Source organism: Haemaphysalis longicornis, unplaced genomic scaffold (assembly GCF_048455015.1).
Source record: "Haemaphysalis longicornis isolate Haplotype H1 unplaced genomic scaffold, Haemaphysalis longicornis Haplotype H1 scaffold_1, whole genome shotgun sequence".
NCBI lineage: Eukaryota > Metazoa > Arthropoda > Arachnida > Ixodida > Ixodidae > Haemaphysalis > Haemaphysalis longicornis.
In genome coordinates this window covers 414,070,079-414,131,026 of record NW_027526203.1, presented here as the reverse complement: position 1 = coordinate 414,131,026, position 60,948 = coordinate 414,070,079, and the positions used below count along the sequence as shown (strand labels likewise).

General features: G+C 48.8%; 1 protein-coding gene across 1 annotated transcript; it reads left to right on the top strand.

The window, feature by feature from the left end:
* The first annotated feature begins 212 nt into the window (after positions 1-212).
* LOC144172586 (uncharacterized) lies at positions 213-30,111 on the top strand. The gene is made up of 5 exons (XM_077701247.1): positions 213-314; positions 18,264-18,349; positions 20,811-21,194; positions 24,808-25,239; positions 29,438-30,111. The coding sequence occupies exons 1-5, from the start codon at positions 239-241 to the stop codon at positions 29,846-29,848; spliced, it is 1,389 nt and encodes a 462-aa protein (XP_077557373.1). The 5' UTR covers positions 213-238; the 3' UTR covers positions 29,849-30,111.
* Positions 30,112-60,948: the final 30,837 nt, after the last annotated feature.

Sequence of the window (60,948 nt, the reverse complement as noted above, 5' to 3'; positions counted from 1 at the left end):
GCTTTTAGTCGCACAGTGCCGATTCGGCTCGCGTCGCCTGCGCAGCGAAACAGAGCCCACGTGCGCCCGTGGCCGCACGCATGTCGCGGGAGCCCGTACGACGGAGAGATCGCAGCGAGTGGCCGTCGTCGAGGCGTCTCGCTAGCGCCTTTTTTCGGAAAGCGCGCCGAGAGGAGATGCGGTGGAGGAGGAGGCTCGCAGTGGAGAGAGTGATGTGGGTCAGTGTCTAGGCGCACATATGCTCCTGGTAGCGCATTCGGCCCACACGCCTCTTTCGGATGCTTACCAGCTGAGCACAACGGCTACGGCTCGCGGTGAGTTCTACGTCCTCGGCGGCGCGGTGGCCACGATGTGTTGATGTCGTGCAGAGACCGGGTCTGTCCACCGTTCAGCATCAGCCTTGAGTGCTGCTTCCGATGTGCGCGGAAGTGCGCAGCGGAAGCACGCGCAAAGCTGCGTTATTCAGTGTCCATCAGTTCCCATCCAGCTGACGGAACCAGTAGTGTCGTACCGAATCGTAAGCTTCGTTTAGAAACAGAAATTCCTTTCAGATCTGGGCCTGCTAGTCCTGGGCAAAGGTGTTTTTTTTTTTTTTTTTTTTTTTTCCAAATCTGTGCCGCTCCAATATTGCCGGAGTGTCCAATCGCATAGTGGCCGACACCGTCCCAAAAGTTTCATTATAAACAACTTGATTACAATCATGATTTGGCGTGATGCAACTTCTTTGCTACTTGAGGAGGAAGCACTCCGTTATACGGGGGAGTTACGATCTCCAGCCCGCGCGGCAAAAGGAGAGGTTGCTCTGTTAGCTCCACAAGGTTGCTCTGTTAGCTCCACGTCGGGGTGACTGCTAATCGTTCGTGAAAAACGAGACGCCGCGAAAATGTTCTTAAAAGCCTGAAATCGCTAAAACAAATCATGACGAAGACCTGTGCGTCGATGAAGCAAACGTGCAGTAAAGCGACCCGCATAAAGCACGAAATTGGCAAAATGTTTACTTCGGCTGTAAGGCGTAGGGTATAGGGAGGTTTAAGCTCAGACAACTATTAGTGCACAGATTGGCGCCTCGAAAGCATGATGCTGTAGGATATATAAGTCCAGAAATATGATTACATTTTTTCTGTTTTCCCAGGTGCATGCACATAAAAAAAAAAAATCCCTCGGGTCTGCTCACACATAGCGCCCCTCAATGACCAATCGGAGCGTCCAATTAAGGGAGAAAATATCACGAACGACGCCAAGCAGACGATTTGATTCAGAATTTTGGTCTGCCATTGTGACATCACGCAATTCAAAATGCCATGATTGCATAATTTTATATCACGGGCACCACATTTCGAGTCGAATCGTATGCTCGGCTTCGTCAATGGTCCACTTGGCAATCACTGGTCATTTATGGGCGTTGGGGAAAAGCTGACCCGCGGGGGTTCTTATGTGTAAACCTCTGCTCTTAATCTATGGGATAATTCTTACCTCCTTGTTACTAATTTTAAAGGGCCCTGTAACACTGCCGATAAACGCTTTCACTCATTTCTTCGTGCCTGGAAGCACTGCGAAAGCTATGGCTACGCCACCTCAGAGAGGCACTGCGTGATTTGCTCGTTGCAGCAAATTACGCAAATCACCTTTCAGTATACTTTGATTTCGTGGCGAGTTTTATGGTGGCTGTGCATGATGTATTCCTGCAATTGAAAGGAAGCCCGCCAATGGCTGCGATACAGCTTGAGTGCGGTCACTCGAGCATGCCGAAACAAGATCCAGACCGAGAAAGAAAGAAAAAAAAAAATCTTCTGAGCAACTTTTAAAGCGAAGCTGTAGTGTTCTCACTGATGGCGTCTCTAACGCGAAAATGCCGAAGCTAAAGAAAAAACGCTTCCTAGGTGTCTCGCGTTATGAAGCCGGCGTCTACCCAATTGCTCCATTTCGACATGGTCAAAGCTGTTTGGAAAACTTAGACGACAACCAAGGAATCGATTAATAATTGATTATAGGGTTTAACGCGCCGACGCAACGACGCAGGCGATGAGGCACGCCGTAGTGGAAGGCTCCGGATTAATTTTGACCACCTGGGGATCTTTAACGTGCGTCGAAACCTCGTACACACGGGCGTTTTTGCTTTTCGCCTCCGCCTCCGCGGACGGGAATCGAACCCGCGTCCTCGTGCTCCAACCGAAGATTCCTTCACGAGAAAGCATCGCGTTCAATCATCGTCGTCGCTTGACGGAGCGGGTGCGGGATTTTTTAGGTTATCTGATGGACGTACAGTATATAGTACTTATTGGCTGAGGTACTTTGTGACTCCCAAAATATGGATGCGCCTGTTGATTGTGTTCTGAAATGATTTCATATTTAGAAAAAAAAGGTTGAAAAAAGTGTTGCAGGGTACTACATTAACGGCGGGCTGGAATCGAACACACCTCTTCGAAACTTTATCACGATTCTGATGGTTGGTACGAAGGTAGGCTGCGCGCGTGCGTTTGTAACTTAGCGCATGCGAATTTCGTCCAAACGGCACAATGCCTTCAAACGGCGCCCCTTTACGCAACAAAACTTTCGCATACTCGCGACACAAGGCAAAAACTGTTATGGCCAGAAAATGCCTGTTATGACAGCGTTTTGATTCCTGCCTTACATTAAAAAACAAAACAAAATTATAGCATTTGCGGGATCACACAAGCCTCGCACAAGCGTTATCCTGACAGTTTTATTTCTTTACCCATGTTTTTACAGCGAAGCTGTTAGCCTCTAGTTGGTCGGAAAATTTAGTTTCGTAAACAAAAACCAGGCAGGACTCAGCAGTTCTTGTAAGACGTCGAGCGCATGCGTCAGGCTTATCAGGCATATAGTATAGAGCTCAGTATTCGTTAAAAAACACAAAACATGCATCGAAACCGCACTATGGATGGTAAGGCGCCTGTGAACATTGGAACCCCCTCCCCTCCCTAACCACCATGTGTTCCTGGTAAAGATGCTTGGCAGGGCTAGTGTGACTAAATAGAGTAGTTCTTGCCCAAGACGCCGAGTGCATGCGTCAGGCTAAGCAAGACCAAGCATTTGCCGCCAGAGAATCCGAGCGCAAGCGACAGGCCTGCCGAGACGACGAGAAACATTTCATACCCTCCTCCATCAGCATTTGTAGTGGTTTACAACAGCTTCGCTGGACATCCACTTTCGCAGGGTGGGATGACGACCTTTTTTTTTTTACGCGAAGGTCTTAGATGTTTCATTAAAAGCGCGAGGTAAAAAATCGTTATGGGGCACGCAGAATTGTCCAAAAATAGATATTGAAGTTGCGGGAACCCGCTTGCCAGTCCAGGGCGCTGTCCAGAGGGTTGGTCAAATGGTGACTGGCGCAGCCTCAAAGTTTAACAGAAAGGTCAAGAGCAGACAAACGGAATGTCCAACTAGACTTTCGCGTTCACGTTATTAGAAAGTTCTAAGCATCCCCCGCATTTTTTTTTTCTTGTTTCGCCGTGCTTCGAGCAATGCATGCTCAAGTATGGTCAACATCCATCCAACCAGTTACCGCAAGCCTTGCGAACATCTAGTGATGTTTGAATGCAAATATAGATTTGCTGGAACACTGGACCTAAGTAGCCGTGCAAGTGAGGCGGCTGAATGTCCAGGACCACTGACAGCACTCATGTTGTTGTTGTTGTTGTTCCTCTTCTATTGGCACATACCCACGTGGGGGATTGGCCAAGAAACGGGGTGGTTTTTTGGGGCTAAAACGCCCACCTCATGGCCCTATATAATCAGCCTGTAGGAATTGGGGAAACGGTTACCGAATTATATAATAGATCTAAAGAAGAATCAGTGAATGATGTCATTTTTGGGAGAAAAGGCTAAAAAAATATAACCGGGTTAGCAGGACATGCGTCTGGTCTCTGATATGTACGCGTGAATGGCCGCAATAATCCCTCTATGACAAAACCCCAGGGATGTGGCCCCGAACGAAAGAAGTACCGGCATCGACAGAGGAAGGCAAATACGCTGAATTGGTGCGGCTAGATACCGTTTCCGAATGAAAGAAAAACCGCGGCAGTACAGGACAAAGTATTCAATTGTTTCAATTTCACCGCAAGCAGCACAAAGACCGGACGAGGTGAGACCAGCGCGATGCAAATAAAAATTAAGCTGCGGTATTCTGCATCTGATGCTGGTTAAAGTGACCTCACACTGGCGGGACTCGCAAAATCTCGCATTCTAAGTGTGAGCAAGATGGGCATTGTCATCCAACCCTGTGATAGTACCTTCCTGTGTCATCCCTAGCCGTAGATATCTGCGGAACCTTGCTCGCGCCAGGAGAAATGGGGTAGGGCTGAGGTCCACCGTAGGGCCGTCTAAAGCTGAACCGGCCAAAGAGTCGGCCGTTTCATTGAGCCATAGGCCCCTGTGCCCTGGGATCCAGATGAGCCGGATGTCGCGAAAATGGGGAGACACAAGGCGGCTGAAGGTACGGATAAGTAATGAATTTTTTGGAGATGTTAGCACGGTGTTTGGAGATGTTTGGAGATGTTAGAAATAATAGCAACATTTAAAATTTGTGGAGGTAATTTTTTTAAGTCCATAACTATTGCAAAAAACTCAGCTTCGAATATAGGAGTAATATCAGGTAAACGATAAGAAAATGACCAATTAAGTTGTGGGCTGAAAATTCCCACGCCCGCCCTCTCCGCACGTTGCGATGCATCCGTTGCCACTACCACATGTGAGCGCAAGTTCCCCAGATGCTCATCCAGCAAACCCATTAGTATCCGTGTGGATAGCAGTTTGGCGTTATGGGTGAATACGTTATTGAGGGACATAGGAGCAGGTACGACTTCAGGTAACATCGGAAGAATTTCCGGAAGACTGATGTTGAGCGGTGAAAGCAAGCTTTGGGCATACACACATTGAGGACGATTGTATCGAGGCCATGTATAGTTAAAAAACAATGCTGGCTGAGCCACCATCAATGACAAAGGTTTGCTCAGAGGAGACTCGAAGATTCCCATCATAGTCTGCACTGTTAAAAGTTTAAATCGAAACTCTAGACACGGCGAGCGGGCCTCTAAATACAGAATGTTGTTTGCCACATATTGCGGAAGGCCGAGGCACAATCTCAGTGCTCGTCGCTCTAAAAGAATAAGAGGACGGAGTTTGTACGCTGATGCACCCGAAAAGAGGACACACCCAAATTCTAAAGTAGGTCTTACATAACCACCGTATATAAAGAGTAGGGTGTCCCTTTGCATGCCAATTTTTCTGTTGCTAACTCTACGCAACAATGCTAGAGCTCTTTCCCCTTTTTTCGAAATGTGGTTTATGTGCAGGTGCCAATCAAGCGTACTGTCATAGATAATACCCAAGTACCTCAGAGAAGTCAGCTGAGGAATGTTCTTCTCGCGATAACTCAAACAAAGGTTAACAGGAGTGGATAACGGAAACACCAGGACCGCGCATTTAGCGACGTTAATGGACAAATTCAAACCTGTATTCCACCTCTCGATATAACCGAGATATGGCTGTAACTGTTCATATAGATCGTGAATATTCCGCGCAGCAGAAAAGAAGGCTATGCAATTAGCATATACATAAGAGCAAACTGTCTGATTGATTGGAATAGAACTCATCAATGTATTAAAAAGGATAGGAGAAAGAACGGATCCTTGCCGAACACCCCTTGTTTGCTGTCGAGTCGATGAATTAAAACCATTTTGGGAACCAAAAAATTGACGACCGATTAAAAATTGTTGTATCCAGGAAATGATGTATTTGGGAAGACCACAATCCTTGAGTTTGGCAATCAGGATGCTATACTCCACGCTGTCATATGCTTTGGCCACGTCCAGTGTGACCAGCGCGCAAACCTGCTTACTTAGCGGGAAAATTGTATTCTGCTCTCCAAGTCAACGTGAGCTGCCCAAATAGAGCAGCCTGGGCGGAAGCCGATTTGATGAGGACTAAGGATATTTTCTTTAGAGAGGAAGCGGAGTAAACGGAGCAAGGCACTTAAGTCTGCTTACGTGCTTTGATGGCGAAAACCTGGAGTTATGCATTAACAACTTCTTCACCGCTACATCGTATTTGCATCTCTTCTTTCTCTGGCGCATACCGACGCGTCTGTGTTGCCATATCGAGAGCTGTGAATTTATTTGAGGAAAGGTGGGCTTCCCGGTGCGGCGGCGCCGGCCGTCTACGCAAGCAACGGGAAGCGCGCAGCTCGTGGCGACGGCACAGGGCTGGGAGCGCCTTTGGATGAGCCACCAACTGAACACAGTGCCTTAACAATGCGTTATAACATTTAATAAAGGGGACTGATCGATAGCTTTTGTGGAACTGAAAATGGGCTCGGCCATACTTGTCGGCCATTCTCCCCCAATTTCTGTTACTTGCATCGTCCGAGTCGCCTCTCAATGGCACATCCAGCGTGCAGTCTTCGTGAGGCTTGTCTTTGTAGAGACACCGAGACCTGCGTTGGCCGCTAAGTATAACGAGTGTTTCAGTGAAAGTCAAAGATAGCACACACAGGGGGCTAAACTAGTTTTTGGCGCCCTTATTGGTTCAGTACCAGCGTGCACAAAGGAAAAAAAAAAGTAAAACACGGAACAGGCCCCCTCAGGTAAATGGTGTCTTTATAAAACCATGCCATTGAGCGTTGCATAGAGAAGTCCAGCACTGACTGTTTTGGGTTGTCTTGTGTAGTCAGCTTCCATGGCAGGAATGATTTCTGACGCATCGACCTTACTGTTACCTACGGATCAGCATGTGTTTTTATTTATTTATTTGTTTTTTATTTATTTATTTATTTATTTATTTATTTATTTATTTATTTATTTATTTATTTATTTATTTATTTATTTATTTATTTATTTATTTATTTATTTATTTATTTATTTATTTCCACTGTCAGGGAGTCGAACGACGACAGTTCAGGCATAAACTTGTAGCTGCTGGCGTCACAGACAGGGCTTCAGATGTAATAGGAAAGTGCAAGAAGGAATATTGGCAGTGAGGTCTGTTGTTATTCTGGTCCAAATAACGCCAGTTTCGTATCAGCTGTCCTATGGTTGTATTTAGCATACCTAGAATAACCTGGAGATCCCAATACCACAAGCACAGACAGTATTTACTCTTTCAAGTAATTCAAGCAATCCACGGTTATTATTAGATGGCAGCGACTTTTCCGATGCAGCATTGAAATATATTGGCCCCTAGAGCTATATTACAAGCTGTGTAAGCTATATGGTTCAGATAATTTTTTTTTATTGAAACGGCGCAGCGTGATTTTCTGTGGAGCTCCGCAACTATCACAGACGGCATGTCAGCTGGTTGCGGCGTTTATTCACCTGCATGCGCAGCGATAAAACCTCCAGTGCGGTGGAAGCCAAGCCGCCAGTGCGTCGAACACGAATGGACGCATTCGCGCCGCGAAGCAGTAAGCCCTGCAGCCGGCATGAAAGAAGGAACTGAAGAGTCGCTCGCCACGTCTGCGCGTTCAGAGAGCTCTTGGCGGCTGACGGTTCTTGCGGCAGCCGAGGCGCGCTATTTAATAGCAGAGTGCAACAAGCGGTTACTCTCGGCCGTCCTTGCTAAGACAAAGCGCAGAGAAGGGCCCTCTGCGGAGGCGGACACTTCGGTCATTGTGCGGTGCGGACGAGATGCATATAGCGGCGCCCCGAGGAGCGGCGGCCGTTCAGCGTCGGCGCACCAACGCCGCCCGATGACCTTCGCGGGGGGGGACAAAGATGAGCTCCGGGGCGTCTCCCGGGCCGACGGCCTCCTCACTGTCGAAAACCGTTGCGCCAGTGGGGGGTGCGCTCTCTGAGCAGCTCGGCCGGCGTGCATATATGCGCAATCGACATAGCCGCTGTGTGCACACACCGCCGGCCAGAGGCCACCCGACAAAAGCAGGGCGCCTCTCAGTTGTGCCACACCTTTGGGAAGGAGCCTGAAACGAGCCGCCCTGAAGGCGCTCCGTAATGCGGCGTCAACGAAACATCCAAAGTTCTTCCTTCTGCCGCACAGGAGCAGGCTGCGTCGGTGTCGCCAACCAGCGCTTTTCACGGCCGTTCCGACCTCGCTGCACTGAAACCACGCTGCCGTCAGCGAGGATGGTCCTCGTTTCGAACTCCGGTGAGGTGTTTTGCGCTTCATCGGCCAGCCCGTAGCTTGCCGTGCGATCCCGCTGACCGGCGACGCGGAACTCCGTGGTTCCCACGCCTTCCCGCGCGAGAAGGTGTGCGAGTACTTCGGCGGGTGTCGCTATCCGGAGGGTTCCACGGTCGCCACGGGGTAGACCTCCCGCCCGCTTTCCACGCGGAAAACGCCTGCTGCGGATCGCGTTGAGACGACATTAAGGAACTGCAGCCATTGGAAACATTCGGGCGATGAGGACTCATAGCTAACGCTTCGACAATCGTTGCTCGGAGGTTACACTTTTACTTATTTTGCCCGTATAGTAAGTAAATTGATAGATTGTTTAGTTAGTTCATTTGTTCGTAAGTTATTTAGTTAGTTAGCAAGTTTGTTTGTTTTCCGTCTCTCAAGCAACTTGAGGCTATAGGCAGTGCTATTTACACGAAAAGGTAGGCGCATTCGTCGCCTTGCTTTTTTATGTTATGAGGTGAGCTTGTGAATTCTGTTTCTCAGAGGTCCTTGTCGCCTGCACGCGAAAGGAAGTGCCCACTGGTGACGGAAACTATCTTAGCCAGGTAGCTTTCGCCAAATTAATTACGACCGTGTTATTACTAAAGTGGAAAATTGGCCGAGTTCTTCTGCGCTGCTTATTCTTTTTATAACATATTTCTACATTTTTATTTTTCTATTGTGGCCTTTCTGTCACTCGATCGCGGCGTTTCAGTCTCAGTGTTGCACGCGGAATTTGTGCTCAGCAGCAGACTATCCTTTCTTGTTGCTTCTCTCAACAGATGGAACGAAAGGAACACGCAGAGCAGTCTGTCTGGTCACAAATATTCTTTCGTTTGTGCTACATATACTGAACAGAGGCGAAAAATCTCCTGCATGTTTCAAAAGGTCAGGTCAAAGGAACGCGTGTAACGAGATTCGAATAAAGTAATTAAAAAAGCAAAATGGTTCAGCCAGATTTCAAGGCTTATGTAATTCCAGCCAGGTCTTAGCACATTTCGTGTGGCGATAACACGCGACACGACTCACTGTTTTTTGGGTGCGCATGTGTACATGGCTGCACAGGAAGATATACTCACGGAATTGGACCACGTCAAAAGCGTGACTCAGCTCTCACGAAGAACCGCGCAGATCAAATCAAAGTTTGATCAACGAATTGTAGCCCATGATCTTCAACTCTCGCGTGCACTTTAGCTGCGGACTGTGAGCGAGCGCTTCTTGCGCCCGTATCGGGCTTTCTGTATATGAACCGAAGCAGAGCCCTCGCTCCGATGCCGCAGCGGCCACAGGGACCGTTGCATGGTGTGAACAACCCCTGCGTGTCAAGTGGGGCACGTCTCCAGCAGGCTCATCGCTGTTGCTGCGTGCAGGAGCCGTGAGTTTGCGCTGAGCAAATACAACCGAGTGGTAGATGGCATCTGGGAGGGTCGCCTTTGTGCTACTCGTCGCCAGCCTGCGAGCCCCGAATGTTATCGACGGGCATCGGTGGCACTTTTTTGAAACGCACCTAGATTACATTACTAATTACTTTTTTCGGAATACTGTTCAAAAGTAATTAATTAAACTGCGTTAAGGGTTACTGGCCTTCAAAGTGGTCGCAGTATTGCGGAGACCTACGTTGCCTTTACGATCAAGATTTACACGCGCACGCACGCACGCACGCACGCAGGCCACCGGCGAGGACAACTCGTGGAGACTGGCGGCCTTCTTTGAACGGACCGGGAAGACAAAATTGAACTTTGTTCAGTTTGAAAGAGCTATCCTTTCGCAACTCACTCAGCTCCATTTCCTGCCAGGGAATGTGTTTTTTAAATAAGGAAAACGCAAGAAATACTGAAGACTTTCCAATTTCACGTTATAGTGACGTATTAATGGCAGGAGGCACGTAAAAAACTGCACGTTAGCATTCAAGTAATACGCTCAAACAGAACTAGAGGCTGCATTACAATCGCCAATTCATGGTGCTTGTGTCGGCGGCCGCGAAGCGCACAGACCAGATTGTGTAACGTCATAAAGAAACCGACCGGAAGTGGTCAGGGAGTCGCCACTGTTTTATGTGTTTTCTTGAATATCTTGGGGATTTGTTTGAAGCCCTTGATGATATCGGTATCAATGGTATCGGGGCAAAGCTGTCTTTTTAGAGGGACCCTGCAACACTTTTTTCAACTTTTTTGAGATGTTAAATGCTTGCAGAACGTAGTCACCTAACACACTCAGTACTTAGATTAGGAGTTCGCAAAGGACCTCAGCCAAAAATCACTGCTCTATGCCCATAAGATAACTTCGAAACTGGCTCAAAAGATTTTTCTGTCTTTCCCGGTCTTGACGTTCTTTGACGGCCCGAATTACGTCACTGAGGCCTTGTAGCGGCTGTTGGCTGGTTTTCATTTAGTTGCAGCGATGAAGGCTTTTCGATAGCAACTTTGCAAATAAAGCCACACATCCGCCGCGGTGGCTCAGTGGCTAAGGCGTTGCGCTGCTGAGCACGAGGTCGCAGGTTCAATTCCCGGCCGCGGCGGCCGCTTTTCTGATGGAGGCGAAAAGCAAAAACGCCCGTGTGTACGAGATTTCGGCGCACGTTAAAGATCCCCAGGTGGTCAAAATTAATCCGGAGCGTTCCACTATGGCGCGCCTAATCGCCTGCGTTGCGTCGGCGCGTTAAAACCCTACCATCAATCAATCAATAAAGCCACAAAAACAAAGCAGAAACGGAAGGCTTATCTGGTGCGACGAGCAAATCACGCAGTTCCGCTCCATGCTGGCGATAACTGTAGCTTTCACAGTGCTTCCAGACGCGAAGGAAAGAGTGGAAGCGCTTATCGAATGTGTTGCAGGGTCCCTTTAATGAACCAAACTTGTATTTTGCCTTCATGGCCCCTTTAAACTTCCGGGAAAAAGCTGCCCATTGTCACGAAAGTGATAACATTTCTGTAATTTTATTGCAGTAATGTCATTGCATCCATGCATGTCGAAGGGTAGCGCTCGGGTTCGCACATTAAACTGGGCGGTCAGCAGTTGCACGTGGTTTATGTCGCACAGATGGTTGCGTTCAAGCAGGGTCATGGCCCCACTTTCCATTCTCACCCTGGAAAGAGGAAGAGCGGCAAGCACACTGGGAGTGACGACGGCGAAGTAAGAAATGAGAAGGGACGCGGTAAAAAGAAAAGAAGGAAAGGCCGCGCACTTTCACGGTCGGCTTGGTCCATTGCGCTCTCACCTGCAGATGCGTGACGCTCGGCCAAAGGCGCGTTGCGGCCTCCGGGATTCTCTTTCTTCGTCTTTTTCTTCCTTTAACTTGATAAGCGGCGACCCGGGCAGACGGAGAAACTGAGCGAATGACGGCGGTTCGGTGGTCACGTTTCGGGAAAGGATCCACCGACTTTTTCAATCGTACCACACTTAGCGTAACTCCAGACTCATCACGAATGCCGCGCGTAACTAGGGCAAATACCAAAAAAGTGGCTGCGTTGTCGCGCGAAATTGCACGCTGCGGGTGAATTGACACAAACGACTTCACGTTTCGCCTTCTGAAGCCTTTGTCGGCCTCAGTGTGCCGTCGAGACTCACAAGGCTGGCTGGGATGCTAATTTGTCCAATTAGGTGGTCCTTTAAGGAAGCGAGAGTTCTCTGCGAGGTCTGCAAGGCCCTGGTGGCGTTGCAGAGAGGGCAGCGCCATTTCTCTATCGGCCCATCGATGCGCTGGGGTCATCCCCCTTCATCCAATGCGGGCATGCACCGAGAACGCGTTGCGTTCGAAGTGTCGACGGGGAGGAAAACAATACCGTCACACGAGTCAATGGTGTCTGTATGCTCTCACGCTTAATGCGGACCTCTGTAGTGGACCTTCTGACGGCCCCCGTCGACGAGAATCTTCGTCGCGTTTACTGCCGAACATGTTTGTCCGACTGAAGGCTGGACTTCTCTCTTGCCCGGCGAGCTCTTGTCCCGAGGGCTATCTGCGCCTAGAATACAAAGGTTGCGGGTCAGGACTAATTTACCTCCTCATGCACGTTTGTTGAGCCGAGTTTGTGTTGCGCTACGGTTGAATGAAGGTACCGTATGGTCCCTGCCAGCGGGCGAATCTGTTTTGTACCTTTTGTGACTCATCCCTGTCAATATCTTTACTTCCATAATCTAATTATTCTTCATTGTGGGCCGAACGACTCTCCAAACAATCTGAACTTCTCTCTTACAACTGGAGAAAATATCTCACGGATAGGACGAAAATTTTCAAACGTATGTGTCCTTCCACTATTTGTGTAGATAGAAGACCAGCGAAGCTGTATTGTTGGATAGCTATGTTGCGTTACGTGTGGTGACTTACTACATTGATAGAATAAATGCACATATGCACACATAGCTTCCTCAGAATTACTTCTAAATTAACTCTAATATAATTTGTTTCGGTATAGTTTTAAGTGATACGTTCAAGCAGAGTGGGTCAGGGAACAAACGCGTGTTAAGGACATATTAGTAGAAATTAAGAAGAAATGGGTGTGGGCAGGGCATGTAATGCGAAGGAAAGATAACCGTTGGTCATTAAGGGCAACATAGCGGATCCCTAGAGAAGACAAGCGTGTCAGGGGGCGGCAGAAAGTTAGGCGGGCAGATGAGATCAAGAAGTGTGCGGAGATAAATTGGCCGCAGTTAGCACAGGACGGGGATAAGTGGAGACCTATGGGATAGGCCTTTGCCCTGCAGTGGGCGTTGACAGGCTGATGATGAGGATGAGTTCCGATAAAACAAGATTTGCAGCCATTTTCTGCAACCATACTCTCCCCGCTTCCGTAGACGGCCATGTGTTGAAGCAGCCCGGAAATCTGTAACGTTTACAACTTCACTATCAGCTAACTAATTGCGACAAGTGCATGAAACTCGGCGTAATGATAGATTCGTATCAGGAATCGATTTTTTTTCAAGATACCTACATCGGATTGAGAGCTAAGATTTGTTACTAACATTTAACACTAACTCTCGAGCGAGCGCGTGTTATTCTTTCTCGCCGTGACCCGATAGGCGCACGCAATTTTGGTCGGAACCTAGCGCAAGACAACTTCGCTATAAAAAAAAAACGAAAAGAAAAAAACGACCTGTTGTCTTTTTTAGGTGCAGAGCACCTTAGGACCGCACAATGTCTTTCCGCGTCCGTGCGCATAGCATTTACAATCGCAAAAAATCACACAGGCATCGGCAGGATTCGAGCCTGTGTCTGGTGGACCAGACAGAGTTAGGGTCAGTCGTCTTATCCATTGGGCTACGACCGTGAGTTACTACCCTAGACCCAAACGGCTTACTCGCTCGCCTGTAACGGTGCGGAGTACCTTAGGACCTCCCAAAGTACGTCCGCGTCCGTCCGTGCGCACACCACCATGAAGCGAAAATCAAGCGAAATTCGGTTTGGGCTGAGAGTTGCAGTTTCATTTAGGGAATAATCAAGGTGCAACTCACGGCCCAAATCGAATGACGCTCGGGGTGCAAATCGGATGTCACTCGGGGCGCAACTTGGATGTCATTTCGAGTCCCCGTACTCCGCACCCTCGCCATCATCCACGGAGTGGAGATGCTGCCATTTCTTTTTTGTACTGTCCTTGCGTGATTTTAGCAAGTCTGAAATGTACCAACCAGCCGAAATTCCCGCTTTATTGACGTGTCTTTTTCGTTTCCCAGCCAGGACTTCTTGGGTATTCTCTACCCGCTAATATTCATATCGAATAACAAACCGGATTAGTTGTCTGTTTTTCACGCCCTCCCGTCCCGCCTATATATACGCTACAGCGGTCCGGCCGAAGTAAGCCTGTTTTTCTTAGTTTAAACTAGTCTAGCCTTGCAGTGAAATATTTTTTTTTCACAATGCGTGCGCGCGGTTAACCCTATTTGCAGACTGCTAACGCGCTTTGCAGAGCCACAACTTTTCTGGCATTTCTCTACACTAGTTTGGAGGTCCCATTCCGTTCTGAGATAGGTACAAGCCTGGCACCTCCGGGGTGTCGGAGGACGTTAATTAAACATGGCAATAGGATACGCGCCACCCCTAAGATACTAAACCAATCTTATTTGCGAAAACAATGCGTAGAATTGACCCAGGAGAACATTTTTACAAATAAAAAGGAACCACCTGGCTTGGCAAAAAAACTTAAAAATGCTGGGGTTCGTACCCAGGCCATTGGCGTCAAAACTACCCACTCTATCTACGTTACAGAGAGTGAACCGGAGACACGTTTGCTCAAGATAATCGTGCCTCCGCGCCCCGCCGCAGCCGATCGTGGAGGCCATGGAAATAATGCGGGAGTATTGAGACTCAACCAGTAGATAACGAGAGTCGTATACAGGGTGCCGGGCCGTATACAGAACTTTCGACATTCCATTCTGAGGTTGTACCTACCTCAGAATGGAATGCTGCAGTTTGGAGCGGCCCTGAGCAGCTGCCAGCAAAAATGCATGGCTAGGGTTCTCCCAGTATTTTGTGACTAATACTCATTGAGCGCCATTTTACAGTTTTAATTTGTACATAGGTAATTAGTAATTCTTAGTATTTATGGAATTAAGTCTTTCGCGCGAAACTTTATCTTTTCAGATCTTTTAAAAGTATCTTAACATCTTAATTAACAGGGCGCTTAGGTTAACAGTCATTGTTATCACCCGTTAGAGGCCAACTGCAGTACTGGGATCTCTTCCAATTTTAACTTCTCTCCCACTTCTGCCGGTTCCTTTATTTGTCCTCCTTTTTTATCTCATCGCTCGCGTGCTCCGCCTGCCTTTATTTACCACAGCTCCTCTTGTTAAATAATCACAATAAGCTATTTTTAAACGAAGTCTCTTTTTTCATAAGTGGCTCTTGTTTGAGGCTTTCTGAGAAGGATGCTTTTAAACGAAATCTAAGCATACTTGCTACTAGTTCCGCCCAGAGCCTAGCACTATAGGGAAACCATGCAGGATAAAATAATACCCCAACTCATACCCAGGAATTATTCTAATCAAGGTACCCAGACGCCTTTACCTAGCCAAAATAAATAAGTTTGATAAAACCTAGCCTCTCCGCTTCGGGAACCATCAGAATTAAAGCATTCTGCCTTTTTTCATTACACAACATGCACAATACTCGCGCTTCATTTGTACCTTCGGTTAGAGCCTTCATGTTGCGTGTAGCTTTCAGTACTGGCGAAGTCTACGCTTAAAACCGCCGTTGGTCTGCTTCACCACAATGTACCGAAGCTTCGCAGAGTTCGCAGCTGAGGTACAGAGTTCGCTGAGGTCGCTGCACTTGTCATTCATTTATCAAGAAGACAACTGCAGGGCGCTGATCATGCCCGTAATCGTCGTTCTTCCACTTCTAAGTACATACCGTTCTGGACGACACCCATGCAGGACGGATTCTCCAAACTGGAACGTGCGCGCTCCTGTTGAACTTTACTGATTGTCCCCCCTCCCCTTCGCCTATCCGTTTCGCCTATTCTTCCTGCGCAGAGCAACTAACTTGCCGTCGTCTAGTCAACCTCCCTTGTCTTTCATGTGTAACACGTGAAGTCTGTCTGTCTGTCTGTCTGTCTGTCTGTCTGTCTGTCTGTCTGTCTGTCTGTCTGTCTGTCTGTCTGTCTGTCTGTCTGTCTGTCTGTCTGTCTGTCTGTCTGTCACCAACGTTACTAGAATCCCGAACCTTGATTGAACTTCGAAATACGCGTCCTCAAAGCCTGCCTTAAAATACATGAGAAATTTCGCTCATTTTACGCACTCGACCCCAAAAATGCGAGACAAAGGCTGTAACGCCAATGTATTTTAGAGCCAAATTTAGGGTCACATAGATGTGATCCCAAGGCACATTCCAAATTTCTTTACCCTGGGCTGATTTATTATCAGCTGTGTCCAACTTCGTAGTGTTTACATGGACCTAAAATTCCGCTACTAAAAAGTTTATTAACGCAATATAGCGAATCATTGTTAATAATACGCATTATTTTTATCATCGTTGCATTTTCTGGTGGTCGCTTAGACACTTAATCACAAAAAGTGGGATGCATATCGCTTTCGACCTCAGTTTATAAAAATTTCTTTCAACTAAAATAAACCACCATGCACACACACACACACACACACACACACACACACACACACACACATATATATATATATATATATATATATATATTTATATATATATATATATATATATATATATATATATATATATATATATATATATATATATATATATATATATATATATATATATATATATATACTTGCGCAGGGTGAGAAATTTACATTTTCTAACTAACCAAACGTTTTCTTCTTTTGTTTTTGAGAAACTGTATCGGTGGTAAAGCAGGTTCTCACATTCGGATATTTTTTAGCATTTTGAGGTCACTTTCTACTTCAGCTCAGCAGTCCATTTAGCTGAGTGTTTTTTTCTTCTTTTCGTTCCTTTACGATGAGTGGGGATCGTTGCTCATATTGTTGGTTCTGCATGCAACAATCCAAGAGGCAGATATTACTTCAAAGTAGCAATTGATACGCCTCTTTCTGGTAAACTACGCATTAAAAAGCAGCAAACTAGTTTTAAAGCCCGACAATATCCCCCTGGGATTTCTAAATCTGCTTGGGTCTTCCCTTCTCAAAAGAGGCGAAACGATCGATCAGCAGTTGTAGTTTTTATAAAGTATATTATTTCTGAGCAAGTGACTAGTTCGCAAATGTCTTCGTTTTTGTTTTCTCAGACGCATGGTTCTAGCCTACTCAGCCTAACCTTGAGTGTCCCACTGGGGATCAAGCACAAAGTACCTCCAAAGGGCAATGGTGCCTTAAAGGACACCCGAATGTGTGCGTACTGCTCATGCGGAAAAGCTGAGCTCGTGCATGGTGCTTGTGCACCAACCGGCGTTTGCGCTCGCTATGTGACTCAAGGTCAAGTAGTCGCATGCATATTCGGTCCATGCCTCGCACGACAGTCCCGTGGGTGTTCTGCTGTGTACATGTGCCGACTGAGTTGTATGCACGCTGCAGTCACTATCCTGGGTTGGCGCGTTCCCACACTCCGCGGTTGGTATTTCTCGTCGCATCGGCCGGGATATGCCATTGAAGCGTTAATATTTTGCGCACGAGAAGGGCCGCTATTTCGGGCTGCGCTTATTTTTGCTTTCCATGGTGATATCGATAGGTCAGCGCTCCAGACCTACGTGTCGAGCGGCGCCGCGGAAGGAGACACGGCAGCGTCGTGAAACAATGATGCGAATGCGGTGCAGGCGGCCTCGATTTACGACGGCAGCTCCGGAAGCTGCGCGAACATAAGAGATTGCCCGCATCAGACTCGTAAAGTTGACGCGAAACGGCCGAGCCGACACACCAGGCAGCCCCGCGTTCGGAGTGATCGGCGAACGGTTGAATTCGGCGGCGACGTGTAGTGAAAAAGCGAAAACAAAGTGAGAGGAGGAACAAAGGCCGCGTTGACCGCGAGCGCCGAGAGCGCTACATGTGTCCGCTTGAGCAGCGCGCCCCGAGCCATTGTTCTGGCCGCTCACGCCCGTAACAAAAGAGAAACTCCGCAAGATGGTCGTGTGTCAATTGCTTCTTCTACACTACGGAGCATTCGGTCACGCGAACGTGAGCCGGCAGCGCGAGAAGTGCTAAACTGGGGATCGACGAACCTTCCACTCCTTGTCTTTTTTCTTCTCCGATGGACGTGGGGAATACGCGTATGAAGTCGAGCCGGGACCTCCCATGTTTTATTCGTGCGACGAAAAAAAAAATGGCAGAAAATAGCGATCGGGGAAGTTGCACGACTACGTAGAACACGAGGGCCTCTTGATATCTACGGGCCATTTACAAGAGATGCGGACCCAATATCTGTGGTGACATCATGGCTGGCGAGCATCACTCTTCGATCTGGCTCAGAATATCAATACGCGTGGCATTATTTCCGGCATTGTTTCGGCAGCGTACAGACGCACGCAACACACACGCACACGCTTACACACACATGTTGTATACTTGAATATGGGCTAATGAGCGTGGATTATTATTTGTGTCATGCCTATCCCATGCCCATCAGTTCGTGCGCCTACATTTTGTTTCGCGGCCATTCGGTGTGTGCGTACAACGTAAGCCCTTCCTTCGCTTCCCCCTCTCCTTTCTGTGCAAAGGAGCCGTGTTGCTGGCGAAGGCGTGTGTCCACGGCGGAGCCATGGCAAAGCCATCCTTGCTGGCAGTGGCCGCCCTTCTGGTCCAGGTGAGCCCCTTTCCGCTTGTCAACACACAGAGGGCCGAGGGGGTGCGTCTATAGGAATTCGCCACGTGGGTCTCTAACTTGTGAAGGCGCCGCAGTGAAAGTTCTGGGATATCACACGGCACAGAGCGTCCTTCTTGCCAGACCGACTGCCTCTGTTTTGTTGCATGTCATTTTCACGGTCCATGCGTCTTATTTTTTCCACGCTTTGGTCATTTTGACTTCAGCCACTATAGGGAGCCTAAGGCGCGGCGCATGTAGGCTCCCTAAGCCACTACTGACACCAGCGCCACCGCATTTTTGTGGCGTTTCTCGGAGAAGTAAGCCTGTGCGCGAAGACATGACGGATGAAACAAACGGATTTACTTATGGCTCGTCTTAATTGCTTTTGCACTTTCCGACTAAGGTCTTCGTGTAGCAGAACCATATAATGTTATGGAGGCATTAAGCATTTTGACGGCATGTGCTTCTGAAGGGGACTGGAACGCACATCAAAAGCTTCTATGGTACCATGCCTCTGGCACGACGGTGGTGGGGAGCTCGCGTTTACATGTGTAGCATCAAGCGGCGTCAAGGCGGCTGTGAAGGGCGATGCAAGCTGCTAGAACCGGGAGCAATTATACGACCGTGGCCTTCCAAAAAACTGTGTTTTAGCATAAACATGTATGAGGTTGGGTGCCTTATCTCTGGCCCAAGACAACAAATAGCCCCACTTAAACCAGAGTAGCACCAATTAAAGTAGTTAAAGCAATTAAAGTAGGCGGAACCAGTGTAGCAACATCGCACACAAGACAGTCAAGTTCTCATTGGGGTTTAACGCGCCGAAGATTGGCCCGGGACATAAGGCGCGCCTTAGTAGAAGGCGAAATAATAACTTAATATTCATGGGTCTCCTAAAGGGGCCGTGAAATCTAGTACAACAGCGTTCTTTTTTCAGCCCTGTCAGGAACACGGCCACTGCGGCAGGGAATCGAACCTGCGAACCCGCCGCGGTAGCTCAGTGGCTAAGGCGTTGCGCTACTGAGCACGAGGTAGCGGGTTCGATTCCCGGCCGCGGCGGCCGCTTTTCTGATGGAGGCGGAAAGCAAAAACGCCCGTGTGTACGAGATTTCGGCGCGCGTTAAAGATCCCCAGGTGGTCAAAATTAATCCGGAGCCCTCCGCTACGGCGCGCCTCATCGTCTGCGTTGCGTCGGCGCGTTAAACCCTACAATCAATCAATCAATCGAACCTGCGACATCATGTGTAGCAGTGCAGTTCTTTAGCAGCTGCATTACTACGGCGGGTACAGAAAAGAATCACTCAAGCAGCGGGACAGAGGCTTGCTGATACTTACGGGCGTGGTGCTTGTGATGTGGTGCAAAGGGAACTCTAGCACACGTAAAACACACTTATCGCGTTTCGACCTTGCTGGCAGCCAAGCAAATGAAAGTGCGGTATGATTTGAGCATCAGTTGGTTAAGGGTTAATAAAGTTTCCCGTGACTATGAATTAATGGCAAAAAAGTCGCGGTATTTACCATTTCACATAATGTGGAGGTCCTGGGGGAGAATAAAAGTCGGAAACATGTTGGTTGCAAACGACCAGACAGATACGTGAGCAGAGACATGCTGGTAAAGCTGGCTTTACCTTAAGGTAGGTTTTGCTGTAAGGTTTCTTTGCCACAATTTATATTCTATCCCGTAGACGCTATCAGGAACAGTTTCTGCCGTAAAAACTGTCCCTGGAAAAAAAAAAAAAAGGAAATTGAGCGTAAACGTGCCTCAATTGGAGATATTAGGTTTACGGAACACGCACAGGGCTCAGGGACAATGTGTACATGCCATATAAACTTGAACTCTTCTGTCCATGTCAAATTGTGTCGGATAATGGGCTTTAGCAAGTTCTACACTCTATTGTGCGTGCATTTGAGTTTCAGCTGTCCTAAGACCGAAACTTTGTCAGCAGAACGGCAAACTTCCAAGTCATATTATGATTTCAAGAGGAAGACACATAGGTACATACAAAGGGGGGGGGGGGGGGTGGAGGGATAAACAGAGCTGAGAAAGAGGGTTACTGCTTGTTAAGGTAGCCTTATATTCAAGATGTAGTGGGATTGGAACAGATGGGATAAAAGACAGGGATAATGGGGAAATACATGCTATTCCGAGCAGCAGATAGGAAGTTGAATGCACTGGCAGCGAAAACAACAAAAAATCAGTTCGCCACTCCGCTGCCGTGCTCGTTTAGGTGGAAATTAAATAAAGTGTGGGTGTGGGTGTGTGTGTGTGGGGGGGGGGGGGGGGGTCTTGAGTGTTTGGAGTCAAGCAAGATGCTTCAAACGTGGGCTGTAAGGTGGTTAGGAGTACAAAAAGGTGGCACAGCCATGGAGGAGAGCATTGAGGCGAGGTGGCCGCACTCAGGGAGACATGTTGCTGAGCCGAACAGCATGCGTTGTTTGACTCACGAGGGAGGCTGTGTCACAGGTGACTGCAGAGGCTGCGGGTGCGGGCAAGGCTGGCGGCAGCCCCCGGCGCGGCCGTCAGGGTGCGACCAACCCGGATCCGGCGCTGCTTCCGACCGCAGCCCAGGGCGTGGCGCAGGTGTCCAAGGTGGCTGTGCGCTGCACCAAGTCCGCCATGGAGGTGCACGTCGAGTTCGACGGCCCCTTTGGCGGCGTCATCTACTCCAAGGGCCACTTCGAGCACCCCGAGTGCCGCCACGTGAAGGCCGACGCCGCGCCCGGCCCCGTGTTCGAGTTCGTCATCCAGGCGGACCGCTGCGGCTCGAGTAAGGTAGAACGCAAGAACAAGGATGGCGAGTCCTACATCGAAAACACCATCGTGGTTCAAAACGAGCCCAGGATACAGGTGCGTCCGCGAGCGTTATAAAACGCTTCGCGTATAAACCCCTGAATTAGAAGCCATCTGGCAATAAAAACTGAGCAATCTCCACTAACGTGAAAACTGGGGAGGGGCGATCGTCTCTCTTGCCACATGGCGCGCTCTGATACACGCGACATACCAATTACGAAGGTGGAGGAGAAGTGAAATTCGAAACGGAGAACCTCTTTAAGGTTAAAGCGAGTACAGAGCGAAATAGAAGCAAGAAAGAAGCGCGAACGAAAAACGAGTGTCTCGGTGTTTTAGTACCGTGACATAAGGTGAATTTTTTCAAATACCGCTATGGAAATACTTTACAGGACATAAAAATGAAACCTATAGGTCGGATTAAATTCCTACACGAAACCGGACTATGCATGCACTCTTACAGGCCTCCCTCCACAACAATTTTTCTGCTGTTTTCACTACACTTGATTTCATCACCGTCCTGTCTTCCTTACATTCGTACCACCTTTCCTTCCTCTTTCTATACGTCTAATTTTCTATGCCGCATAGCAAAATCACTAAACAAAAAAATAACAACTGAGAAAGGGTTTGGACCACGGTATATCGTGCAAAAGCAGCATGCATTCCTTCTTAAGAAAGCGCTGCATACATTACCCCATTGCGGGTAGTTTCTCTTTGGATATACACAACACGTTGCTAGGCTTCAGAATACGCGCGCAGAATTCAAAGTACGGGCACAGATCTATTATAAGGCGTTATACAATACAACATGGTGGTATGTAAATGCTGTGGGGTGTACGTGGTAGACTAAAAGCAGGAATATCAGGTGTGCGCCGATGTATAGGAGCTGAGGCCTAACGTCACGCTTTGGGGTCTTATGACGCCAACCGGTACATATACATTTTGTCAGTGCAGAGCAATAAACAGGACAAGAAGGAAGAAAACACACACAGGACGAGTGGACCGGTACCGTGAATCGGTACTTGTGGTTGGAACTTTACTCAACAGACACCGATTGACGACTTCAGACTTGAAAGCGTGACGTTATGCCTAAAGTACAATGTTTAGACCTAACGTTAAGTAAGCTTAACTTGCAGCCTAACAACACCGCAAGCAACATCATACTAATGGTGCGTCAAGCTGCGGGTACCGGTTTAAACCTCAAAGCGTTACGTTAAGCCTGACATTGGGCTGTACATCGCATACCCGCGTCGCCTCCTTCCCTTAGTTGCGTACCAGCATTTGCGCAATCCAGTTATATACTTCGAAAATTCGGCGGGATTCACGAAATAGGCCTCATAAGTGTGGCGTCAGGAAACGGGCTTCACGAATTTCCGCCTAAACCAGCAGAGATAGGTCGATAGAGCTTTGGCACTAATCAAGTGTCCGATGTTTTCGTTACCAGCTGAGCTCCCTTAGCAGTTCGCACGCAAATGTTGAGTGTTACTTTGCCACGTTTTCTCTTGGGAATTTTCTATTTCCTGTAGGGGAGACTGTGTATGAAGGGGCAACTACGGGAAGCAGGTCTTGACAGTTTCTGAGTTATGGTCAGACTTTCGTGTTCAGATGGTCAGATATGGTCAGACTTTCGGTACAGCCCCCCAAAATTTTCTAATCGCCGCATCTCCCCCACTTTCACTTTTTTTTCGTATTTACACGCCGAATCGATATATTAGTAAGTAAGAACGACAAAAATGAGATAGATGAAAAATGACAGACCATGTTTGAGACAGGTTTTCTTTTTCTTTAGTTTTCTTTTACCGGTGGCACATAGCACCCCCCCCCCCCCTCCCCCCTTTCTCCGAAAAATATTTCTGACTGCGTCACTCTCGTGGGGTCCCCGATCACCTTTGCAAGCCTGAAAGGGGTCTTCGGCACGTTCATGACTGAGAACCACTGCTCTAAATATTCAAGAAAAAATCCTAGTTTTGTAATTTGCGATGGGTTATGCTCAGCTCTAACATGCGAACTGCGGCCGAGAAATGCTTTCCCCGCAAACTGTAAGCTGTTTATCAGGGTTGAAAACAGGTTCCATTGGCGAAAAAAAATTACACGGAAGTTGCGCACTCATGGCAAGTACGCCTTCGCTTGATTGCGTCCTTTAGGGAGAACGATGGGAAGAGCGAGAAGAGCTAGAGCTCAGGCCCGGAATCCTTTCTTGGTGGTCCTTCCTTGTTCATGTTGGAAAAACTCGCACATAGAACGAACCTCGCGCTATTTGAAGCAATTGCTAGCTTTTCGCTCGACAGAAGTCACCGACCAGTGCAAACTACGTCGCGCAGTTTTATTCTTACGGACTTTTCCTGCAGGTTTATGCTTACGTTTAGTCCCTTCGTTGCGAACATTCGTCGTTGTCAGCTGCTAACAGTGTGCCATGAATTCACTGCATATCATATATATATATATTTTTTTTTCTGAGGCTCAAACATAGAACCCCAATGGACGAGGTTTCTATATCAGTGCTACATGTCTCGACAGCATTAATAATTTCGATAATAATTTTTTCTCACCCGCCGCGGTGGCTCAGTGGATTAGGCGTTGCGCTGCTGAGCACGAGGTCGCCGGTTCGATTCCCGGCCGCGGCGGCCGCTTTTCTGATGGAGGCGAAAAGCAATAACGCCCGTGTGTACGAGATTTCGGCGCACGATAAAGATCCCCAGGTGGTCAAAATTAATCCGGAGCCCTCCACTACGGCGCGCCTCATCGCCTGCGTTGCGTCGGCGCGTAAAACCCCACAATCAATCAATAATTTTTTCTCAGAATGAAGGAAGGAAGAAACGCTGCAAGGAATGCAAGAAGGTTAAACGGACCCTGCAACACTTTCGATAGACGCTCTCACTCTCCCCTTCGCGTCTGGAAGCACTGCGAAAGCTACAGTTATCGCCAGCACGGAGCGGTACTGCGTGACTTGTTAGTCGCAGCAGGTACGCCTTCAGTTTGTGCTTTGCTTTGTTGGCTTTCGTTTTAAAGTGGCTGCAGAATGCGTTCAATGTTGCAACTGAAGTAAAGCCGGGCAATAGCCGCCATGCCGCTGTAATGACGTAATTCCAGCGGTCGATTGATGAATGATGGTACGGGTTTAACGCGCCGATGCAACGCAGGCGATGAGCCGCGCCGTAGTGGAGGGCTCCGGATTCATTTTGACCACCTGTGGATCTTTAACTTGCGCCGAAATTCCGTACACACGGGTGTTTTTGCTTTTCGCCTCCATCAGAAAAGCGGAGGCCGCGGCCTGGAATCGAACCCGCGTTCTCGTGCTCAGCAGCGCAACGCCTTAACCACTGAGCCACCGCGGCGGGTTCTAGCGGTCGGGGAAAAAGAGACAGGGACGGGGAAAGAGAGAAAAATCTTTTGAACAAGTTTATAAGTTATCTGATGGGCATAGAGCAGTAATTTTTGTCTGAGGTATCTTTGCGACCCCCTAATCTAAGTACTGGATGTGTTGGTTGGATACAATCTGCAAGCATTTAAGATTTTAAAAAAAGTTGAAAGTTTTGCAGGGTCCCTTTAACCAAGCGTGCTTTGGTTACCCTACACATGGGGAAGAGTAAGGGGGATTGTAAGGGAAAGGTGTACCGCGAATCAAAGCACTCGCGCGCAGCCGATCTGACCACGCCGGGTATTCCTCCCGCAGGAGTGGTCAGACTCGGCTCGGCGGCTGCGCTGCTCGTGGGACAGCAACATCGACCGCACGGTGAGCTCGTCCATCAGCGTGAACCAGCTGGACGTGCAGCAGGCACGCTACGCGGGCTCGTCCGCCGCCGACTCGTACATGGACGTGCAGCTGGGGCGCGGGCCCTTCTCGCCGCCCGTCACGGGCCTGGTGCGCATCGGCGACACGCTCACGCTGGTCGTGTACACGTTGGGCAGTGACCTCGACGTGCTCGTCAAGGACTGCCTGGCGCACGACGGCGACCCGCGGCGCGCCGTGCAGCTGACGGACGCGCGCGGCTGTGTCGCCAAGCCCAAGCTGCTCGGACCCTGGCAGAAGACCAGCAACACGGGGTCCACGGGCGCCAGCACCATCGCGTTCGCGTACCTCAAGGCCTTCAAGTTCCCGGACAAGGTCGGTGTCACCGGCTCCGCTAGCCACGCGTTGACGGTATACTGTGCCCAGCGGCGCGCCTATAGGTAGCGGCAGCGACCAGCTAACTTCGGCTGTTTCGCATTCGTCCCGTGCCACGTGCACGTCTTCACGCGGTTATTCAGCAACAGGCCATTTCATGCGGACAGGTCTCTATAACAGCTGGGCTTTTTCGCCCATGATGCTACTATTTGGGGTAAAGTGCGCCCACTGCAAGTTGCTGGGCGACAGGACCAAGCAGTGATGAGCAAGGAACACAAAGAGAGTTACCCCGGCAGATTGACTCCAGGGTGCGGAATTTTCCCCCATTGCTAGTATTCCAGTATTTTGGGCTCCCGACACGCTTGCATTTACATTTCAAGCTGAAAGTTCCACTTTAAGGACATGTCACATGCCGGCTTGTAGTGAAGCTAAAGCCATTGCACCCGTGCACACCGGCTTGCAAATGCGTGGTGAAAAAGACATTAAGCTTGGAGCCTGGAGAGTGTCTCTTACACGTGCTTTCCCGACGTATTTTAAAGACGATAGTCTTGCTTGGGCTATTTAAACGCAGAAATTTTAGTCTGTCTGTATGTCTGTTTGTCTGTCTGTCTGTCTGTCGGTCTGTGACTCAACTCAGCCATCCGGCTAAAGTGAAACAGAAGTTGCGCAACAGTCTTATAAACCCACAGCCAAATCTAAACGTCTAAGTCCGGTGTCAATGTTCATACTTGTCAGCATTGTTGAACAAGAAGACATTACACAAATATACGGCAGAAAATCAATACATAAGTGATATTTGCAGTGTTCCTTTATTTAAAAAATTACGAGTGCTTGGTTTTTGCGACAGCAAATGAAATACTACGTCAACTGCAGAAAACCGTCGCCTGCTGTTGCCCGCGCCAATACAGCTCCTAGCGGCATTTAAGGAATCAAACTGCAACAGTAACGAAAAGTTTCACTAGAGAGGTTCCGCGTTCCGCTTGGAACGCTTGTGGGGTAGGGCAACGTGGTTCTATTGGCGGTGAGATGTTTGAGTGGCGCCCCCTGGATCTGACGTCAGCTTAGGGACCCGCTCCGCTGTCGTCTGCTACATTCGCCGCGCTGCTACACCCGCGCCGCGGTAGTCCGGTTCTGACTGGCAGCAGTGCCTTTGCTAGAAATCGCCCGCTTTTATGCTTTGGTGCTTTAAAAAGCGTGTTTTCATCAGATTCTGACGGCTCTGAATAATTTCAAGCTTTGTCCCGCACAATTTTACGACACACGAGGAGAGAGAGAACGACTTTCAGAGAACATCGCTCAGACGTAACTCGCCTATCTAGCGTATTTGCGAGTTTCAGCGCTCAGAGCTCCTCGATAAGTAATCAAATGCGTAGGCTTCCCTTTACTATTTCTGAGATGCTCTTATGAAGACCCAAGAGTCTAATGCTACGCATCAAGCAGCGGGTCGCACAGCAGGAAATAAAACGGGTGTTTTCTCTTTCTTTCGTTGTTGTTAGATGAACGTTTTTTTTTCTTCTGTGCCCAACGCATTCATTTTATGCACCGTCCTAAACGTCCTAGGAGGTTTGGGGATGTTTGCGAGGCTCACAAAGTTCGTGTGAATATTCAATGCAATAAGATCTGTGCTACCGCGCAGATAACGTTGTCCACAGTACTCGAAGGCGGCTTTTGTGCACCTAATTTCTGTCCAACCATCGATATCGTAACGAACTCAATCTCAACCCGAAAAGTTCTGACATGATTACGGTGTTGAAAACTTGATATACTTGCTAACTAACTCAACAAATAGTATACATGCCAATTTTCAGTATAACACAATTCGAAACCAATGAATATGTCCCGACAGCTCTTTATTATTTTCCAACCCCTTCAGTCGCAAAGAACAAGTCCTGGCCTGCTCGGGATGACGTTCGGTGAATTGAAGAATGAATCTTACTCTCTCGTCTTGGACTGAGGAGCCTGCCCACTAACCAGCTCGATTTTACTGTTTTCTCCTCCTCCTGGTCCTCCCCCTCTTCAGTGCAGTTTTACTATAATGCCTGTCTGAATATTGGGATGATATGGTTGTGGCAAATGTACCGAAATATCCCTCCAAATATGAAAAAACATAGTCTTACTGTATGTTTGCCTTACAGGTAACTCGTTTTGCTCAATAAGCCTGCATACTGGTTAGAAGCCAGGTAGAAAACCAGCACGCGCCTATACACACAGCAGGTTATTTGGAAATCAACCTACATTATTTGTGCCCCATAGTGCATGTCGGCACACTTCCATGCCGTGACAACGTAAAGTGACTTGATACAATAGTTTCGAGTGTTAGGCAAGGTTGCCAAATCTGTTTTACCTTACATGCGATTAGCTGGAATCGTAATGCCTTCTGCCAAAGCCGACAGCCCCGAAGGCCTGGAATTTGTTTTGGTCTTCCATTTTCGCTGTTCTCGGTTGTCAGCCTGCGGCTGTTACCTTTGTTCGAAAGACTGATGGACACAGAGGCTGACTCCTAGCTCCGACTCTTCGCGCTCCGCACAGGACCAGCTTCGCAGCAATGCATAGGCGACGCCGGCAATGTTTTTTTCCGGAGCGGTATCAAAAACTATACTTAAAATCACGAGCTAGTTTACGCTATTTTAAGTCTTTTGTTACGAAAAAAAAGTTGCGCATTCGCGAGATCTGCTGCGGACAAGCACAAAATCTCAACCGCGCGCAAAGAAACAGCATAGAGAGCGAGCCCGAGTGAAGCAGACGACAAATGCGAGAATCCCTAAGCCGACGTCACGGAGGCGCGCTCCGCAGCGCCGCCCGTGGTCGCGCTCACCGCCAATAAGCAGTGGAATAGGGTGCCTCGATTCACGCAAGTCTACGTCGTACGGCAGCGCTGGCATCAAGGCGCCCGACCTGGAGCAGTGGAACGCGGTAAATTTAAATGACTTGAGCAAACCTCTAGCGTGTTTACCTTGGGAGGAGCGCGACGGGAGAGGAACAGCATGAGAGGTGAGCGGGAAAGAGAAGGGAGGCATTTACTTGACAGGGGCGCCAGTCGATTATGGTCTTTCGTCGACATTTGCAACGAAAGGAGCAGATACGCGGTCGTTTTTTCAAAGGGAAGATTGATGTGGCTTTCTCCCAGCTTTCAGTTTAGCTGCTGCTGCTGCTGTTGCTGCCATTCTTGCCGGTTGCGCCACTGGGTTTTATCTTACACCAGATAACGCTGGCCTATCCCGGGGCCGTGAGGCCGGGATAGCGGCTCGCGAGAGGTGAGGACGTCCCGGTACTGCGCTCATGGGCCGCCCGGGAGAGCGACTGGTGGCACAGCGCTGGGAAAAGCTCCAGTTCATGCGTGTATCGAGTTCTCTGTGCTTGGAGCTGGTGGCGTCTTCGCCAGGGATATTGAGACGTTGAACGTTTCTAGTTGCTCTCGCAGTTCTCGACGAACTCGCCACTACTCGCGGTTCTGGAAATTCAGCAACTATGTCGAGGACAATAACGCTATCAAATAATGCATCACGCAAGTTCATTACAACCCAGGCACGCCATGATGAAAGCTTCGCATTACGTCGATTCCCACCTATGTATGGAGACCCGCCATTTTTCCCCTTTAGTGTGTGATTTTCCAAACCCCAGCGAAATTCATTACAGCATGCAGGCAAGAGATAACTTGCAAATGTGATGTTAGCAATTCCTGTATCCACACGCATGTTTAGTGTACTGCGTTGGAACTTTAGAGTAACTTTTTTTCCGCTTGTGGATACAACAAAAAGGTAGCTTAGCCGTCGCCCGTAAATTAAAACCGCTTTTTTTGTAATTGAAACAATACAAATCGACGAGGAAAATGCAGTCGCTCTTATCACAGAAAAAAGTTGCACATTCATGGTTTAGCTGCTCCAACCACGAAGTGACGCGCGAAAGCAGCCGGAATCCCTGCTTACAAAACGTTCGCCGGTACCCCATAGTAGGTATGTTCTGTGCTGTGTATGTAGCACTTTGCTAGGCTTCAGAGTACGCATACTGGATTCACAGTGCGGGCACAGATTTCTTGTGGTCGACCTTCCTTTAGGCGAAAACTGTTTTTTTGTCGATCGTTAAAGCCAAGGGCACTGATGCAGTTTTATCTTCAAACAAAATAGACCGCAAGTTGAGACCTTCGTCGAGGCCATAAGTTGAGAAGAAATGCGCTCACGGCCCTGTGCGCCACGTGCAGGTGGAGGTGTACCTGGAGTGCAACATCGAGATGTGCCGGCGCAAGTGCGCGGAGCCCTGCCAGGCTGCCAAGAGCAAGCGCAGCCGCCGGCAGCTCCTCAACGAGTCGGCCATCGTGGAGCCTGCCCGAGTGGCGCGCGGCATCCGCGTCGTGGCCCCGGACGACCTGGACCCGCTGCAGAGGGACGGCGGCCCGGCCTGGGCGGTCCGGCCGCCCTCGACGGGCGACGTCTGCCTCTCGCTGCCGGGCTTCGTGACGGCGCTGTCAGCCGTCCTCGCCATCTTGCTCAGCTCCTGCGTCCTCTCGGCACTGCTGTACCTGCGCGTTCGCCAGCTCGCGTCCTCCGACGGCACCAAGGCCAAGGCCGTCCCGTCGGCCGAGTTTGTGCGCAAAGTGCGTCGCCTGCCTTGACACGTGGCTGCGGATGGGACACCCGTGCGGCAGCCGCATGCTGCCAGCGGTTGGAAAGTGCTACGACGGGGACTGAGCCATTCTGCTGAGTGTTCTTCCTTGGCGCTATTTTTCCGAGTTGGGCATTTCTGAGGGAGGAGCACGCGGCGGACGGCGACGGGAAGCGCGGGTGCTTTTCCGCATGCGGACGGTATAGTGTGAACACGCTGGTTCGTCTACACGACCGTCGCAATAAACCGGAAGAACCAAAGTACACCCAAGTACTCGCAGTCCTGCCGCTCTATGCCCATTCTGACGCTGTTGCCACGCGCTGCAGAGTAAAAGCGAGGGGGAGCTTAAGCGGTGCGCATGCGTCCAGTCACGTTGACGTTTTTGTCGACAACGGCACCCATAAATCACTGCGCACGCATTCCTACAATGCGAACTCTCTGATGTACTTCTGTGTTGATGGTTGGGCCATTTATACAAAAATGACGGTTTGCCATTTAAACAAAAATGCAGATGTGGAACGAGGCGTGAAAAAAGGTCAACAACAATGCGCCAAGCTTTTTCACAACAGGTAGGTAGTCAATACAGACACCGTCGATACCAGCAAGTGAGAGAGCACGCTGAGTACCTCCATATGAGCATGGGTGGAATAGTCCCTCTGTGTTGGTCGTAAGTCGGACGGCCGTAAAATCAGAGCTTATTGTCAGTGCAGCATCACATAGGGCCCGAAAATCGCATCTCGTCAGTCGCAATATCGCTTAGTCTCAAAGTTGCAAATAATTGTCCCGCGTAAAATCGCCCCCCCCCCCCCCCCCCTTCTATCTCGTGGTGTGATCGTATATATCGCAACTTTTTGTAGCGACCGAGTTATGCTAACTTATTGTGGCACCATGCAGAGGGTCGCTAGGAGACGCGAACGAAAAAGGGACGGCCGCATGCATCGCGCATTTCTCTACTGACGCTGAACATCGAACCTGTTTGAAGTTTCTAAACCCATAGTGTTTAGTAGAAACTCCAGGGCTAAACCTAACCCACTTGAACTACGATGATGATGATGGGGATGGCTGGCTTTTCTTTTGTAGTGGGATGTTCGCATGGGCCACCTTGCCGGAGCATCTGCTTTTTGATTATTCTATTTGTTTTGATTTTAGCATAGCCTTAAAACATTATGTTCAGTTCAAATCCCGGCATGGCCATCTTATGTTCTCCTTATTTCCGCTAACATTCTCTTTAACTTTTCGGTTTACTTCTAGCTTCTTTTCGTCAAAGGGACCATTAGAGAACTTATGACATGCATTGAATTATTCCAAATGCTTGGCAGCGCCCAGATTCCAACGATTTTGTTCGACGAAAAAAAAAAACCCACCTACTTCCCGAGTAGCCTTTGAGGTGCCTAAGAACCTTATTATGTACTTAGTGGAAGAGATATAACAAGGACAATCCATAAGCTGATTGCATACCAAAAGATGCTGCCCGACAGGAGGCTTAAGTCGAGCTATTAGTGTTTCATCTGTGCAATAGCGTTTCCATGGTTTCCGGGTGTGCTTTAAGCGACGAGATTCAAGCCGAGATTTATATTACCAGCGGAGCTGTTTAACTTGAGTTCCAGCCGTACCGGGCGTAGCTCAAAAATAGGCGCAGTAAAGCGGAGAGGAGGAAAGACAGAAGGAATAGGACAAGAAGTGTGAGGGGAAGTGGCGAGGAGGCAAGGAGCTGACGAGTAGGTGTGGGGAGTGCGCGTCGCGGCGCAGATCTTCCAAGGGAGGCGCGTGACGGATTGGCTGCGCCTAGTGATGACGTAAGCTTTGAAGTGCAGATGTTCTCTTAGTTTAGAGAGACGGCGTGCGCTCGGCGGAATCAGTTTCCGAACTACCGATGAGATGGGCAAACTAGTGGAGACCACCAGCTCCGCGATTTTCTCAGTCTTCCCACCTAAATTGCAAAGCTGACCAAATTTTCTTGGCTATAATTTGTAAGCTAACCCACACTGAACTGTGAATGTCTTAAGAAGAAAACATGCGGCTAGGGTTCCGATACTTGTTTTGGTTTTGACAGTGCGCGTCCACACAGTGGTGGTAACACGCTGGTTTATTTACAGTGATTGGTACAAGGACACCTTGTTACGCTTCGGCAAAGCTTGCTCTCTAGAGAAAAGGGAAGAAGTTATGGGGACTGGGAAAATATGATAAAATAATAATGGCTGTTCAGTGATATGCTGGCTTAGGAATCGACTTAACCCGCGCTTATTCTTTATGTTTCAGAAACGACCCCTGCTTTCCAGATAGCACTGTAATAGTCCGGCAGAACTCCCGTGAAGTTATGGAGGAGGTTGTTATGGGCTGTGTACGGTTTTCCGTCCGCACCGGATGCACGCTTGGCGTTGCAAACGCGCAATTTGGCGCCTAACTACGATATGGGGAATAGGTTGTCCAGGGGACCTTGATCATGGGGCGGCATCAGAATGCAAAGTTCTACATGTCTTGTTTTTGAAAAGAAGCTGCCTGCCAAAACTCTCAATCTTCTTAAGCCGATACGTACATAACAATCATGAAGGGTTCCGAAGCAGCGCGAGAAGGCTTGGAACCAGCCATGGCATCAATAAACTTCCATACTTTTGAGGCAGGGGCTGCGGCATTTAGCTTAGTACAAAACGCGGGACATTTTTCCTGTTTACGGGCATTCAAACATCGCTGTAAATGGGCACGAAGCTTGGGCTCCGCACGCCTAGCCGGGTCCGTAGGCTTGGTTTTTAAAGGGAGCAAGAAAACAAAATTCAAGTTTGGGTCATTTGAAAGATTGCTTCGTTAGAATAACACTCACACCACTTTTAACGCAAACTTCACGCGAATAAGCGGAGTAATGAGGAAAACAGAGAATGCTCATGCGACACCCTATCTACTTTTCCGCACTGAACGTATGGCGTATTATGGGCAGCTCGTTGTAATTCGCTGGGGCCGACAAAATGCCCCTTAAACTTATGCACCTGTCGCACGGCAAATCTAATGTCATTCAGAGGGAATGACATTAGCTGTTAATGGCATTCGGTTTGGGCGCGCGGGTCTACACGGCGAAACAAATGTCAATTGATAGTGTTAGCGGAGATTATTAGAAATCTCGAAAAATTGCAAAATAACAGTTCGAGCGCGTGTAGAATGTTTCCATACAGAATAGCTCTTTAAAACACAACAAATAATTCATTTTTTAATTAAATGGAAGAAAATTACCGTTTTAGGTGACATAAGTAGACATCACAAGCCGAGACGAGACCGCAAGAAATCCGTATCAGGGTAGCGCGCGCATTGGGGACGAGATTATTTTGTAAGTACTTGTTCGTCTTTTTTATTTCAAAACAATATGAAGGGGAAAATTTAAGATTAGTGACAGTTTTTAGATATAGTATTATTTGGTTTATTACTGAACGTAACGCGCCGGTGCTGTCGAGGCTACTCGTTTGGCCGCTGACTGAGCTCCTCAACCTTATTTAAGACGCTAAATGCCATTCGCCTCGAACGTAATTCGGTATTCTCGTGTAGTGCCGAACTAATGACATTTAGTGCAAATGACATTTGCTCTGAATGTCATTAGGTCTTCGATGTAACAGTGGTATTAGTGCAATTCTTTTTATAGCAGTAACAATGGTGGGGTAAACAATGGAAGTTGCGAACGCAGACGTAAACATACAAGCACCAGTGCGCACTGTGCCCATTATGCTTGCCATAGCTGCACAGCAGTGCAGCGCGTTGGGTTTGTCTCACACGACACTGGCCGGTTAGCATAAGAGACATTGTCCTAACTGATCCTGTTCGTCGAGCATATCCAATGTTTCACGAAGCAATTACTAGCAATCGTAACAAACGCAAGCCAAGTAAAAATTTGGTCAAAAACAGATCGAATGCGGACAGCGGTCCTGAGCAGTATCGTAGCACAGTCTGGGAGGACGAACGGTAATAAGGTAACGAAGCACGAGGAAACAAAGTGAGGCAGCATAACGAGGCCACAAAACCTAGTCAACATGCTAACAATCGTTTCAAGTACCCGTCCTTGTTACGTCATCGCTTACGTCACGAAACACACCACTTAGCTGGAGAATTACACTTTGGCTTAAATTCTTTATTTTCTCAGTGAATAAAGCATCGTTTGCTGTCGGACAAGCGCTGTTGGAGCTATAAAACACCAGATCTTTCGAATAGAACAAACTTGTATTTTGTCTTCATGGCCGCTTTAAACGTTGTTGAGCGCGGAGACTAGCAGCTTTAAGGCGGATGTGATGTAGATCGGGAACCGGATCCTGAAAGCGTAGTTTAATAGCTTTGGATCTGTCTGTCACCGTACGCTCCAATTTGGAATATTTTCACAAAATTTGTCCCAGTTAATCACTTTTCGCGCAACTTCGTACGTCTTAGTGTAGTTCTCCAGTGAGATTATAATGGGACGGTGATCACTCCCCACAAGTTCCACAGTCCATGATGCACTAACTTCCGCGGAAGCCCAGGTAAGCCCAGGTGCCGAATCCTGGCTGCATTGCGGAACGCATTATTGTTGTCGTTCTATCATTGAGTAAAAAAAAAAAAGAAACGTTCGTATGGTCAGTTGCTTCAACAAAGTTATTTTCACGTAGAGAAGAGTCTACACAGCCCCACTTGTGATGCCTGGCATTAAAGTCGCCCCCTATCAGATGCGGGCACATCCCGGAGAGCTTCAACCCACTCTTTACATGCGGCTGCATCAAAGCCCAATAGAAGTCTTCCTTCGGGTCGTATTGTTCCGCGGCGGCAGGACGAAAGACACGAGCCCACGTATCAGCATGTAGACGACACCCGAGTAAGAAGCCGTTTGCCAATGGCCACGGCGACAGCAACGACTTCGAGGTCGGGAGAGATCAGGTGCACCACATGTAGGGTTGTGAAGCAGGCAGTTGTTTTGTCGGGAACGCTACAGTACGCTACCTCGGGCTGTCTTCGTGGGGTGACCAGTTTTGACCTTGAGAGCTAGGGGTCAAACCACACCCCCTTCCCCAAGCACCCGGATTGGAGCAGCGCCCGATGGCTGGGCGAGATAGGCGAGGAGGGAACGGAGAAGCGCGCGGGACCCGTGCCGCGAGGACGCCGCCGTCGCAGCGATAAGTGCGCGCAACGAAGGAAGGCGACGAGCACAGAGCCGTGTGCGATGGAGTAGGTCGAACATCTAGCTGGTGGCACGTACAGCGGCCACGCTTAAACAACGCCGTGAGGCGAAAAAGAGAAAACACGCTACTGCTGCGTCCAGCTTCGGTACCTTCAAGTCTTACGCGTTAGTGTGAGCTTCCTTCATTTTTTTGACTAGGACCGCGGCTGACTTTTTGACGAGTTTTTCAATGGTGGGCTTGTAAATGAGTTGGATCCCTACAAGATACGAAGTTTGTTTCTTGCGTCAGAAGCACTGAGGTGCGAATTTCACGCAGCAACACGATGAGCTCGGGGGGGTTTCTGCGTTAGTACGCGGCAGTTCCATTTGTTACCGTAAGCGATGAATGCATATTTGCTTGTGCCGTGGGCACGCGTAGGTTCAAGTAACGACTCTACAATCTGTGGTAGTAGGTGTGAGCAGCGTATGTGTGTATCTCTGTTGCAAAAGCTACACAAAGATGGCGCCACGTCCTTGTACATTTGCATTTCTTTTTAACAGTATCAATCAGTCCGTACAGGCCAGTCGTTAGTCCAGTGACAGGAAACGGCAAGTGCGGGAAGTGCCCCGGTAACCGCCAGCTTCGACTTTTCTCATTATTAATGGGGTACGGGATTTGAATTTCCTAATCGGAGGAGGTTTGCGTTAAACTCTGCACATATCATTGTGTGAGAAACGGACGGCCCATGGGAGTGGGGGGGACGGCAGATTTGCGTCGGCCCGTTAACAGATGACGACGTTGGAGCTGAAAGCGTAAGATTAGGCCTAAAAGCAAACGGACACACAGCTCTGTCCGCACTGCTCGGTGTTCTGAAACGGGTACTATCGGAAAAATCCAGTTCGGCGCCAATGTCATCATCATATGCCACAGGGCTTGCTTGAACAGGGACATAACAACAAAATTCAACCTTGTTTTATTGAAAGAAATATTACGAGCACTCCTTTTGACGTAGTTCTTATAAACGCATGGGTATCCAATTACCGGAGGTCTCCTTTAAGCATTATTACCATTCTCTTTTTGCGCCTTCTTTTTCTTCTCTCGTTTACTATGACTTAACACAGCCGCTGCGTTCGCATCGTCAGGCAAAGAAATACCATGGGAGTACTTTGCTACTCCCTAAATTCTATTTCTCCAATTCGCAGGTAGGTAGGTATAACTTTACTTGACAAGAGTAGCTGCCTCGAGGCGGCCGCCGATGGGGATGGTCCCTTCTTCTCAGGGCCTAAACCAGGCCAAGACCTCCCGTCCACGAGCCACTATGGCCTTGTGGATGTTGATGGAGGGGCTGGACCTGAGGATCTCCCATCGCTCTTTTGAGGTTGGGGCGGAGGGGGTTGGTATAACGGGTAGTAGGCATCAGTTATCCATGGAGGTCTCAATACATGTCGCTAACACATGCTTCAAAGTCAACAGCCACAACAAATTCACTAAATTCACCTTTGTCCTTTTGTCTTTGCAGCTTTTTCTCCTTCCCTCCGTTACTGACTCGCCTTATACTCGCGTACGTTCCTGCTCGAGAACGTACTTTGCCACTCGCCTCATTGCTGTTTCTCTCTTTATAATGCTCAAATCACTCCAATAGGCATTAGTACATCTCTCTGCCACACGTCCAGGAAATTTCACTAGGGCCATTTTAGTCAGCTTTATTCGATGAGATGTGCTGTGGTGATTTGGTAGTTCGTATGTTGTGGGGATTTGGTAGTGCGTACTGTTCTAGCTTCCCCGAAGTCCCTGGTTAGAATTCCACCACGACCGATTTGAAGCAGCTTTATTTTCAACTTAACGACCCAGATTTTGATTCTTTGAGCCGTCGGGCATTTTATGTGCCATCCGTCAGCCGTTTTCTGCGCCGTCTGTGTGCCAGGGACGCCGAATATTCGACGTACCGAGTTAACCAATGCTTTCAAATATAAAACTAGCCTTTGGTAACCCATTCAACTCCATTTCGCCCCAAAGGCGTTTTCTTTCGTTTTCACAAAAACTTCTCGGGGCACTTAAATCTGGTTATGTGCTGTGAAGGTGAAAGTCTGGCAATACTAACCACTTCTTTACTGCTACATCATGTTCGCATCTCTTTCTTCGCTCTCGTTTCCTTGCGTTTCGGCGCTAATTACTCCGACTGGCTTCTTATCTGCTGCACCGTGTTGTCTGTAGTTGTAGTAGTATGTATTGTTGGATGAAAAGGACTTAGCCTTGCATAACTGCTGGCAATTGCTCCGCCTAATCGTCACCAGTACCGTGTCTGCGTCTCTTTCTTCGTCTTGCAGTGCGAATTACGTGGTCAAGCAGAGTGGCACACGCGACAGCTCCCCCATTAGTGTTTGGCACGGCTGGTGTGCACGTACCGTACTCGCGGGCCACCACGTCAGGTGTCACGCGGCACGTACGCTCTATTTACAACTTGCACGTGTTTGGTTTCGAATTTCATGGTTTCATGGTTCGGGTATTTTGGGAATGAGGCGCATTACCAGCTCAAAGCTCCCGGTTCCTGGCAACTCCGCAAAGTGGGTATGTGCCACGGCGAAAGGAACAACCAGAATGAGATTCACTCCTCTGGCGACCCTGTCAAGAAAGTTGCTGGTCAGTGGCCGCTGCTTCGTCTGTGTTCCTTTCATCTAGCTTAATTTCCTGAACTTTGCGTTAAAATTAGTTGCATTGTTATTTTGGGACAAAGCAGTCCTGAATGAACGAAACATTATTTTGGCCTAATGATTACTTTAAAGCAGGCTCAACAGCAAGCCCCCCCCCCCCCCCCCGTGATGCGGCGAAGTTAAACAGTTACCAGCGAAAGGAACGATCGAAGCGTTGGCTTTAAATGCACTACATACATTCATGCTGTGTTGGCAAAAACATTTTCCAAAAGGGGAAGGATGTGATGAAGATAATTTTAATAATTAAGTAGATCATTTATCAGAATTTATGACAATTTAGCCGAGGGAGGAGAAAGCTGCAATGCAAGCCGACTCTGGAATCTGGATACTAGAATAGCATTGCACTGGTGTAGGCGGCTCCCAATTTTTTCCCAGTGAAAGCTGTGGGCCAAACTTCGTGAAAACAAATCTTGGTCACCCGGGGGAAAAAAATTGAGCAGGACACTTCTCCATTTCTCCCATGCATGGGAGTGGAAGACTGGCAGATTTGAGGGTACATATTTAACACATTTCAAGGTATATTTTTTGCACGACGAAATGGTGGGCCGCAAAATAGTGACCGCCGTGAGAAGTAATCCTCTTCCTCTTCAAACTCTCTCTCTCTCTCTCTCTCTCTCTCTCTCTCTCTCTCTCTCTCTCTCTCTCTCTCTCTCTCTCTCTCTCTCTCTCTCTCTCTCTATATATATATATATATATATATCCCTAAATTGCGGCAGTCAGCATACCAGGGTCGTCGAGCACAGAACTGTGGCACTTGTCTCGCGCGGGGAAAGCCGTATCTGACGCTGGCCGGGCTGGTTACAGGTGCTTTTACTGGGCCGGCCACCTGTGCTTTCACCCATCCGATCACCTGTTCCCGGTTAGGCCAGTCACGGGAACAACAGAGAACGGCTTCAACCAACATCGAGTAAATGAGACAAAAGAATATGAACCAAATGTCTCGACCGGTACCACACGAAGTACAACTGGCCCCATCGTACCCCATCCCATCGTAAAATAAATTAATCGGCCAAATGACAAGTGGAATTTTGACCATCCGAGGGTGGAGACAAAATAAAGGGTAAAAGCTACTCAGCGACCCACAGCAAGGAGTACGGGCTCGCGGGGACCCCCCTGACCTCCCCTGGGACGTAGCGGAAAGGGTTGGGTTGAAGGGAAAAGGAAAGGGGCCGGGTTTTGGGAAGTGGGATTGGGATGAGGGCAGCGAGTTTTTGATCTGACCCAAGATGTTTGACTCCTTTTGAGGCCTGAGATCTCACCTCAGAGAGGGCATCCTACAGTGCAAATTCACAAATTTTGCTCCGTTGCCGCCCACCCGAAGGTCTGCTTACCGGGCTCCGACCGTGGGAGAGAGAAAACCTATCAGGGGGTGGCAGCACTGGCCCCTCCCGTAACACTCAGTTCCACAGCCCTGCGCTTCCGGCGAGCCCTGATCAGTGGTACTTACGATTCATCGAGGAAGTTTTCCACTAATCCGGGTACTTGTGTGCTCCTGCCTTTCCAGGTCTCCGGGTACCGGTAGCTTGTTCGCGAACTTCTATAAAAAACTACGATCACCCATCGGCCTGCATGACTAGCTTTATGTCCTCCTTTCGCCAACGGCTTCAAGCAACAGGAAGATTGTGCCTACGCGCGGATGCGTAAACACCGTATGGACGCAGTTGAATCGAACATGAATCAGCGGGTCAATCTCGTAGGCGCCCATTGAACCCAGCAACACTAGTTTCGGGAAGCGGCATTCAAACAGGGAGGGGGTGGGGGGTAGGACGGTAAACCAAGAAAGTGGACGACTAATTGACCCCGACGATTTCAGAAATGTGCTTCGTAAAAAATCCCTTCTGTACGTATAATTCCTGTCTCAGCGCAGCCTAAAAGTACCCTCCAAGGCTACTACAAACATTGACATGACCTTCGTGCGCGGTATCGACTAGAGCTTTATGCTGTGCAAGCGGACTGGCATTTTAGGACTCCCTTTTCTTCAAACGGTGCAAAAAAGGTGAAAGTAAGCCCAGAGTTTTCCCTCATTTTTTTTATTGGACACTCAGCGTAAACCTCCAGCTGCGGTACGTGGGCCACACGGCTCATGGGAGCAGCAGTTCAGCGCGAAGGCTAGCGTCTCCGTGCGGTTCGCTTGGGCCCTGTTCTGGGTCAGCGGTCGTCTTTCCATCAGTTTTTTTCTCGTCTCCGTCTGAAAATGAACAAGCAAAAAACCCGGTTAGTTCCTGTCGGGGAAAAGCCGGTAAGAACATGTAATATGATGAGTTTGGTTGGGCTCGCTTAATACTGAAACGAACCCCGCCCCCAATCCCCCTTACGCTCCAATCAGTGAAATGAAGGACCAAGACATGCCATCCGTGTTGCGCAAACGGATCCCGCTCTTCAAGCGGGCGGGAAGGATCTGTTCATGCTTCTGTATCCTTCTGTATCTGTCATCACTCTGTTCATCCGCCACTGTATCGCATGGGGAGCGGGGCTATCGTTCCCGCCGCTCTTTGAAACGAAGGGCGGTATGACAGGCAACTGCGGTACAGCTGTGGGGATGATTTTCATAATTTAATTGAAGCTGTCATTTTCATTCCAGTAACCCAAAATGAGCCAGAGTGGCGTGGTGCTCTAGTCTAGCTGCTGCGGAAGCAGAGCACTACTTGGTTTTCGTGGCTGGCGCCGGCAATTCACCTGGACCTTGCAAGGCCACCGCCGCTGACATCCACCTCTTTCCCATATAGCAGCCAGGGCTGTTCCGCAGCGTATACACGGTGCTTGCGCCGCAGTTTTTATTAAACAAAAACGGGGCACAAAAGCAATTAGTTTGAGAGCGAATCTCTTATTCAGTAATACTGGCTGCTTTAAACAATTTCGCGGTTACATACAGCTCTAATAAGCCTACAAAAAGGCTTAGCAGGGAAATCAATGCTACTTTTGGTTTCGATTTCTCTCATCCCAAGGGATAACATGAACAATGGTGCATTGCGCGCACGCACCGCAAATCATCGCGGGATCTTTCCTGTATTCGCAGCCGTCATTTTCTTGTTGATTTGAGCTAAAGCAATACTGGCTACATCTCGTTTATAGCGTTCTGTAATTGCCAGTATAAGGCCTGCAACAGTTCTATATTAAGCGAACATGAGCCCGTAGAGGCAGTATTTTGCTGCGCATGCTACGTATTTTGCTAAAGCTACGTATTTACGTATGCTACGTATGCTACGTAGCATGCTACGTGTGCATGCTACGTATTTTGCTACGTATTTTGCTAATCATGTTTACAAGATGGTAAGAATCCTCTCTACTGTTCCAAAACAGCGCGAGAAGTTTTTTCAATTCCTAATGGCCCCTCGGCCTGTAATTCCTAACATGTATGTATATACGATAGGGCTTCTAAATACCTGAGATGGACCTTAAGCTGTAAACGCGTCTGCTTGTTAAAAATACCGAGCCATCTTCCCTAACGTGAAACCTGGGGCGAGCATGCAGTATATAAGTGTATTCTTGGCGGCTTGGCGTTTTTGCCAACGGAGATGAAACCGCTTGGGGTAGAGGTATACAGCTTTGCTGTAAAAGTCTCTTGTTTTTGAAGCACGAAGCTCTCTGACGCGAGGCGCAAACGAGTGTCCCGGTGTTTTTTTAGCGCATGTTATGTTCTCGCGTGAGGCGTAAACGAGTTTCCCAGTATCTTAGTACCGTGACTACATGAGACGATCATTACGACGACGACGACAGGAGACGCCAACAGCCCCAGCCCATAAGGGGCTTCGCCCCTAAAAAAGCCATCCCGAAAATGTAACCCTCTGTCTAACTCCTTCTACGTGCACTTTAATTAAACTGCTGTCGCAAGAGCTTTATGCAGCAGTGAATTAAAGACAACACAAGAGTGAATTTAAGCCAGTTGAGACATATCCCAATACCACGTGGTTATAAAGCCAGTAAAAGTTGCTGTCTCGAACTAAAACATGAAGCGTTACTTCACGTTTAAACTGCGAGTTCATCCCTCTCTCAAAGTTTGAACAGGGGTCCCATTTCCACTATATCCCATTTCCACCTGACCACGTTCAAAATAGTTCTTGCTTCACAGGTTAAATAAAGAAAACACCGTCTGCCACTCTTACGGGGAACCAGTATTCTTCCACGAGAGCGGTGTCTACGAAACTAGTTAAATATATGTTATAAGTGAAAAGACCGACTCCACTACATTATTGCGTACTTTCTAGTGATCCGATTCGGCTGAAGCCACACTCCACCTGGCTTTTGAAGCACTGAGCGCCTCGCAAAATGTCACAGAATGCAATAGAGTGACACGGCGCAAAAAAATGAATAGGCATCCTATTTCTGCCCCTCTAAGTTGAGATCGACTGATTCATTGGCATCGTTGCCCATGCTACCATTCGCTGTGTGAGAATTGTTGTGTGAGCATTGCCCCGTTCAGCCGAGATGCGCCAATAGCGTAAAAGTAATGCGTTAAATCGAAAACGCGTTTGTGTTACCCAGTTACAGGAAATAACGCGATGCTGTCGGCACCGACGACGCAAAATGTGCGTGGCCAGCAGCGCGCTGCCATCTTAATATTCATCCCGGCATGCATTGTTGCGGGAAACGGATGCGGAACAGCTGCCTTGGCCAGATTAGTATCCAGAACATTCACCCTTTTCAGTGAGAAAAAACCCAGAGGGCAACCTTCACGTCGTTTTATCTTAGCAGCCATAGATGGGAGTGCGTAGTACGGTTCCCCTGCAAGTTGGCTCAGCAGCAGAGTTTACTGTAGGGTCAGGATTAACTCTATGTACGTATACATGAAATAATGGAATTCGGGAGAGCTATTATGCAGATTTATACTGAAAGCCGAAAATGCGCTCAGACGCATAGTTTAGAATTTAGAAGCGTTTAGAATTCTCGTTTAGACTTTAGAATCACACATTCGTGCATTGTACTTGCCTTCCGGCACCGCCGGGTTCGACTTTTCCTGGTCGCCGGCCGCATTCTCCTCAGCCTGTAAGATAAAGACGGCGCATGTCAGCGCCGGTGGCGGTATAAGTCTCTGATAATATCAAGCAAGGTGTGGCTGGTCGACCTCTTCAATTTGCTTTAAATTTTTTTATCTCGTTCCCTGATTATTCCAATGTCTAGACTCAGTAATATGTTTGGCGGGAAAAAATTTTGGCTGATTGTAAAAATTTTGGGAACGCGACAACCTGGACCCCCATCGCTACAACAGCCAGGCATCAGTGATTCGATAAAACGGCGTTGGACGTAACGGTTACGTTTAACAGACATTCCTTCGATGAAACGGCGTCCTGGATCCGCATGCATTTAAAGCAACTGCCGCCCACAGTTCCTCAGCACGTCACCGGACTGTTTATGTCGAAAGGGGCTCCGTTATAGGCTTTCTGGCGTGCCCAGTGATTACAATTAGTTTACAAAACGTTACTCGAAACGGTCACAGCTCAAACAGCCTGGGAAATATCTTCATGGACACATCACTTACGTCATTATATCAGCTTGGAAATTGCGTGTCAGTACTTGTTTAAGCATTACGTAATAAACCTGTGAGTTCTCGCGACGCTGTACTCATCTGGAAACGAGTATTTGGAATGTTTGAATATCAACTTTTCCGTGTAAAAAACATAACTTTTTTTTTTCAGAGCAGAATGCGATGACACTGTGTTTAATAATCCAAGCAGCAAATACCTGCTTCTTTTTGGGCTTGTCGCCCTTCGTGGGCGTCTCTTTAGCCGAGCTGACGGGCACTGCCCGAGACCTCACAGGGATTCGTGAGGCCCCGGAAGCTGCACGGCGAGGTCTGATGGGCGTCGGAGTTGTGGAGCGCACGAACCGCTGGAAAATGGCATTTTGCTGAAGATCAGAGATGCTTAAAAGGCTAACAGCGTCCAATGGTTGTCCGAAGAGTTCTAAACCATTCCGAGGTATTCCCCGTCCACCTTGTCCGAGGTGTGCCGTGTAAGGACCCCCGTGACGAAGGTGGGACATGGCGTCGTGTGATGAATGGACTGGAGGCCAAACACGAGACCGACGAAAGAGAGAATGCGATGGGATGGTTTCTGCTGATGGTACGGGGTTGCCGGCCGTATGTTCCCGCATTTAAGGCAGCTTTAAAAAAAGCTCCTCGCAGCTTTATGTGCCGAGAGTATCATGAGGTGTCTTTGGCTTTACGAACAAATGGAAGCAACAGTTATGACCGTGGCCACACGACACGGCTATCGAATTTTCGGCCAAAACTGTGAGCCCTGCGACTCACTGACTGTCGTGTGGGGTTGGCTGACCGTCTATGGCTTAAAAAAAAAACGGTGTCTTTTCTACAAAATAAGACAGAAAATTTAATTCACAACAATCATACCCGAATTACGGCAAACATCGTGCGCACGTTGTGCGTTTTTACTGCGAAAGCAATAAGCCGAGAAACGGTCCCTGCGCGACTTTAAAGCGCTGCATGCAGACAGCATCGCAATTTATTCAGAAAGCGAGTAAAGTACCGTCCTTATATCAACGCCTGGGTCTGCGCAGAGCCACGTGGGAAGCAGAGAGGGCAGCTGTGCTGTTGAATTCGGTGTTCGAATAATAGTAATAATGCTTCATTACATTAGGTACATTATAACTTTGCTGCCTCACCTCAGCCCGCACTGAGTGGACAGGCAAATCAGTGGCGCAACAACAGTGCGATAACGCATAAAAAAGAAAAAAAAGGAAGAGCTTGAATGCAAAAATGCAAAATAAAGCCAACAGAGGAAATATTCACTAAAACTGCGTTACATCATTTCACAAACTGTGCGTGTGAAATCCGTCAAGAAACAACAATTATTGAACAGTTACGCTAACACAGTTACAAAATACCGTCATGCCACGATACCACCATAAGCTTCGGACATATAAAAGAGAAAGAAATGCAGTTATGCTATCTGTACACAAAGTAAACAGACAAAATTGCAAAAATAAAACTGCACGCTTTTGTGACGTAGCTTGTCGAGAAAGCGGAGAGTCCATGCCGTCGTCCGGAAAACGTGTTCGGATTAAAACGACATAGCTGAAACGTGCTATGTCGATGACCAGCGGGTGTGTCTGAGATGTAGGCACGAGCACTTGTAGTGCATCGTTGAAAACCGCTTTCCTTTTCGCTTCGGCCGTGAAGTCTGTATCGCACATTGGTTGTGGCGGCCACTCTTCGGTACCTTTTAACCACCGAGGTCCATGCCACCATAAGTCCGATTAAATTAGCTGTAGTGACGTGATGCCTCTCGTCACCATACGGGCCGGGTTCTCCTTTCCTGGGCAATATTTCCACCAGTCTGGTTTTGTCTTGGCGTGGATTTCGGTGACTCGGTTTTGCACGAACTGTTTCCATCGGTTTACATCTCCCTTTATCCAGTGAAGCGCAATCATGGAGTCAGTCCATAAATGTACGTCACTGAAGGCGTCAGGAAGGTGAGTCTTTATAAATGCATAGAGTCGTGCTGCCACGAGACAAGCCAGCAGCTCCAATCTCGCCAGGCTTATCTCCTTGATAGGATCGATCCGAGACTTGCTGAGCAGGAGTGTTGAGAATGATTCTCCATGCAGGTCGAAAGTACACAAATACGCTGCGGCTCCATAAGCTAGGGGGCTCGCATCTGCGAATATATGAAGAGCTCCTCTTGTGCTTCCTGGTAAAAGGTTGTGTCGGTAAAACCGTGGAACCACGATTGTGCTCAATCCGGGAAGCTCGTTGTACCAGTTCTGCCACTCTGACAATATTTCTCGTGGTACCGCTGTGTCCCAATCCGTTTTCAATTTCCAAATTCGTTGGAAACAAAGTTTGGCTCTGATAGTGAAAGGTGCCAGAAATCCCAGCGGGTCATACAACCTGCTTGTTGCTTGTAGCACGAACCGCTTGGTGTCGTTCCGACGCTGAACGAAATCGGTCACGCTTTCAGGGGAAAAGGCCAGTTCGTCAGTGTCTGCATGCCAAACCAAGCCGAGAACCTTGATTAGGCCGAGAACTTGTCCGAGGGGAAGCTCTTCGCAGGTTTGCTTTAGTCGAAGGTTTTCGAGGACGGTTTTGTTATTTGATGCCCACTTGTGCAATTTCATTGAAGCGGTTGCGAAAAGTGTTGTAGCTTCGGTGGAAAGTTTCAGTGCCTCGGAAATGGTTTCGGCTCCTGTTAAAATGTCATCCGCGTAAATGCAGCCTTCTAACCGAGCAACAGTGTCTGGAAACTGCGATGACATTTCGTGGAGGTGGTAGTTAATTGTGGCGGCAAGTAAGAACGGACTTGAAGTTGTAGCAAAGGGCACTCGTTTCATTCGCCACTCCATTACTCTCGGAAGGGGTTCGTTTGGAACAGGCGCTTTCTCGAACCAGAGGTAACTCAGAGCGTCTCTGCCACATTTGTGAATGGCGATTTGCAAAAAAACATTTTCTATGTCTGCCACCGATGCTATACGGTGCGTGCGAAACTTGAGTAGCAGACCTAATAGGTCTGCATTCAGGTTGGGACCGCTGTAGAGGCTTTCGTTTAGAGATGCATGACCACGTGCGTGCGCCGATGCGTCAAACACAACGCGAGTTTTTGTCGTCCGCTCCTCATTGATGACTGCGTAGTGCGGCATGTAATAAACTGGGCCTTCAGTGCTGCCCATAGCCACCCTCTCAGCCATGTCATCGTTGGCGTATTTCGAGATCGCTGTGTGATACGCACTCAAGAGGTCGGGATTTTATCGAAGTCTTCGAACAAGTTGAGTCAGCCGTCGTTCAGCGTTCGCCTTGTTATTGTCCAGCTCGCTGATGGCTTCCAGGGAAGTCACACTTCGTACCAACCATCGATTTTCCGTATAGAGTTGTTTAACTGAGCCAGTGTTGTCTCGTGTTGCGGTTCCTCACACACCTCTGAGCGAATACCGATGGTGTCGAGGTCCCAGAACCGTTCTAGGAAACGTGCGGCGGTGGCCGCATGAGATTTCAGTACTACGGTTTGTGAACAAAGTGCTGCGGTTGTTGACTCAGAGGTAGGTCCGTGTAGAGTCCACCCAAAAACTGTCTCGACGGCTTTCAGGCCATTTCTCAAGGTCTCTGTACGGCCTGTGATGAAGTCCCAATAATGCTCAGTGCCGACGAGGATATCGATTTCATATGAAACCGCATTACCGGTGTGTAAATCCATTGCTGCTAGAGAGCAAACACATTCGCGTAGCTCTTTCAAGGCATTTTCGGTAGGTACAGGAATAGGCCGGTCACAGATTTTTTCTGTAACAAGGGCATCGATATTAAAAGGAGGGCCTTCGTTGATTCCACGTAGAGCAATCTCAACTCTACGGAATGTCTTCGGTTTGTCGTGTCCGCCGAAGAAACCCACGGAAAGCTTTTCACTGTAAGCTGTGGGGAAGGCTAATTTTCTGGCTAATCCATCCGTAACAAAGGTTCGTTGACTGCCCCCGTCGAATAGGATTCGTGCCATAATTTCTTTCCTCTGTCAAGACGCGTATACCACGGCAGTTTGTAAGTAAATGATTTTCCTTGTGGCGACGGTTGGGGATGGGGCTGCTTTTAGTTGAACGGGAGTAGCCTGCGGTCCTTGATGCCTCGAACTAGAAGTTACGTCGGGCTCGCACATCGTCGAAACATGCCGGCGGTGACATTTGGTGCAGTTGACCGTTTTCCTGCAGGTTCTGGCCATATGATTCCGGGCTGTGCAGCGGAAACATCGACCATCTTGCTGAAGCATTGCCTTTTTGTCCCGAACTGTAATAGGAGCGTCGCAACTGTCGGTACAGTGATCCTTCAATTTGCAGAAGAAACAAGGAAAGGTTTCGCGACTTTCGGATGTCACTGAAGCGAATTCTCGAGTAGTGGAAGGTCTAAAACTCTTCTGCAAATTCTGAGGTCCTTCGCTTCGACCCGGACGTTTTGGTTCGTTCGCACGCGAGCAACCGTCCGTGCGTTCTCTCGGCTCTACCTCTGCTTTGAGGAAATCAAGCAGAGGAGCCAAACTCACAGGATTGGAAGCAGTTGCATCACCAGAAGTAGCTGCGTTGTCCTGATGGGCCGAGCGACGATTTAACTCCAAAATGAGGTCTTTTGGAAGTCTCCGAAAAATCAAGGGGCGGAGCACAGTAGAGAAAGAGTCCTCTGCAACGTGTAAGGCCTTTAGTCTACGGATATGTGCCTGAAGTGTGTCATAGAGACGACGCAGACCAAGGACGTCCTCGGACGAACGGGCGGGCTGCTGATCAATAAGGTTCTTGATGTGATCTTGCACGATCAGGTCCGACTTCGCAAATCTGTCGACAAGTATGTCTCTTGCGTCTTTGTAACATCGAGACGTTGCGGTAAGGCTTGCGATGGCAGCCGATGCAGTTCCTACGAGCGATGACCTGAGGTACGCGAACTTGTCGCTGTCGGTAAGCGTCGGATTGTTGTGGACAGTGGTCTCAAATTGCTCCCAGAATGGGTTCTAGTTGCGCGGACGGCCATCAAATTTCGGTAAGTCGATGCGTGGAAGCTTGATACCGTGGCTGGCCCCGCGCGGCGGAACTGGTTCTGTCGAGGCGGCCGAAGACGCAGCGGCTGCGGCTCTCAACTCGTTGATGCGTTGGCTTAGCTTAGACAAACGCGTGACGGTTTTGTCGTTGTACTCTGCGGTGCGAAGATATTCAAGCTCCATATCTTGTCCCGTCAAATGAGGCTCGATGTCGCGGTCGGTCTGCTTCAGCTCGGTAGACAATGCACTAACGCGGTCATGGAAGGTAACGTAGTCCTTCAGACTCACCACGTCTCGGTCCAAGGCAGCCTCTGTTTCAGAAATCAGCTTCGTTAGTAGAGAGCGTTGCGACTTTCTCTTGCTTTTCAGATGATCCGTGATGGTGCCGGCCGAGGTGTTCGGAAGGTCTCGCTGGCACGGTTGCGGTGTTCTTGAAACGGTCGTCCGCCTTTCGGTGATGTGGATGCCGTCGCTGGTTCGTGGTCCCCACGGATTTCGGCACCACGCTTGACAAGACGACGGCGCCCTTCAGGACAACAGGCGGCTTTATTGAGCGTCTCGCAGACCACCCTCAGTCCGCCTCCATGACCGAACATGAAGAAGACGAAGACGAAGTGCACGAGCCGGGCCCATACCCCAATCATGCAGTGCAGGCCCAGCGCCACCATTCAATGTCACTTCTTTTTCCTCTAACAACAAAGTTCCAACACCCTTCTTGCCTTTCGGCCTTGGGAAGTTCGCAATGGCTGAAGTTTTTGCCGGGTCAGGTAGGACTCCCGCGGCGTTGACGACGTGTCCCCAAAACTTGAGCTCCTCGTTCACGAAACGGCACTTTTCAGGCTTCAGCGTTAACCCCGACGTACGAATGGCCTCGAGTACAGGCTCCAACCTTGCAAGGTGTTCGTCGAAAGTCCGGGCGAATACCACAACGTCGCCGAGGTATACGAAGCAGGTGTGCCACTTCAGGACAGCTAGCACAGTGTCCATGACTCTTTGAAACGTAGCTGGCGCCGTGCGCAGCCCAAAAGGCATCACCTTGAACTCGTATAGGCCGTCCGGGGTTATAAATGTGGTCTTCTGTCGGTCTATCTCGTTCACTTCAATTTGCCAGTAGCCGGTCTTCAGATCCATCGATGAGAAGTACTTCGCATGGGAGAGGTGGTCGAGGGCGTCGTCGATTCGTGGCAGGGGGTACACGTCCTTTTTGGTGATTTTGTTCAGTCGCTGGTATACTCAACGCAAAAACTTAGTGTGCCGTCTTTTTTCTTCACCAGTACGACCGGCGCAGCCCAGGGGCTTTTCGATGGCTGTATAATGCCGTCGCTGAGCATGTCGTAGACTTGAGTCCGGATGGCTTCCCGCTCGTGCGAAGAGACGCGGTACGGTGACTGTCGGGTAGGTTGGGCTCCATCTTCGGTTATTATTCGGTGCTTCGCTAGAGGTGTCTGACGTAGTTTTGAGTTCGATGAAAAACACTCCCTGTAGCGACGTAGCAAAGCCAATAATTTGTTCCGTTCTGCTTGCGGTGACGCCGGATTCACGTCGAAGGGATTCGGAAGCTTGAAGGTATCTTCGGGTGCGCGTTCAAATTCGGCAACCGTGATAACGTCACTTGCTTCTTGCGTTTCTTCGAGGAACGCAATTGCAGCGCCCTTGTTTAAATGCTGGTACTCGTCGGTGAAATTAGTGACCAAAACATGGGATTGGCGTTGCTTAAAGCGCACAATGCCTCTTGCGACAGAGACACCGAGGCCGAGAAGCAGCCTTTGGTCACGCTCTATGATAGCGTCGACGTCAGGAACCGCATCTTCACAGTAGACGCATCTTCACATCAAGCTTGCGCGGGGTGGCAGGGTGACATGATCGTCGGCGATCCTTACAGCAGCACGGTGTTCGGGGTTCGGTTCCGGCGTCATGCAGTGATCGGAGGAAAATGTTATAGACATGGTCGTAGATCAATTATTGAACCACTGTCCTTCAAAAATGTCCATTCCGAGAATTACGTCGCCGGAGCAGTTAGGCAAAATGACGAACGCCGCAGGGTACGTTGTGCCATCTATGATGACGCGCGATGTGCACGTTCCACTTGGCGTCATAAGGTGGCCTCCTGCTGTGCGTATGTGCGGACCGTCCCATCTGGTCGTAACTTTCTTCAGCTTAGACGCGAATGATCCGCTCATTACTGAGTAGTCTTCTCCCGTGTCTATGAGGGCGAATGCATCAAAGCCGTCGATGGACAGCTGAACGTCGGACACCGCCTTCCTCGAGTCCCAAGTGCGTCGTGGCGTCGTATCTCTGCTTGTACGTGTTGACGGTCAGCCACTATGCGTCGTCGCCTTCGTCGCATTCGCAGCGGCAGGTGCGGTCATGTCGGGTACGCGTCGCGCCGTTTTGCTGCCGTCGTGTTCGGAAGTTACGTCAGGGTTAGACCGCGTCGTCGGACTGAGTTCATGTCGTGAATCATGGTCTTGAGCGAGTCGCGGCGTCGATGGAGGGTTTTCATTATTCCGCGGTTGTACAACTTTACCTCCAGAAGTTGCTGCTTTTAGTTTCACCCGCTTGGGCTGGGGGACCTTCCACGTGAGAAGTCAGCAGTGCTACGGGGGTTTGGCGACTGGTACGGGTATACGGCGACAATGAACGGTTGAAGCGGGCTGGTCCTCGGTTGATGTTGGAGATGTATTCTTCGATCTCAGTAGGGCGCTGGCCGGGTCGGGGGCGTAAGACGTCGACGGAGAACCCTCGCAAACCGAGCCTCTTGTAGGGACAGCGACGGTAGATGTGGTCGGCCTCTCACCAGTGGTAGCACAGCGGACGATTATCGGGGGTTCGCCATACGTCCGTCTTCCTCGTCGTCTGGTTTTGGGCTGCAGGGGGTCGTGCGGGTGACAGTGGACGGCGGTACGGCGGGGATTTTTGACGGCGGGTTGGAGCAGGTCGGGGTCGACGAACAGCCGCGGAGTAGGTCATCGCTTGTGGTTCGCTGGGGGCTTCCGACGGCGTAGAAGTCCCCAGTGCAAGTTGGACGTCTTCTCGGATCACGTCGGTCAGGGAGGCGACTTGGGGTTTCGACGTGGTTGAGAAAAGCTTTCTCAGTTCTTCGCAAAGGACGGCGCGGATCGTTTCCCGTAAATCTTCCGTCGCGAATCCAGGGGCGTTGACGAGGTCTGCCGAAAACGCGTTGAGTGGTCGATAGTACTGCCTCGAACGCATGTCCAGGGTCGTCTCTATCATCAAAGCCTCGGTCACGAACTCAGCGACGGTTTTTTTTTGAGGGGGGGGGGTTGCGAATGAGTCCAGCGAAGAGCTCTTGTTTAAATCCCCGCATCAGAAAGCGCACCTTCTTTTCTTCTGCCATTTCGGGGTCAGCTAGTCGGAACAGCATCTTCATCTCCTCAACGAACACTACAACACCTTCGTTAGGGTGTTGGATTCGCGTGTGCAACAACAGCTCGGGGCGTTCTTTCCGCACGACAGTTGTGAATGTTTTCAAAAATCCCGCTTTGAACAGGCTCCATGATGTTAGCGAGCTCTCGTGATTTTCCAACCAGACTTGAGCCGAGTCTCCCAAGTTCCGAAGTAGAAAAACACTTGCCTCAGAGTTTCTTCATCATCCCATCGGTTGAAACTTCGGACGCGCTCCAGCTTCTCCAGCCACTCTTCCGGGTCTTCCCCAGGGGATCCTCGGAATGATGGGGGCTCCAGAGGTTGCTGCAGAACAACGGGAGGATTGGCTTGGTCAGAGTCCTTCAAAGCATTGAAGGACTCTGGCTTGGTTGACCATGGTGCTGGTTGCGAAGTCTTCCTTCTTCACTTTCTCCTGTAGTAGACCCAGCTCGGGTGGTAAACCTTGCAGGCGGCGATTGGCTCTTGTTGGACTGGCTTGGCGGCTTCCAGAGGTTGTAGGGAGCATAAAGGGTGCGTACCCAGCACCTCCACCAGATGTCACGTAGCCAAAGACGACGCAGCTGTCTTAAAGGAAAAACAAGTTTATTGGAGCGAACTTGTGCTCCCCTAGCAACTCAACGAATACACAGGCGGCGAAGCGGCAGTTAACAAAGTGACGTGCGCAGACGGGTGTCGGCGAATCGAATGCCGCGACGTGTGCTCTGCAGGCTTTTATCTTTCGGCGCGCGTGTTTCTGGAACCGTCGGTTTACATCCAGAACATTATAGATCAAAGAAGATTATTCCGGGCTAGTGACGTTAGGGCGAAACAGTCTGCTTATCTGAATGAGATAGCCCGTGCGGCATAAAAATAAAGAATGCAAGACGCGCTTCGCTTTGTACACAGATAACAGGGCTGTAAAAACAAACAATAAATAAACAAACCCATAAATGGTTTGCGGCAATATATATATATATATATATATATATATATATATATATATATATATATATATATATATATATATATATATATATATATATATATATATATATATATATATTGTTTTGTTTCAGTAATTAATTCGACCAGTTATTGCCATTTACGATGTTATAACGTCTTAATGCGTCAAGATCGCCTATTACCGTAATTACCCGATTCTAACGCGCCCTTTTTTTCCGGAAAAATAGGTCGAAAAATCGCATGCGCGTTAGAATCGGATACGAAACCGAAACTACCGAAACAACGGACATTTCGTCCCGCCCATCGCCATCGCCATCTCTAGATGGCGCCAAAGCTTTTCGCAACGATTTTTCGGATGCACGAAGCATAGGCGCCTAGGCTTTTCTATCGGCGTTCACACAAACCGTCAAATCGTTCCACTTGCGCGCTCGATAACAGCAGTGCAGGGCAGCAGCGGCTCTCACGCGTGCGAAACGAGCGGTCGGCTGAAGCGTGCGCCTCTGGAGAAGCTCGCAGGTTGGGCGTGCGAGGCGTGGGCCACGATCCCATCGACCATGGTTGAACGTCCGTTATGAAGTGTGGCATCGCGAACGCGCTTGATGCCACTAAGGACGAGATGTTGTGGTCAGCGGAGAGCGACGAGGAGTGAGATGAGTGACATTACTTCGAGAAATAAATCGCCCGTTTCTCTCGCATTCGTTTTTCTTGCTCACAAAGTTCCGTGCGCGTTACAATCGGAGGTGCAAGTTTTTTCGGTTTTTTTGCCGGGAAAATTGGGTGCGCGTTAGAATCGGGTAATTACGGTACGTATTTCTGTGCAACGACAGGACGTTACATGGTTGCTGCTACAGGGGCACTCGGCAAAAAGTACTGCGCATTAAAAGCTGACATCCCACCTCCGCTGTGAGGCCTGCTTGCGTCGCGGGGCCCTCCTGCTGGGACAATGAGCTCAGGTGCCTCCGGAGTGGCATGTACACTGGTATACGGGAAGCCGGCCTTCCTCGATGCGGCATCATCGTGCACAAGATGAGTTCCGCGGCGCTGGATTAAATAAAAGTAAATGCCATTGAACGTAAGCGAAATTCTTTTGACTAATCATAAACTTGTTCTTTAACTGGCTAGCACTGTCGCCTCTAAGGCAAGTTGTTTGAATACCTCATCCGCGTTCTTGCGAAGACTTATCCGGTCGTCATGATGACCGGATAAGTCGATCTGTAATTGCATTGTATATTGTTGCAACAATATACGATGCAATTACATATCGACCGGCCAACTGACCAACCCAGTAAGCTAATCTCAAAAATCAACAGGGTTGCTCGAATACAAAACATTGCAACAATAACTGAGTTTACTTAAACAATTTTATCGAAGAAACCGCGTGCTGCTTTGCACTGGAATTTTGCAGGAAGGTCATGTTCAATGGTATGTTTTCCTTAAAGGGACCATGAAGACAAAATGCAAGTTTGGTTCATTCGAAAGATTGCCTCGTTAGGATAACACTGACACTACTTTTAACGCGAACTTCACTGAAACAAATGGTATAATGAGGAAAATAGAGAATAAGCATGCGACACCCTAGCTACTTTTCCGCACTGAACCCGAGTCATGCCGTACAGGGGCGTAGCCTCCTTGAGGAGGGGGAAGGGGGGGGGGGGGGGGAGGTGTTTCGGTTTTAGAACACCCTATGAAATTTTCTGAACGGTGCATTCCCCCTTCGGTCCCCTCCCCATTTCGACCTTTTTTTCGTCCATGTTGATCACACACCGCATCGGAACGTTAATATGTAAAAAACCGATAATAAAAAATTCAGACAAATAAAATGATGTCAGTGCACAGTCTGTTTTTCATTTTAGTTTTTTTTTTGCACGGAGGCGTATAACACCCCCCCTACCCCCTTCCCCTTCCCGAAAAATATTTCTGGCTACGCCACTGATTGCGTTTATGGCAGCTGGTTGCGATGGGCTGTGGCCGGTATTGCACATTTTTAAAGACGATAGTCTTTCTTGGGCTACTTAAACCCAGAAATTTTGGTCTGTCTGTCTGTCTGTGTCTGTAACTCGATTCAGCCACCCGGCCAAAGTAAAATTGATATTGCGCAATAGTCTTTTATACTCACAGCCAAATGTAAACGTCTAAGCCCGGTTTATATGTTAATACTTGCAACTTTGTTGAACAAGAACAAGACATTACGCAAATATAAGACAGGAAATTAGTACACAAGGGATATTTACAGTGTTCTTTTGTTTAAAAATTCATGGATGCTTAGTTTTTCGATAAAAAATTATATTCTACATCTACTGCAGAGAACCGCCGCCTCCTTGTGGCATATGAAAAATCACGTGGCAAGAGCAACGAAAGGTTCCAGTAACTAGGTTCCACGTTTTGCTTGGAACGCACGTGGAGCACGGCCACGCGGTTCTATAAACCTTGTAGTCGGCCGCCTCCATTCACGCGCGTTTCCGCCGTACTGCAGCGCTGGCATCGAGGAACCCGGCCTGTAGCAGCGGAACGCGGTAAATTCAAATCGCCTTGCGCGAACCTTTAGTGTGTTTACCTTGGGATGAGCGCGACGGTACAGGAACAGCATGAGAGGTGAGCGGGAAAGCAAAGGAGGGCATTTTCTTGGCAAATGTCTACAAAGACTATCGTCTTTTGACGACATTTGCAACGAAAGGAGCAGATACGCGGCCAATTTTTTTGTAGCAGTAGTAATTGGGGGGGAGGGGGGGGGGCAAACTTTGAAAGTTACGAACGAACACGTAAACCTAGAAGCACCATTGCGTACGGCGCGCACAAGCTGCACAGCCGTCGGGCGCGTGGGACTTGTCTGACAAGAGACTGGCCAACTGGCATCAACGACATTGCCACTTACGTGACCATGTTTGTTCAGCATACCTAATTTATCACAAAGGATTGCTATCAACCGTAACAAAAGAAAGCCAGGCACAAATCCGGTCGGAAATACAGAAAGTGCGGACAGTAGTCGTTGAGCGGTATCGCGTCCCCGCGTCCCCGCTAATTCTGGGACTAGCACCAAATCCTACTTTAGCGGCGCTGGGTGGGCATAAATGAGATGTAATTGCCATGGCAACTGTAACTGTCATGGTAACAACGCGAGGAGGCGCAGGCGAGGGGTGGGGGAGGAGGTAATTTCCGTTCCGTATCTGCCCGCCGTGGCCATGGAGAGGAGGAGGCCTGTCGCGCTGCAGTTGCGGGTCGCGCTAGGGGAGCGAGCGCAAAAGTAATAACTGTACTCGGAAGTTGCTTGGCATTTACTTGCGGCTATTCCAGTTCGCGATTTATTTGGACGGACCGCATTATGCAACGAGTAACGTACGCCCAGAGATTTTAAGCGGTGAATAAAATATCAAGGACGACAACGTCTTAAATGAACGTTCGCGTAACAGTGGCTGTCAAATGTACACACGAATGCACTGCCATGCCAATCGCGCGAATTGATTGCAGCACGAATAATATTTACTCCCAGCCATGCGCAACAACTGCTTTATCTATGAAAGGCATCCGCGTAGCCCAGTTTCTGAGCTTCAGTAGCTGGCTGCCCGCTTCGAGTCCAGCGACTGCGCAACTCGGAACCATCGAGTGCTAACTTGCGTTCTTCCATGCAAAATTCTCCACGTTCATTCTGCTTATTAAAAGAAAATATTTGACGTGGGCTTGCCCAATACCAGCTAATGGTATTTGCATTAACAAATAAAAAAAATTGGCTCCAATCTACGCTGTGAAGTTGGTTGGAAAGCAAAGCTTTTAACGACGCCCACAACAATTGCCTATGCGACGTCACTTGAATTCACACACGTGGCTCTACAAAGACCGAAAGCAGAGATTCTGCCAGCCGTTTTACCTGGAATTCGCAGGGGCGGCGTCCCGAACGCAGGAGCGTCGGCCACGGCCGGTCTAGAGCGCCGGACGCCGCCGCCGCTATAGCCCGGCCGTGCGTCGGCAGAAAACGGAGAGGAGCGTCTTTGAAGGGTGAGACAGTGGAACCTAGCCATCTTGATGTGCTATCTAGAGGCTACACCACCGCGCGACACTAACGCTGACACCGAAACAATTCGACATATGAGTTTAGTGATTCTCATTTATACCCATTTAAACTAGTTACTTTTGTAAGTTTGAGAATTGCGAGAAAGCTGAGGGAACTTTTATAATCGCTATTTATCAGAACCAGTTGCTACTTTCGTGTTCTCTAATACCTCTTAAAACACAGCCGAATTGGTATTCACCAATTTAGAAAATGGAGTCCCATTTGGGGCAAGCAGTGCGCAAAAGGTAACGTTTCTCTAGCTGCCAGATGTCTGCATGTGGTCTCTACATTTTGTATTCCCGCCCTACAAACAAATCCTTAACGCATCTTTGCCGTACGACCACTAATTCTGTCGGGCCCGGGCTACCCAGGAGGCGCTGTTGAACAAGTTAACGAGCCGTGCGAAGGAAGCGCGCAATGGACGCGAAGCACGCCAGAACAGGCCAAAAATAACCGTCGATAAAGCAGACGACAAAGCCGTCCCTCCAACGCACTCGCCGATGCGGGCAGGCAGCTGCGCGCGGAGAACACTGGATAATAGCGGCATATCGCCGTGCCATCTACACTGCGCTCCGGGAGTGAAAACCGCCATCCCCTTCCCCATGCGCGTTCGGAGTTTCTTGTCCCGCACGCCACCAAGGAATTGTTGGCTGGTAGAGGTAGAAAGCTTTGCTTTAAAAGCCTACTTTGCTTTCACAACCCACACAAGCGTATCGCGCTATCAAGTCCCATTTATTTACATGACAGCAGCTGCAGCTAGTCAAACTATGCCATTGTCAAGTACTGTGAAATATCTAGGTTTAACATTTGATGAGACTCCAGCTTAAGATACGTTTACGGGTAGTGAGTAGTTAGTTACCTATACTATTTACAATTTACATCCGACAGCTCATTGAGAAAAAATTACGCCCATCTTCCCGCGAGGGAACCCTGATGTGATGCGACGCATCGGGGGGTTCAATTGGCGTTTCCATTGGGTTGATTCTCTAAATCGGGTGAAACGTGTTGTGAACGCGTATGATGCATTTCCATTTAACCGTTTGCGTTCGGCATCACGTGCCCGTCGCTTCGCAGCCTTGTATTCGGTGGTCGTAACGTTGCCTTGAGCGTTTGCGCTGACGCTGGTATTGGATTGTGTCAGCATGAGTCCACTCGCTGAAGGGACCGTCGCTTCCATCACGTCTTCATCGGAAGAATCAAGCCAAGCAGGAAGTCGTCAAGCAAGTCACGCGGAGTCGAACGAGAGCGAGCGCTGACTGAACCGCCGCAGCGCGCTATGCTTTATATTCACAGCTCCTGAAGTAGAGGATACAGCGGAGGAGAGGCGCGCATGCGCGCACTTGCGCACTGGAGCAGACGCGAGCGGAGCGAAGCGCGCGAGCAGCTGTTGTTGTTATGCTAATGCGACGGAGTGAGAGCGTTGCGCACAGCTGTCGGATAAGAACGGGGGAGAGTTGCGCATGCGCAGGTGGTGTGCGGACGCCGACGCCGACGGCGGAGGGACATGCCCCAGAGCAAGAGATGCGTCGCATCTAAAATGGTGTACAAGTAAGTGGCAGAATCAAGAGTAAGATACGGATTAATTATCTACGGGCAAGCCTCACAATAGGCACTGAACATATTAAACCGCATATTAAAAAGACGATCTCGCAGCATTTCCTATGGAACGGACATTTACGGAGAGTACAAAAATTTAATCATGCATCAACTGGAAATGCTGCTTGTCGATAAATAGTTCATGCTCGATGCGCTTCGACAGCATTATTTTTCGCAAACGTTAAAGTTGAAAACAAAACAAGGACCGCTGCGCCGTATCGAAAATACACAATTCCCCGCGTTTTCACTAGTGGAAAAGAGCACGCGCCCATATATGAACCGTTTCTCTCTAAGAAACTCGAAATAGACACTACCCCTTATATTTGAAAAAAAATTGTTTCTCTGGTTATGGATAACCCAAAATCATCGATAAATTAGACATTCGCAGCATTTCAAGTGCTCTACAGGATTTATAGGAAGTTTTGTGTCTGAATTGTATATGTTCTCTGCTTATATTGTGTTGGCGTTAGTCATTTTTCATTGTTTTTTTGTACTTAGTCTGTTTTGTTGCATTAATAGTTTTTTAGAGATTTCCTCCTCCGTCTTATCTTTGTGCACTTTGTAAAGGGCATAAGCATCCTGCGCACGAAGTATGTGCCCAGCCCCCAGCTTTCTACCAACGAAACCGCCGCCGGTTGTGACGGGCAGAGTGTGACCGGCCTCTCTAGCGTCCGTGCAGCAGAGAGAGAGAGAGAGAGAGAATCGCTCAGAAACAAAATGGCTGCGCCCATACGTAAACAAATATCACGTGGGGCCTACCGACCAATGAAAATCCTGGCGGCACGTAACCATGAGAGAAAAGAGTGCCGATACTCTAATAACCTCTATTTAGTGACGCTAGCCGACACCGCTCAACCCGCAATTGCAGCACCCTTTCAGCGGCCTTGGAAAAATCACGCCCGCCCGGAAAGGCGCAGTTCCGAAACTGATGAGTACATATAGTTGCCGTACCTGCCCTGCCGCCCGCTAGGCCCACCGAGACGGGCTCGCAGCCACGCCGGCGAACGTCGCCTGGACAGAAAACAGGACAACCGAATTCGCACTTCAACACTTTATTCATGTTACGAAAATGGTACTGTGCGCGAACTGGATGTGCGGCGAGAAACACTGGTGGCAAAAAAGTAGCAAGAAATGACATCAAACAGCGTACAAATAGTTGTACAGTTGTGCCAGCTTTGTTGTTAAGCTTGCCGTCAACGTATACGAACTGGTATCTCGCCTTTTGCTAACACGAAGCGAAAAGACGATTCATTCCTGTGTATGTGGCAACCTCTGTTTTCTAATGATCAGAACGCTGATACGAAATTTATCCTAACCTTCCCGCTTTGCCTTCCGCTGTTGCGCATGTGCGCCTCTAGTCGCGCCGGGGAGAGGCAGAGAGAGAGAAATAGTGAGAGCCAAACAAGGGTTTTTCCCGCCCAGCGCCACTGCGACTATAGGGTCGGGTAAATCGAATCGACAGCCAAACATTACACCAATTTAGACGTTTTCTTTTACGCAGCAGCCTTAGTCAACATATTAACGTTTGTTTTAGGCACATTGCTTGAATACCTCATCGCCGACGTCACGAAACACACGATTTATCGGGAAAATTTAAATTTTGGCTTGAAATGTTTAATTTCTCAGTGAATAAAGCATCGTTTGCTGCCGGACAAGTATTGGGGGCACTAGAAAACACGCAATCTTCTGAATAAACAAATTGTATTTTGTCTTCATGGCCCCGTACGTTGAAGCAACAGCGCGGAAAACGGCAATGCCCCGATTTTTCGCACTTAATTAAATAACTAACATGTTCTCGTCTATAGGAGCGAAGCTTCGCGGTTAAATGTTTTCCTGCGCGGATCTACGCAAATAAAGACTCGGTTCGCACCCATGACACAAAAAACAGGTTTTTATTTCGTTAAAAAAAAAAAAGACCATGGCATGGCTGTTGTCTGCATTGCCGAAAAAGGAGAGCATAATATTCGACATTTGTATACAGTGTGACCCCAGTCAAAGTAGGCGTTTCTCAAAAAAAGTTTTTTTAAGAGCCATATTCATTACTGCAAGACCCTGTAAATGCTACTCAGCTAAGCGCAGCGAGTAACGATAACCTATTATAATTACATCCACCTCCAATCGGCGAGGATGTAATTCAACCTGATGCCTCTGTGGGCCATTTATGTCCGGTATTTCAATAGCTCCGAGTCCTGATCGACCTTCCGTAATCACAACGCATTCAGAACTCGCGCACACATGTCTTGTCGGAAATCGGGAGGCGGGCCGAAAGGAAGCAATAAATACAAAGGGCTGGGCCACAGTAATGCGACGTAGTTACAGCCCGATTGGAACTACAGCCCGGTTAGAACTCAAATGGAAATGTGTCAATGCCATCGCATATCCGTGTTCCCTGCAACCAAACAGGCGACACATGACTGTTAACTTTTTCTCAACTAAGCTAAAGAGACCCACCCGTACTGAAGCGATTCGAGATAGCTAATGTCGAATGACGCGTGCAACAAAGGTCGGAACGCGGGCCTGCGTGGGCCCATTACCAAACCATTCGTTTTTTTTTAATTATTATTTTATGCAACACCGACCGCGGAAGATCAGTGACTAAGAAGTTGTGCTGCTGACCCCGAGACCGTGGGCTCAATCCCTGGCGCGGCGGCCGTTTTTAGGGTGGAGACTAAAAGGGAAACGACCGTGTATTCATATATTTTGGCGCGCATTCATGATCCCAGTGTTAACCAAAAACCCGGAGCCATATACGGCGCGCCTAATAGGTCATGTGGAGCTTCGGCGTGTAGAACCAACCTTTTTTATCATGACGCAAAATGCAGGGGTCATATCAAAGGCACGATCGA

What these genes read in the sequence shown, in the direction of transcription:
- LOC144172586 (XM_077701247.1), top strand. Translation starts at nt 239, where the DNA reads ATGCTCCTGGTAGCGCATTCGGCCCACACGCCTCTTTCGGATGCTTAC. An exon ending in AAAACGAGCCCAGGATACAG is followed by an intron (nt 21,195 to 24,807) that starts GTGCGTCCGCGA and finishes TTCCTCCCGCAG; the next exon opens with GAGTGGTCAGACTCGGCTCG. An exon ending in CCTTCAAGTTCCCGGACAAG is followed by an intron (nt 25,240 to 29,437) that starts GTCGGTGTCACC and finishes CGCCACGTGCAG; the next exon opens with GTGGAGGTGTACCTGGAGTG.